This window comes from Biomphalaria glabrata, chromosome 7 (assembly GCF_947242115.1).
Source record: "Biomphalaria glabrata chromosome 7, xgBioGlab47.1, whole genome shotgun sequence".
NCBI classification, from domain to species: Eukaryota; Metazoa; Mollusca; class Gastropoda; family Planorbidae; genus Biomphalaria; species Biomphalaria glabrata.
The window spans coordinates 697252-769340 of record NC_074717.1 but is presented as its reverse complement, the minus strand read 5'-3'; the positions used below and the strand labels follow the sequence as shown (position 1 = coordinate 769340).

At 38.4% G+C, this 72089-nt stretch overlaps 1 protein-coding gene across 1 annotated transcript; it reads right to left on the bottom strand.

Annotated features, from left to right (window-relative positions):
- Positions 1–12073: 12073 nt before the first annotated feature.
- LOC106077340 (uncharacterized) lies at positions 12074–21539 on the bottom strand. The gene is made up of 3 exons (XM_056037004.1): positions 21204–21539; positions 18817–18909; positions 12074–16508 (listed from the first exon to the last, which is right to left on the bottom strand). Exons 2-3 carry the CDS (start codon positions 18845–18847, stop codon positions 14008–14010), a joined length of 2532 nt encoding a protein of 843 aa, XP_055892979.1. The 5' UTR covers positions 18848–18909; positions 21204–21539; the 3' UTR covers positions 12074–14007.
- Between the last annotated feature and the right edge of the window lie 50550 nt (positions 21540–72089).

Sequence of the window (72089 nt, the reverse complement as noted above, 5' to 3'; positions counted from 1 at the left end):
GAAGCTATTACAATGAGCATTCAACTATGACAGTCATTGCAAAATCGAATGGTCTCAAATTTTATCCAGGCTTTGTAGGAGACAAGAAGGTGGAAGTTCTTCGTGACACCGGAAGCACGTCCACATTAGTACATGAACGCTTCGTACACGCAAACCGTTTCACAGGCAACCACGTCCAAGCCACTGCATTCAACGGAACTGTCAGCAAATTACCTGAAGCCATCATTTATGTTACTACACCATTCTTCAGTGGTCAAACAAAAGCATTAGTAACACCCAATCTACCAGTGGACCTATTCATTGGAAACATAGAAGGAGTTAAAGAATGCACTCCTCAAGAACTTACTGAATGGACAAATGCCATACAGCAAGGTCAAAAATGTTTGGCAGTAATGACAAGATCCATGTCCAGACAACAAGAACATTTGGCACCTGAACAAGTTAGCCAGAATAATCACATGGCTACCTCAGTTACTCATGTTATGCAGAATGCAACAGAACCAGTTACTAGTCCAGTAGCCAGCAACAATCAAGAACATTCAACATGGACACCCCCAGTTACATCAAGCCCATCCCTACCGGTCATAAGTCCACCTCCAATTCCCAAATGTCCATTGTTGAACTTTGAAGAAGGTACCACAAGCCCAGAACAAAATGAAAGAGCCATATCATGTCTTGCAGTCATACCAGAAGAAGATGAAAATGACACGTCCGAATTTGACGACATCAATATGCCACAAACAACTACCAAACAAACTGAATTTTGGCAAGACATCAAACTCAATTCAATGACACCGCAAAAGCAGAAAGAACTGACTACCATTCTCAAAGAAAATTCAGACATATTTACAGATGTTCCAGGCAAAACGTCAATTGCGGAACACAATATAATACTTACTGATTCCAAGCCTACAAAAGCAAGACCTTATCCATTACCAGTACACTACAGAGACTTTCTTAAACAAGAAATTAACCAACTATTAGAGCAAGGAATCATTGAACATTCCAACTCTCCATATGCTGCACCAATAGTTCTTGTCAAACGAAAGCAAACGACAACTCCAAGAATGTGTGTCGACTTCAGACAGTTGAATAAAATAACCCAACTCGACTCATATCCTATGCCAAATCCTGAAGATCTTATGACCAAATTTTCAGAGGCAAAGTTCTTCACCAAAATAGACCTGTCCAGAGGTTATTACCAAATACCAGTCAGACAAGAATGCAAACAGTTTACGGCATTCACCACAGCTTATGGGCTATTCCATTTCAACTTCATGCCATTTGGTCTAGTCAACGCCAGCAGCACCTTTAATAGAGCCATTCACAGCATATTAGGAAATCGCTCTGACACAGTGTCATATATAGATGACATTTGCATATTCCATAAAACATGGAACGAACATATCAAAGGACTACAAGAAGTTTTCAGCATACTGAAACAACATGGTTTTACCATAAAGCCTAGTAAGGTAGAACTAGCCATGTCAGAAATATCCTTCCTGGGTTATAAAGTCAGCTACAATTCGCTGAGACCACAAGAGAACATTATTCAACGCATACTAGACATCAAAGTCCCCACCAGTAAAAAGCAAGTGAGAAGTATTTTGGGTCTGTGTAACTTCTACAGACATTTCATACCAGGTTACACAGCACTCATAGCTCCATTGATTGAACTCACTAAGAGGGGACAACCAACGAATATTCCATGGTCTACAGAGTTACATACCACGGTTGAGAACATTAAAACTGAATTTTCAAGAGACACTATTCTCAAACTTCCGAATCCAGAGAAGCAATTTTACCTCGCCACAGATGCTTCATCTTCAGCTATAGGTGCATGCCTAATGCAGAAATACCAAGAGACTTTGCACCCAGTATTTTTCATCAGCAGGAAGTTGTCACCAGCTGAAACCAGATACTCAACCATCGAACGTGAATGTCTAGCCATTGTATGGGCCATAGCCAAGTTCTCCAGATATCTACTAGGTGCTCATTTCACACTCCTAACTGATCATGCACCACTAGCATTTCTGAACTCAAAGAAGTTAGCGAACAGTCGTTTAACTCGTTGGAGTCTACAACTCACAGACTACCAATTTGAGGTCAAGACAATTCCTGACACACTTTCCAGATGTATTTAATTCTTTACATAATTGTGTACATATTTTTCATCCACAGGTGTAGTATATCAGTTTTGTATTGTCATATTTTAATTTCGTCATAAAACACCATGAAGAGAAGTAACCTATTCAATTCAAGATTTAATTTATCCAAGTATTATGCTTTGTATAACTTTTGATATTGTTCATGACAAGCATTGTCTCATTTTCATAACCACTTGTATAGTGAAACAGGTGTTCAAAGTCATCAATAATTTTGTTCACTGCATTTACATTTTTTTCTCCAAGTTGACTTTATTTTTCAGAGCATTGTCATATTTACCTCAACCATTTTTCTATAATTTCATGTATGGTATTTTGTGTATATTTAAATATTTTTAATACATATGAGCATTTCTATTACCATACAAATGCTAAATGAAGGGGGGGGGGTAATATGTCACAGATTACATTATAGAATTGTTTGTACATTTCACATTTAAAAGAAATATAAACCCTCGACATGAGCCTCAGGATTTACCCAAGAGACGTGATTATGATGATGGTTCAAATCTATTGGTTGATTTGAAATTAAACAAAGATATTTTTTAAAAGAGTTAGCGCCAGAGAATTGGCGAGAGTAAGAAAGTAACGGGAGTCGATAAAATATTTTCATAGTAGTCAGTCGGTCTTCTAAGAGCTCTGTTTTAAAAGCCTTTGTGATATTTTGTATTGATAGATCTGTAATTTGTACATAAGCTGTACTTACGTTTCATATTTAAATAAAGTTCCAGAGTTGTGTTTTTACAAAGAATCTCTTATTTGCATTCCTAGATCGTCATTTATTCAACTATTTTAATTCAAGTAAAAATCCCCGGCATCACAACACATTGTGACATCCTGTGCATCTGCATGTTGTGACAATCTCGTTCAGATATTGCGAGTACATAAGAGTAATAAGCTTCTATGTTTGACTAACGAGGATGTCATGTGGCCAGCACAATGACCAACCGCTTTTACTTCCCTAACTAATTTCAGGTACCTATTAGGGTAGTGTGGAATACTAAATCCCAGTCTCCAGATTCAAACCCGGGACCCTTCGGCTCGGAAGCCAAGTGTTTAACCACTAAACCACCACGTTGTCATAGTGATCTTTATGTAATTAGCAAATTGTTGACATGGTGATTATCGATAAGAGAATGTAATTAAAATGTGTTTCATCAAGGTTATATATATAAAGTAATATTTACAGAAAAGCATTCCATACAATGAGTTATTAATACAAAAGATCTCTTATTCTATAAGCTAGAACAAATTCGTACAGATGCCTCCTTAGAACCTCTTTCAATGGCAGGACCGTCCATTCTTTTATGTTGTCCTCCCATCAAGTTCTATGTCTGCCTCTTCTTCTCTTTCCTAGTACTGTTCCCTGAAGGAAGGTCTTTGCGAGCCCCGAAGACCTTGTAATATAAACATAGATTTTTAGCGCGCGTTTTTTTTTTATGATAGTTAACACGTCATCAACGAACGTTGCTACCTACTGGATAAAAATGTATTGGTACTTTCATTATATAGACATTTAGAACTAGAGAAACTTCTGATTTAGAACTTGTAAGATCTAGTCTAGATCTATATCTACCGGTATTTCTAGTACAGTGATGCCTAATCTAATTCGACCCGCGGGCCATTTTAATTTCCAACACTCGTCTCGCGGGCCACATGAGCGAAAAGTTACAAAATCGAAATGAAATTGTTCTGAAACTATTTTGGTAGAAACATGTGGATTTAATACTTAATTAATTGGTTATTTTACAATTAAATTTTTTTACGCGTCAGAAAATAGCTTTATTTCTCTACTTAAAATGTGAGCAACAGTGTAGGTAGCTTTACCAACGACTCATTTTGTGGTCTCTTTTTGGTAAATATTCCCATGGATCGTCCGATCTCTAGGCGTAGTTTGTTATTCGCGGCTCAAACCAAGAATGCCGCCATATTTATTTTATAATACCGTTTTCATGTTGTTGTTTTATTAGACCGCCCACACTTTCTTTATAAAAAAAATATTGGCTTATTATCATGTTCAACAAAAAGATATAATTACTTTTCCTGGTAGATTCTACATTCACAGTCCCATTTCATAAACACACAAATGTTAAGGATTGTGGCACTAATCCATCAGAGAAAAAGTGAAGGCCCAAAAGTAGTTACAGATACATTTTTTTTTTCGTTTAGAAGTGAGATTTCTATACTCTGTGCCGACGTTTTGGCGGGCCGGGTGAAACCAGGTCGCGGGCCGTATTTTGGGCATCACAGTTCTAGTAGATTTACACAATGCTTCTTTTTCCCTAGCGTTATTAAGAGCATGGAATGGGGTTGCCTGAGTCAGCCAGGAAAACCAAAGACTTGGCCGAATTTAAGTCATGGGTTAAACATGCATGACTAGATCGACCCATGAAACGCGTAGGGTGTAGTAATCTTCTTTTTTGAAATAACGTTTGTATTTTATAAGATAAACTGTGAGTTGTCCAGCAGTAAAAAAATTAAAGGAGTCATTTATTTCATGCGAAAGTTGGGGACACAGAGTCTAGTACAGCGGTTCTCAACCTTTTAAGCTTGGCGACCCCTTTTTACTATCCCCACTCTGCCGCGACCCCCCCCCCCCCCCATAGCATACACAGCAATAGAAGAATACACTAAATACAATCCATATATTCGTTGTCTTAGGCGACCCCTGACAAATCGTCCATCGACCCCCTCAAGGGGTCGCGACCCACAGGCTGAGAACCCCTGGTCTAGTAGGATGGCTGGATAGCGAAATTATTAGTGCTGTGTGATATTAAAGTGAATGCCGCAGGCTCGATCCCCATAGTACCTTAGCGAAGTGATCACTCCATATGTCCCTCATAGAACTCTGTGCTCCTGGACTCAAAATATGAAAAATACTCTTTGAAAAAAAAATGGGGGGGGGGGGGAATTATCTATGGGGAAGGCCTCCATATTTACACACACATATATATATATATATATACACATATATACCAGGGCAAGCACAACCATTGTCCGCAGGTGGTCGATTTAGATTTTCTTTTCGCCGTCTGCGTCTGTCCTCGGCAGCGGATTTTCTTTTGGTCTCAAGGGTGTGTCCCGCCGGCGCCTTTCGACATTGACGGAGGTCACGATCCCGAGGACTTCGTGGGTGACCTGCTTTACTAATTACTATAGCACAGGCATGTTCAACTTGAACGATTCCTAGCCCTAACACTCTGATGTTTCTTTGGCTTGTTAATTATTTAATGTTATTTTTTTTTGTAAGATTTTTTAAAATATAAGCTGTATAATATAACAGGAAAGCTTTCTGCGATAGTTCAAATTGGAAATGTCCCTTGCAATAACGTATTATTGAAGATTTATTTGTCGTCAAAGGCATTACCAGTTCTCTCATAAGTGAAGATGCCATTGTTGTGGGCTAATCTAATCTGACTTCATGTTGTGCAATTATTACTTTAACATTAGCCACAGAACATTACAAAATAGATATACTTGATAACAACATTCAGTTCTATAAAATGATGCTTTATTAACCACTGGGAAATCCGTCCAGTCTTTCTAAAACGTCGCTATAACTAACTACTATTCAATTACTATTCAAAACAGCCTACTTCTAACATAACGCCATGTTGGTCTCTTGTTCGCCTAAGTCTACTACGTCATTAGTCTGTCTTACTACGTCATTACTTTTACCGTCGCTAAAACTATACACAATATATTTAACTAACAAAACTAACCTATTCTCTAAACTAGTACATTACATTTTTTTGATGTAAAACATTATTAAATGTCCACCCAAACTATTGGGTTCATGAAATTTTGATACGATCAAAATTTTTCTCTGCCCTGGGAGGACTGTTGTGACACGGTTACTGTGTCTGGTCAACCGTGACACACGGTCAAGTGTTGGGTATTGGAGAGTTAGGGGACTTGCGGGAAGGGACGAGTGTGTAAATAAGAAGAGAGGAAAATGTTTGTTTGTTTGACATGTTTCGGATGTTCCTTCAAAGTTGAAGATAGTTTACTTCCTAGTCCAAACCTCCCACAGGACAACGGGGGATGGGAGCGGGCAGGATTTGAACCCTCGACCATCGATAAATCCGAATGACAGTCCAGCGCGCAAACCGCACGACCAGGAAGCCATCCAGGAAGTCAACTAGTGAAGTTGGGGATCTGTATATAATGTCTGCCGTGTATATATGTTAGGTTGAAATGTTTCACAATTAAAAGGCACTTTAAACGCAAAGGGGCTTGATTCTTCACAACCTTTTTATTCTGATATAATGATTGCATTAACATTTTGTATACACTACAGAAGACAACGAAACAATGCGATGAAGACTTTCGAGGACGCATCGTCTTGATTGAACGTATTACACTATTTCACAATGTAAACTTCTTCGGATTTAATAGTTGTTTTTTTATGTCAGACTAATTTTTCTTTATGTCAGACAAATTTTTTTTTTATATCAGACAAATTTTTTTTTATCAGACAAATTTTTTTTTATATCAGACACATTTTTTTTTATATCAGACAAATTTTTTTTTTATATCAGACAATTTTTTTTATATCAGACTAATTTTTTTTTTATATCAGACAAATTTTTTTCTTTATATCAGACAAATTTTTTTCTTTATATCAGACAATTTTTTTCTTTATATCAGACTAATTTTTTTATGTCAGACTAATTTTTTTCTTTATATCAGACAAATTTTTTTCTTTATATCAGACAAATTTTTTTCTTTATATTAGACTAATTTTTTTCTTTATATCAGACAAATTTTTTTCTTTATATCAGACCAATTTTTTTATGTCAGACAAATTTTTTTCTTTATATCAGACACATTTTTTTCTTTATATCAGACAAATTTTTTTATGTCAGACAAATTTTTTTCTTTATATCAGACAAATTTTTTTCTTTATATCAGACAAATTTTTTTATGTCAGACAAATTTTTTTCTTTATATCAGACAATTTTTTTTCTTTATATTAGACTAATTTTTTTCTTTTTATCAGACAAATTTTTTTCTTTATATCAGACAAATTTTTTTATGTCAGACAAATTTTTTTTCTTTATATCAGACAAATTTTTTTCTTTATATCAGACAAATTTTTTTATGTCAGACAAATTTTTTTCTTTATATCAGACAAATTTTTTTATGTCAGACAAATTTTTTTCTTTATATCAGACAAATTTTTTTATGTCAGACAAATTTTTTTCTTTATATCAGACAAATTTTTTTCTTTATATCAGACAAATTTTTTTATGTCAGACTAATTTTTTTCTTTATATCAGACAAATTTTTTTCTTTATATCAGACAAATTTTTTTATGTCAGACAAATTTTTTTCTTTATATCAGACAAATTTTTTTCTTTATATCAGACAAATTTTTTTCTTTATATCAGACACATTTTTTTATGTCAGACAAATTTTTTTCTTTATATCAGACAAATTTTTTTCTTTATATCAGACAAATTTTTTTCTTTATATCAGACAAATTTTTTTCTTTATATCAGACACATTTTTTTATGTCAGACAAATTTTTTTATGTCAGACAAATTTTTTTCTTTATATCAGACAAATTTTTTTCTTTATATCAGACAAATTTTTTTCTTTATATCAGACACATTTTTTTATGTCAGACAAATTTTTTTCTTTATATCAGACAAATTTTTTTCTTTATATCAGACAAATTTTTTTCTTTATATCAGACAAATTTTTTTCTTTATATCAGACACATTTTTTTATGTCAGACAAATTTTTTTGTCAGACAAGTTTTTTTATGTCAGACAAATTTTTTTATGTCAGACTAATTTTTTTTATGTCAGACTAAATTTTTTATGTCAGACTAAATTTTTTATGTCAGACAATTTGTTTTTTGGTCATATTACCAGATTGTGCGTTCACTTACAATAACACACAAGATAAACAGGTTAACGCATCGACGTTGAGCAGTCAAGGTTATTGACAAGTTGTATATAGTTCCTGATCATTTACACCAGTGATGCCCAACCTAATTCGACCTGCGGGCCATTTTAATTTCTGACACTCGTGTCGCGGGCCATATGAACGAAAATGTACACACAAAGAAATGAAATGAAATTGACCTGAATTTGAAACTATCAGATTAGAAACCCGTGGAGCAAGTACTTACATTAAGGAATTGGATAACTGAAGGGATTTTCTTTTTTTCACGCGTCAGAAAATGGCTTAATTTCTGTGCTTAAAATAAGAGTAACATTGTAGCTAGCTTTGACGCCGACTCATTTTCTTGTCGCTTTTTTAAATATGTCCATCGATCCTCCAATCTGTAGGCGTAGTTTAACGATCTTTTTATTCGCGGCTCAAACCAAGAATGACGTCATATTTGTTTCACAGTGACGTTCAGATGTAGTTCTTTTTTGAAACAGCCACACTTTTCTTTACAAATCAAATATGTTGGCTTATTATCAAGCTCCACACAAAAAATGTAAGACCATTCTCTGTTTTTCTGGTATTTCTCATTTCATAAACACACTAATGTTAAAGATCATGGTACCAATCAATTAAAGAAAAATTGAGGGCCCTAACATAGGTAAAGATACATAAGTCAATCTTTTTTTTTTTTTTTTTTTGATAGGATTGTTTAAACATTTCGGCGGATGGAACCATAGTCGCAGATATACGAGCATATAATACTATCAAGTAGTCAAGGTTATTGAGACGTTGTATATAGTTCATGCTCAAATACACCAGCGGTTCTCAACCCCTTTTTACAATCCCCCATTCTTCCGCGACCCTCCCCCCCCCCTACACACACAGCAATGGAAGAATAGACAATAACAATCCATATTTTCGATGGTCTTAGGCGACACCTGGCAAATCGTCAATCGACCCCCAGGGGGTCGCGACCCACAGATTGAGAACCCCTGAAGTACAGGAAATAAACAATAAAGGAAGTATGACGCGAATGGAATGCGACCGACTTGAATGAAATAACAAATATGAAGAAGAACGCAAATTTAACACTGCAATTTGAAAATTCAACTAGATCGATATACTCCCCTGACAAATAAGCACAGGAGCAATCAAAACTCCTAAGCCAGAAGCAAAGAGCGTCCAAAATCCTGCAAACAATGCATTGGAATTCACTAGATCTAGATTACAGATAAAGCATCCGCCATCTTGGAATCATATATATCATCTGTCCTAAGTCATTGGTTAATATGCATGACTAAATGCATGACGCGTAGGACGTAATCATCTTCTTTTTTGAAGTAACGTCTGTATTATATAAGATAAGTTAATTTGGGAAAACAAACGGTAACTCTATCACTGTCATAGTTAATAATTTTGTTGGTGCTTTAACCAGCTGAAAGATCAGCTTTAACGCTAAGATGAGAAAAACGGACATACATGCTCAAGGGCTAATAAAAAATGATGATATTTACATATCTCAAATATAAACCAAAATGAAAAATTATTGAGCTTCGAGAAAATTGAATAATTTGAAGCTGTATCGAAATTTTAATTCGTGACAATCAGGACTATCCCTGTTTCTGAACCACACTCTCCCCATCCCCCTCCCCCTCCACTCCTGTACTACTACCAAAGGGTTTATGAACAGAAAAGGAAAAAAAAAAAAAAAAAGAATGGGACTATGTGGAAACGAGTGTCACCTCGAACGAACCATTAGGGCTAGCCAGTAGCCACCATTACAATTTACAAAACTTAATAGAATTCAAATCCTCACATTAAAGCTTCAAACACTGGTTTTGAAGTTCATATTCGTTTTGGTACAACTTTCAGGAAATTTTGAAGGAGATTTTTAAATTCTATTTTTTATGGGTTTTTGCAAAAGTGATTTTTTTTTTATTTATTTATTTTCACTTTGGTGTCACCCCGAAGTTCTCAACAAGTCATGGGCCTAAGCGCAGTGGGCCCCTAATGGTCGTGGGCCCGGGTTCATTGAGCCCCTTCGCGCCATGGATGCTGCGCCACTGGATACGTGCCCTGCCCAGCGTAACTATCGGACCATAAGAGGTCTTTCTATACCAGCGGTTCTCAACCTTTTATGTTCGGCGACCCCTTTTTACAACCCCCCCCCACTCTGCCGCGACCCCTTCCCCCCCACACACACATACAGCAACGAATAGACAATAACAGTCCATATTTGCAATGGTCTTGGGCGACCCCTGGCAACTCGTCAATCGATCCCCAAGGGGGTCGCGATCCACAGGTTGAGAGCCCCTGCTCTATATTATCCATACCGGCGTTCGCAAGGACATCGCTGTTTGTAGTGCGGTCTTGGCACCGTATGTCCATGTTGGAGCTATGTCCATGTTGGAGCGCAAGCATCTTTGGTGAAAGCGCCCAAGTAGTCTTGGTTGCCCTCTGTATGGTGTCCAAGTCTCAGATCCATATATATATATATATACCAATACTGATTCATGTTTTATGACAAACAATGAATAATTGTGAAAAGTTTAAAACTTGATCTGAGATTGGGGTGTGGGAGAACTAACGTGTACGAAAATTTTTCCAGACAGACAGACAGACAGACAGGCTTATCTAAAGGGTAAGAGCTCCGCCCTTAAAACTATATCTATCAATAATGTGCAAGTTATTTCCCGTATTCGATATCAAACAAAATAATTAATTACTAATAATTAATCGACTAATTGATTAATGTTTTGTTAGATCATCTTGATCGGAGAATGCGCGAGGAGGAAATACCGTTAACTCTTTCTCTCCTAACTGACGATACCAGCGTTGATTCCACCAGAATGTGGTAAATGATTACGGAGAGAAAGAGTTAACACTTATATAAGGGGACTAAACCCAACAAATTTAGCCATATCTCTGAATACTGAATGATTAGTTTCCCTTGTTGGTATGAAACAAAATAATTAGTTACCAGTAATTAATTGACTGGTTGCTTTTCTTATGTTGATTCATGTCTTCTCTATAACAAGAGGAAAGTAAGGTTTCCCCTTTCAGACCTTGTGGTCAATATGGCAGATGACGTAAGGGTCATCTGTTTCTGTGGTCCAACGGTTAACGAGAGTGTCATCTGGCCAGCAAAACGACCAACCCCCTTTGCTTTTCCCCAAATAATGTTAGGTACCCATTAGAGCTGGGTCGACTCAGGGGAGCCCTAAGATCCGAATTTTTAAATCCCAGTCTTTACCAGGATTCGAGCCCTGAACCCCCGGTTCGGAAATCAAGCTACCGCGCCGCCAATGTCTTGTCTTTGGCAGTCTACGCTAATGAATAACTGTTTAATGTTTTAACTTGATCCGAGATTGGGTGTGCAATTTTGAAACAGACAGAGGAGTTCATTTGTTGGCTTCACAGAATTAACAAATTGCAATTGCAGTTTAATTTATCTAATCATTTTATTCAATAAAACAGGTAAATGGAAGCACAAATAAATATGTATTTTAAAAAATACAACTAAAATTGACTAGACATAAAAACTCGTAGGACAAGGAATAGTTATTAAGAGAGTTGACTTATAATTTGACTAGAGAAAGTTGAGCTGTTTTTGTGTGTGTAGTATGTGTGTGTGTGTGGTACTGCGTGAATGATGTGAGTGCTTTGTGTGTGTGTGTGTCTCTAGGTTTTGGGTGTTTCATTGTTCGGAAGACATGTGTTCAAGTGTGTGCGTGTGTATGTGGATGTTACCTGATGTGTGGTTGCTGTTTTGTATATATTTGTGTGTGTGTGTGTTTACAATTTAAAAAAAAAAGCATTGCAAACATCAACACTATATAGATATCAAGGTCTCCCACCTGTACAACACACACACACTGCATTGAGACTGCAACACAAGAGACCTCAAGTTTAAACACTCATTCAAATAAATAAGTAAATACATGCACACATAAGTACATACATACAAACATACAAACCATACATACAAACATACAAACCATACATACATACATACATACATACATACATACATACATACATACATACATACATACTTACATAAGTACATACATACATACATACATACATACATACATACATACATACATACATACATACATACCACGAGTGGGCCAAGCTACCCTCAAAAAGAGGGTACGACTGCCTGTCCACTAGAGGTGCTACCCCTCCTAGATACCCCATACACCATACACATACATACATACATACACACATACATACATAGATACATACATACATACACACATACATACATACATACATACATACATACATACATACATACATACATACATACATACATACATACATACATACATACATACATACACACATACATACACACATACATACATACATAAGTACACACATACATACATACATACATACATACATACATACATACATACATACATACATACATACATAAGTACATACATACATACATACATACATACATACATACACATACATACATACATACATACATACATACATACATACATACATACATACATACATACATAAGTACATACATACATACATACATACATACATACATACATACATACATACATACATACATACATAAGTACATACATACATACATACATACATACATACATACATACATACATACATACATACATACATACCAAGAGTGGGCCAAGCTACCATCAAAATGAGGGTACGACTGCCTGTCCACTAGAGGTGCTACCCCTCCTAGATACCCCATACACACATACACACACACATACATACATACATACATACATACATACATACATTGGCTAATTCTTGTATGTACCGGTAATTTAAAACAAAAAGCGTACAATAAATTATCAAATAATTGCATTGAAATAACATTGCATGTAAGTGTAACCAGAGGTCTTGAAACCATAGTAAAAAATGTGTACACTTTAACAATAATAATAATAAACCTCAAGGTTTGTCATGGTTACATCAAGGAATGGTAGTTTATAAACATAATACAATAGAGTTTTATCTGAATCAATGGTGATCCTATGCCTATATCAAATATATTACAAAGAAATGGAATATCTTTTGGTTTCATTTTTGGTGTGTAGAAAGTAGAAATATGGAAGAAGCAATAGGTCAAAGGTCATAGGGATCGAAATGCCAATATTCAAATATCATCGTAAGCTAGAACGATGTCTGCAGGGCCGGCGTTAGGCTTGATAAGGCTGTAATCTTAACTCTTTCACTCCTTAATTATTTACCACATTCTGGTGAAATCAACGTTGGTATCGTCAGTTAGGAGAGAAAGAGTTAAGGATACATGGGTCCCCTTGAAAACAAAATAAAACAATATTTCTTTTTCTTAAAAAGGATTGCAAGTATCCCTGATGGTGGGCCCCCTAGCAAGCGGGGGGGGGGACCCAAACTGTAGATTAAGTTACCTAGTTAAATCCAGCCCTGAATATCTGATGTCATAAATAATTGACATTAATGTCAGATAGAGGTCTCAGTATCATTAGATGTGTGCTGCCAATAGTATTGATTTTTATGAGTATAAATCTACACGCATCTCAAGTTTGTTTTACGTAACTGTAATTTCAGTCATTGTACATGTACATTATTATCTAGCAGAAGACACAATGTCAAGGACGTATATTCATATCTAAATATCTAGAATCATAGAGAGATAGGAATCTAAATACAGCAGTAGATAGAGCTCTCCAGACTGATATAGACAGACAATAAAGACAGAGATAGTTTAACAAATACATTACTCATAATGGTACGGTAGATTGTTTTCAAAAACTATTGACTAGACAGTTTTATTCACTAGCCATCTACTGGACGCCTATCTTCGCAGGACGCTGAGTGGACAGCTAGCTTCACAGGACATTGACTGGACAGCCATCTTTACAAGACATTGACTGGACAGGTGTCTTTACAATACACTGACTGGGCAGCTGTCTTCATGTTTTGTCAACAAAGACATTCTAGAAAAAGTTTTGCTGCAGCTCTTGCAGCTGTACCTCTTGACATCAGTGTGCGTCTGAAGATGAGCCCTCAAGTTGGATCTATCAGCAAAAGCTCGTCCGCAGTGGTTACACCGGAAAGGCTTCTCTCCGGTATGAGTCCGAATATGTCCTTGAAGTAGCCACGGCCTGGAAAACGCTTTCCCGCACACGTGACACTTGCACGGGAGGGTGTGGGTTCGAATGTGCATTTTCAGGGCGCCCAGGGAGACGTAGGTCTTGTCGCAGTGCTTACACGTAAACTCTTTCTTCACGTGGGTGGCGCAGTGGAACTGTTTATGTTTGCTGAGGCCGCTCAGAGTACTGTAGCTCTTGTTGCATGATTCACAGTTAAACCTGACCTGCTCAGAGTCTCTGTCTCCTCGCTTGAGAACCGCAGGGGTTGGTGCTTCTCTGGGCGGGAACAGCTTCTCAACGGAGATACCGGCCTCTTCCAGTGACTTGCCTGATGCTTTGGGCGCGGTTGGATTGCTGCTGCGGCAGTTGAAGCCGGAGATGGAGCCACAGTCACTGCTGGATGTACTGGATGGAGAAGTCATGCAGGTCGGTGATGTGGGAGATAATGAAGAGCTTCCCTTGTGAAAGGAAAACGCATGCGTTCTGAGAAAAGTGTTACGTTCCATAGTTGGAGATGGTATGCTCAGGTCTGTTCTACGTAGTGCTGGCTTGTGACTGTGGTCCAGTTTCTCCATTAGTCCTGGCACTTGCTGTGATGCCGGAAAGGAACGCAGCGCTGTAGGAAAGTAAAAAGCGGAAGGGTGAACTGCTATGGGAGACGCCTTGTGCAGAACTGACTTGGTAAATGCTGAGTCGAGTATGGAGTACGGCTGGAATGTAGGGTGACTGAGGACAGCGGCGGTGTATAAGGATGGGTGCAGTGGATGCTGGAGTGCGGGGTGAATGTGGTGGTGAACAGTCGGGTGAAGACTCTGGGCTTGGTGGAGAAGCTTCATGTAATAATGGGTCAATGCAGGGTGGGGATACAGTCCTACCTGAGAAACGGGAGACCATGGTGGTGTCAGCGTGATTTCCGGAACATTCAGAGGCTCCGACTGCTTCGGGAAAGAATTACGCGTGACGTCAGCCCGCAGTGCATTGTGGACGTTAACTGCTGCCTCGTTTTTCACTTTTGGATAAAAATTCTGACCTTTGAACTCTTCAAGCACATTGATATGCAGAGGTTTGACGTCTTGGGAGATCTGTGAGTGGCTTTTACTGTGAGCATCATATCTGATAGTCTCTGCTGATCTTAATGGAGATCTAGAAAATGGTACATATTTATCATCTATTGGTGAAGCCATCTTTTTCTGTTTGATGTCCCTAGAGTCAATGGTTTCTGGACAATAAGCAGGTTTTTCAACTGCTAAGTGATTTCTATCAAAGTGACAATCAGACTGAAACTTAACAATGTCTTCTTGAGATTCGCCCTCTTTGTATCTCTTAGCAATCTCGAGCTGTACGCTGGGATGATACCGAAGTGATTTCAATATATCTTCCTTAGCGTTGTGTTCGCTGGAAGACATACTGGAAGTCGTGTCAAGCTCTGTCCATTTAGAGACATTGGATTTCCTGGGCGATTTATTGGATATGTAACAAGGAGAGTGAGATGGCACGTAGCCACTGTCATTGTGGGAAAGGTAGCCACTGTCGTTTTGGCTACTCTCTACCCTGCTTCTCTTGACATTATTGACAGGAAAAGAGTCACTGCAGGATGAGTCCATTATGCAGCGCTTAGTGCTAGAAGAGGAGCTTCTTTCGGGAATTTTATTTGGCTCTAATAAAGAAGCTACACTTGCGTCTTCTGATGTATCTTTATGTGAGGTCGCATGATGCGGTGACATGCCTTTATGGGTCCGGTATATCAGATAGCTATCATCATAAATGGCGTTTCTGTTGAAATCTACTTTCGAAGCATCTCGGCCAAAGGCAGCTTGCTTCGGGTCATCGCAAGGACAACCTGGATCCGCCTCCTGGACTTCTAAAGGCGCCTTTTCCTCGTCATCAAGCGACACTGGGCGCCAGAGAAAGTCTCTTACTGGCGGGGATTTGGAAGATTTCATAGGCGACGCCCTCTTATTCTCAGATTGGGCCAATACGGTGGGGTCAGTGGAAGAAACCACATTCTCATCGTCCGTGTCGGATCCACAGGGTGGACTGTTTCTAGTCTCCCCCCTTTGGGAGTATATTTTTTCAGCTTTGCGAGAGGTGTCACCTCTGTTCAGGGTATTGTGTCTCATTCCTGGCAATGTATGCGCTGTACCTTGGAGTGCGCATTTAGCAGGTTCCAAAGCAGACGTAGACAAGTCTGATGACGTAATCAGTGGGATCTGTGCCTCCTTCATTTTTCTTTTATTCACATATGCTGAGTTCAAAAACAAGGTCGGGGTCAAGGTTTCATACGTTGTAAAATCTGTCCAAAAAAAAAAAAACAAGTGTTAGCTATTGATTTAAACATTGAGCAATTGTGTTTTGACTGAAGAACAATTTGAAAAGAGTTATAGTGATTATTTTAGCGTTAGAAGTCCCAAAGAGCTCACTGCCAACAAGAGTTATAGTGATTATTTTAGCGTTAGAAGTCCCAAAGAGCTCACTGCCAACAAGAGTTATAGTGATTATTTTAGCGTTAGAAGTCCCAAAGAGCTCACTGCCAACAAGAGTTATAGTGGTTATTTTAGCGTTAGAAGTCCCAAAGAGCTCACTGCCAACAAGAGTTATAGTGGTTATTTTAGCGTTAGAAGTCCCAAAGAGCTCACTGCCAACAAGAGTTATAGTGGTTATTTTAGCGTTAGAAGTCCCAAAGAGCTCACTGTCAACAAGAGTTATAGTGGTTATTTTAGCGTTAGAAGTCCCAAAGAGCTCACTGTCAACAAGAGTTATAGTGGTTATTTTAGCGTTAGAAGTCCCAAAGAGCTCACTGCCAACAAGAGTTATAATGGTTATTTTAGCGTTAGAAGTCCCAAAGAGCTCACTGCCAACAAGAGTTATAGTGATTATTTTAGCGTTAGAAGTCCCAAAGAGCTCACTGCCAACAAGAGTTATAGTGGTTATTTTAGCGTTAGAAGTCCCAAAGAGCTCACTGCCAACAAGAGTTATAGTGGTTATTTTAGCGTTAGAAGTCCCAAAGAGCTCACTGTCAACAAGAGTTATAGTGGTTATTTTAGCGTTAGAAGTCCCAAAGAGCTCACTGTCAACAAGAGTTATAGTGGTTATTTTAGCGTTAGAAGTCCCAAAGAGCTCACTGCCAACAAGAGTTATAGTGGTTATTTTAGCGTTAGAAGTCCCAAAGAGCTCACTGCCAACAAGAGTTATAGTGATTATTTTAGCGTTAGAAGTTCCAAGGAGGTCACTGGACAGTACATATTAAGTGTCGTATTGTACACATCTGCTACACATCTTATCAGTTACGTACCCGACACTCAACAAACACACACACATAGTATTTCTTGACACACACACACTTGAATGTATGCCATATAATGATACATAGATATCATACTCTGATAAAGTAAAACAGATATACCAATTTCAAGCCTTGCGATCGCTAAGTGGCAGATGACGTAAAACTCGTCAGTTTCTATGGTCTACGGTTAACGAGGGTGTCTTGTGTCCAGCACAACAACCAATCGCCAGAGGGGGCGTCACTGGGATTCGAACTTGAGACTCCTCGACCACCTCGCCTCGTTATTCCCGCGACACACACCTATTACTTTCTGATACACAACTAACACCTGACATACAATGTGAAGTTTTTTCAAAAGCTCAAAATGCATTGATTTTGAATTATGATCCACTTAATATTCTACCTGAAAGTGGCGCCACCTGGCGTAGGGCCTTGGTGTAATATGATTTGGCACCTGTCACTTAACATTCTATGATGTTGAACGCCGAGTAGTTTGTTTGTATGTTTGTTTGTTTGTTTGTATTTTTTTTTTCAATTAAAAAACATTTGTCAATTTATCCTCCAACATTACTATTAAATTAATTTTTTTAAATTAGAAACTGAAAATGGCTGTAAGTGTCTAATTGGGGCAAAGTGGTTTCAAGTCGTAGGGGGGTAATTTTCGGAGTTTTACTTCGTAGGATGCAAGTGTGCTTGAATCCCTCCTGTGGCGTCAAATGGTTTCAAAATTGTACGATTTGTAGTCGTGTAGCAAGGGATTTAAGGGGACCCCTGAATATCGACATTCGACCTCATGACAAGAGATTATGTACTTAATAAATATACAACTCTAATATGTGGAATACATGCAACATTGTCACTGATTAAAATACCAACATGAATAGCAAGATGACATGTGTGGCCCGGTGGTATTTTCAGATCTTGACTACTTCCCCCCCCCCCCACACACACTTTTCACAAGCTCTCATCCGAATCACAAGAAAGATGATGCCTATTATAGGCTATCCCGACAAGATCAACGTCTAATCTTTCGACTCAGGACCGGACACAACAGAATGAAACAACATATGTACCGACTCAAAAAGATTTACAGCTGCAGGGGTAAACGACTGTGAAGAAAATACGAAAAACATGCATATATGTAACCCTGCCGGACCAAGTTAAACAAAAGACGTTCGGGCCACGATACCTTCATCAGCTACAAAACAAACAAACAAACAAAAGGGCAAACAATTGACACAAAATAGTCTAAAGTTAACCTATCTGTCCGATGTTGTTCTCTATTGAGGCAGAAAAGAAAATTGTGTGAGATACTTACTGCTGACAAAATTGACTGGACTTGTTGCCATGTTTGTTAGTGATTCCACAGGTTACCATGGAGATATTAACATCTTGGGTCTGTGACAGGAACCTGGGAGAGCAAGTCAATCGAGTTACGTTTTATATTTTATAATAATTAAATTATCTTAACTTATCTTATCTTATATGATACATACGTTACTTCAAAAAAGTCATGCATATTAACCAATGACCTAAACTCCGCCAAGTCAATGGTTTTCCTGGCTAACTCAGGCAAACCATTCCATGCTCTAATAGCATTAGGGAAGAAGGAGCATTTGTACAAATAAATTTTTCCTAGCATATGGAACGAGGAATGTGCCTTTGTCTTTGTGTCTTTCTGAGTATTTTTATTAAATTTTGTTAATGTATTTGAAGATTATGGTTCAGTGTTTTATGTATAATTTATACTTTACTTTTAAGTCTTCTATCCTGAAGGCTTTCTAAATTTAGTGATTTTACTAAAGGTGTTACTCTAGTCAAATGTGAATATTCGTTTGTTATGAATCTCACTGCTCTATTTTGTGTCTGTTCCAGTTTCTTAATGTTTTCATGAGTTGAGGGGTCCCAAACAGAGGATGCATATTCTATTATTGGCCTAACCAAGGGTAAATAACATTTTAATTATTGTTATTTAATAATTAAATATTGCTATCTCGATAGTATAATTATAAAAAGATGTCCTTTCAGAGCTAGCGAGATATGGTGATAATATACTAATCATCTTTGTCTCTAGCTCACTGTTTACGAGAGCGTCATGAGGCCAGTACAAAGGCCTTAACCTTTCCTCAACCGCGGCTGAACAACTCAAATGAAGGCATAAAAAAAAATTCTAGATCCCAATTTATGAGATTCAAACTCGACACGCCTAAACTCTGAATTCAAACACTAAGCACCAACCACTATAACGCTAACACAAGTGAAACAAGTGTTCTGTTAAATTGCAGCCCAGTTGCTAAATTTTAGCGTAGAACACCTTCGGTAATTCTAATATCTTATCTTATCTTATATAATACAGACGTTACTTCAAAAAAGAAGATGATTACGTCCTACGCGTCATGCATTTAGTCATGCATATTAACCAATGACTTAAATTCTGCCAAGTCACAAGTTTTCCTGGCTAGCTCAGGCAACCCATTCCATGCTCTAATAGCACTAGGGAAGAAGGAGTAATACTGTTGTTTATCGCCTCTACTCTATATTCATACTTGTTATATACAAACATACAGAAATATTTGTTTGCGTAATAATCAAAACATACAAAATAGTTGTATTTTAATAAACAATCACACAAACTTTTTTTTTAAATATAAAAAAAACATATATCTTAAGCCAATAGAAGCAGCAACTATTAAGGAGAATATAAATTAAGGTTTTTATAAACTACTTCTGACACCAATTGTGGTGAATTATGAGCATGTCTGTCTCGTCAGTTTCAAAGACAAAATTGTATAAGACATGTGTATGTGTAGAACTATAAGCTACTCATATTCTTACAAGGAGTATGCCAGAACAATGAGGGTTTCGACAGTTAATCGGGAGGAAGATGGCTAAGTAGATGGCTAGAATGTTTTTCAAAGCTGTTTTCCCTTTAGGTGATCTGGAAAAATTTTCCACCAAGAGTTCATGTTCAAGCAGGGCCGGTCTTAAGTAGACGGAGGCCCTAGGCGAAGTGAATAGAGTGCCCCCAAATGAAATAGAAAAAAAAAGACCGAAAAATATGCAAATTATTAAAAACCGTCCTGTATCAATATCTAAATCAACAAATAATCAAATTCACCTGATTACATATAGGCAATTGTCTATCACGAAATTACAAATAACGTTTCGACAATTCACCAAAAGAAAGAAGCAATTTTCTAACTTATGTAAGACTAACTAGTAGATCTAAATATTCATTTATACACTTTTAAACTTACAGATTTAGATCTAGATCAGTAGACATAGAACCATAGAGTTCTGCTATTTTTTTGAGATTTGACTCATGTTTCCTAATTTATTTTTCTAAAAAAAAAATTATTTTAAGTCCCACATGAGGGATGATGAGACCCCCGCTAACTGGAGGAACTAGACGGCCGCCTAGTTTGCCTATGCCTAAAACCGGCCCTGGTTCAAGTCTTAGAGTTGTTTCTTCAAGTAGATTTAATAAAACTTGGAAAAGTACACTTACTAGCTACTTTCTCGGTTTGTAGGTCGGGGTCGCTGAGTGGTAAAGCGCTTGGTCTGTAGCTCTAATTCTCAAATCGTACGCTCTTTTGAACATTATAGTATACATTATAGGCTATCATAAGTTGTCTTTTTTTTTAAAAACACTGACTAGAAACTAAAACAGGAAGGATACAACTATAATTATGATCTTTGACTCACCTGAAAGTTAAAAGACGAAATCCAACTTGTAAGCTATAAGATGCACACATTGATGCGTCTGGAAGACATTTGAATTTTTTTTCCGGTAAATAGTCCAACAAACGGAAACGTGTGCTAGTTGCAACTATTTGAACAAAATTTGCTTTGAGTTGTTGAATAGTAGAGTTACAATTACTTTTATGTTGTCACTAGAACTTGACTAAATCAAAAGACTAAATTAGGTCTAACTGTTTCTCCCTGAGTCTATCGGTTAAACTTTCTGAAGCGTGTCGAAAAAGTTCGAGAACTCTGTTAACTAAAGTGTCGTCTGCTTGGTGTGAACAAGTTGTCTGCTCCTGCCACTCCTGGTTATAAACACCCTTCACCTACTTTCACCGACCCCACACTCCCCCCCCCCCTCGCCGTGATATTTCCCCCTCTAACTTCTTCATCTTTGATTCAGATCAAGGGCGAGGGAGACAAACATTACTCCAATCTCCCCCCCCCCCCTCTTCATTCGACCCTTGCTCGCCACTGAACAAAAGAGGGAAGCAGTCGTCGAGTTTTCCATTGGTCGCCTTCTCTGTCCCTGCAGTATTGACGCTGGCAGAAGTCGGGGGAAAGCCCCGCCCACCGAGAGACGCGATTGGCTTAAAGACTGACAACAGGTGCTCTACTGGTTATCAAAGAGGGGATAAAAGTGTTCTTAAGAGATGCCGGCCATGGAAATACCGTGTAGACATGTTTTCGACCAAGACATCAGAGTGACCGCAAAACTTAAGAAAATAGAAATACGACTTTTCAGTTTCCGACGCTCCCTTACAGTTCTACATCGATGCTCAAACTTTCCCGCCAGGTCGTGTGGTATGGTTCTGTCGTTCTCAATGATCCGCGGTTCGCACCCTGCCAGCAGCCATCCTTGCGACCAGAGAGAGGTTTGGGCTGGGATGTGAATAATCTTTCAATCTTTGATTCTGAATAAACTTTCGCTTTCCAAACATGTAATAGAAAACGTTCTCCAGACATTCCTTCTTGAATAATTGGAAGCTCTAGGCGAAGTGAATTAAGTGGCCCTAAATGAAATTAATTTTTTTTAACAAACAGCAAAAAAAATAAAATTAACGCAATTTATTAAAAACCTTCATGTTTATTTCTAAATCGACAAATCAATGAAATTCATATTTCTCAATGTCCGTAATAGAGACAGGGTTAGACTAGTAAACATTGAGACATAGTAGAGACGGAGTTAGACTAATAAACACAGAGTGATAGTAGAGACAGAAAAAGGGTAATAATCATAGAGTCATAGAGCTCTTTTAGTTTCAATTTTTTTTCTCTATAATGTTTTTGTTTAGTTCATTTTCAACAGCAGTGAAGTAAATATAGGACGCATAGTTCGCATATATCTAAGGCCGGCCCTGATGACACAGACGACAAAGACCAGAGCCAAAAGATTCAGATCGGAGACAATAACCAGCATAGAGATGCCATCTTATTACATGTGTATAAGACCGGTCTAAGCATTGGATCAAAGGCCACTATCCTTGCATACTATCTTTGGCCCAATGGATTCAGAATCTTCTTATAATAATGATGGAGAAGGTTGTTTGAATGAAATCAAAAGCCACATTGAGGTAGGAGGCGCGGATGGCTGAGTGGTAAAGCAGTCAGAGATTTTGGGATCCTTAGGGCACCCCGAAGTCCACCCAGCTATAATTAGTACATTTCTGAGGTAAAAGTAAAGTCGGGTGGTCGTTGTGCTGGCCACATGACACCCTCGTTAACCGTGGTGTACAGAAAAAGATGTTCCTTTTATCATCTGCCCCATAGACCGCATGGTCTGAAAGCAAAACTTTACATGTCGAGGTACGTGCTATGAACTGTTGTCTCGATGGTCCGGGTTTGAACCTTGCTTGACGCCAACCGCCCTGAAGTAAGCTTGGGCTAGGATATAATCCTCTTTAATTCTGAAGAAATCTCCGGAATATGTAAAAAAATACAAACAAACAAACAATACCAGTAACTGAAAACAGTAACTTCAACTTCCCTCAAAGAATAGTCATCGACCCAAAACTTTTTTTTTTACATAATAGACCTACGTTATTGGTGGCTGAGTGGTTAAGCCCTTGGCTTCCGTTCCTAAGGTCCTGGGTTCGAATACCGGAGAAGACTGGGATTTTGAATTTCTGGATTTTTAGGGCACAGCTGAGTCCACCCAACTCTAATTAAGTAATGGGTGCGTGACTTTAGTTGGTAAATCTAAAGGCGGTTGGTGTCGGTGCGTAGATTATGGCATTCTAGCACCAATGTGTATTAAGTGCACAATTTTTGAACGCACTTTCTTTTTGTTGCCTTGCTTGTAAGTTGATGGAGTGTTTTTGTTCTGCTGGTGTAACGTTTGTTGAGATTCTTCTGTGTTCCCCTGTTTAGGGTGAGTATCTAAGGCATAACTGCGTTTCGCAGTTGTTTCGATGCCATAGTGATAGTCTACTAGACCTTGTTAGTTTGTCTTTACTTTGTCTTTACAGGGAGTTAGTTTGGGATTGGAAGTCTACGCTGGTGACTAGAGACAGCAGTGTGTTGTGTTGTGTTGTGGTTTCGAACATTAATGTGTACGTTGTGGGACAGCAAGGTGTAGAATTATTATTTAATTAATAGATCCACAATATTACAATGTTCATCATAACTTAAAGTCCTATCATTAAACATTTACATTGTCAACAGTGAATCACTTATTTATTGCAAGCACGAAGGTGCCTGGTTGAATGTCAGGGGCCCGGGCAAACGAGCTAAGGCCTTAACATAACCCTGACAGTTGGTCATTGTGCTGGCCATTGACACCTAGCTCGTTAGCCATTGGCCAAAGAAACAGATGACCTTAATAAAATCTATCATATAGATTGCAAGGTCTGAAAGGGGGAATTTAAAATGCCAGTCTTCATCGAGATTCGAACCCAGGACCCCAGATTCGGAAGCCAAGCACATAACCCCTCAGCCGCCGCGTCACCTAAAAAGTAAAGTTCCCCTTTCCCTTGTGATCCATGGGGCAGATGATGTTAAGGTCTTCTGTTTCTGTGTTCAACAAGCAGGGTATCATCTGGCCAGCACAACGACTAGCGCCTTTACTTTCTCCAACCAGGGCCGGCCCTAACAATTGCGGAGCCCTATGCGAAACGGATTGCGCGGGGCCCACTCTGAGTAGAGATATGCATAATGTCAAAATTAAGATTTTGTATAAGACAATACATTCGTCTTCGCAATACATTTTTATTAAATAAAAGCTGACAATGCAGTTTTTTGTTATTGGATTAGCACCCCATAATGACAATTTTGTCTATTTTTCAGGAAATTTTAATGAGTTTTCAGGAGATTTCAATAATTTTAGGAGATTTCCAGGACTTTTTCGTATAATTTGCAATTCTTATCTTATCTTATATAATACAGACGTTACTTCAAAAAAGAAGAATTACAGGAGATTTCCAGGAGTCAGGAGTCCCTGGACAATCGGGAGGTTGCGGAAATCCTGTTACTATATATATATATAAGTTATAATGGTTTAATTTTATAATTTACATCTAGAATTAGCGCGGGGGGGGGGGGCTATGAAAGTGTTGGGCCCAATGCGACCTCATAGGCTGCAGTGGCCTAAGGCCGGCCCTGTCTCCAACCTTAAGTACTAGATCTTTAAAAGCCTGTGACAAGAGCCATGACTGATAGTGATATGGTTTATGTAAATTGCGGGGCTCCTGCCAGGCGCGGGGGCCCAATTAGACCAATCGATCAAATCGACCCAAGGCCTGCTCTGTATTTATATAGGTCAAATCAAGTCTATAATTTAAACGAAACTTATTTTTGTTTAAATTAAAACCACAGCTAGCACTAAAATGTACCAATTAGAATAACAACTTAGAAGATTGTGATAAGACCTGGAATTACCTACTTCCCTAGGGTAGCTCGACACTGATATATAGACTCAATGTCAAAGGATATAACCGCACTAGTTCTAACAGATATGACGTCATTTCGCCAGGCTAGCTTCATAGCTCTAGTTCCTCGCGACAAGCGCCCTGCGTTTGGTAAGTGGGTGTTGACCAGTTGGTATCTGGAAGAAGGGACAACCTGTCGGCGTGATGGCCACTTCACAACCGTTAGATAATCCTGGCGGCAGCTTGAGATGGACAGTACTGTGACCACCCAAGGTCAAGTCATTGTTCTGTTAAACAAGATGTAGCCGCTACAGGTGGCGGTGTAAACTTTTGAGTGTCTTGAGTCTTGACTAACCCCTTCCTTTTCTCCATACCAACATTTAAGGACAACTTTTGAAGAGATATTCAAGTGATAAATACCTATTGTAAAACTGAAATTAATACTATAACCTGCGCAGTGGTTTCCAAGTTAGGGGAATGCCGGTACCGTATATTTTTCTATTGGGGTGCTTTGTAAAGAGAGCAGTTTTGGAGGAGATGGTCGGCATTCTCTGGTGACACTCCACATGGGCAGATCTTAATGGTTCCAATTTTGAGCTTCCGGTACATATGTTGTCTCATTCTGTTGTGTCCGGTCCTGAGTCGAAAGATTAGACCTTGATCTTGTCGGGATAGCCAATAATAAACATCATCTTTCTTATGATTTGGATGAGAGTTCGTCAGTAACAGTTAAGGCAAAAACTTTTTCTGTTAATAAATAACGAGTATCAGATTTGAAAACGATGGAACATTTTTACCCGCCCCCCGCCCTCACCGTGACCTCCGCATGTCGAAGGCGCCGCCCGCACCCCTTCTCTCGAGAAAGAATCCTTGGTTAAGCGAATGTATAGATCTATTAGACTTTATGGTATTTCAATAATAGGTCTTTCTTTAAATCTAGACATCTAGACTATAATGACGGTGCGCACAAATTTTCCTGAACATTATTTTGTTCAACTCTTCAAGGAATGCGGAAATACCCGATGACGTAGAGTCCGTTCAAGATGAATATTTTCTCTCTATTTAGACACTTTTTTTTTTTTACTTTGAAAAATGATAATGGTCAAACTCGAGTTTTCCCCAAGTGACCAACGCGCTAGTACTTTTTTTTTTCAACGGTTAACATCAACTGTCAAGCGTTAGAGTCGTTTTCGAGAACCGTGTCCAGGTTAACAAGATAAATATTTTTTTTTCGAAGAATGTTCCGCAAGTAGCAGTGTGATCTCTATCCCTAAAGTCACAAGGTTACTACCGACAGATAGCGTGGCGGTGCCAGTAGTATAAATGTAATAGTTTTTCATTGATCTAGTCATTCTAGTAATAGATTTGTAATAAAATGTGTAGCTCAATTTAAGTTTTTTTTTTTTTTTATTTCGAAAAATTATAACGGTTAAACTAGAGTTTTCCCAGCACGGCCAGTAATTTCCCATTTCTATGGAAATCGTTAGAGCCGTTTTCAAGATCCATCTCCAGGTTCTACCTAACCGGTGTCTGGAAATGTAGGCACTGGATATTTAGGCACCGGATATTTAGGCATCCGGAAATTTAGGCACACAGAAATTTAGGCACCGGATAATTAGGCACATTTTGACAAGGCGGAAAATTAAGCACCGGAAAATTAGGCACACTTTGATAGCGACCTTAATTTTGAAAATAATTTTAAAATTTTAACGTATATCTCATCCTTAGACCATGGGCTATCGGTGACGTTATAAAAAAATAGCCACTATAACGATTCTTACTGAATTTTCTTGATATAAAGGAAAAGCTGGAAAAAAAAGGGGGGGGATGACAATCATGAGAATGTATGGGGAAAATGACTCCAGATTGAAAGTTATTATATAATATAGACATCACATGATTCAGGGAAGGGGAGGTAGAGATGATTCTTCTCTCATTGCTTCACCTCCATCACCAACCCCTAAAAGTACTTTTGAAACGGGAGGGGGGAGGTAAAAATGGTGATGTTGATGAGATAGTCGCCTGTGTAAGGAAGCCTGATTCATTGGTTATTTTTTTTTAAGAACTCAAGATAATACTCATAGTAAGAACTCTACTGCAGAATAAGTATTTATAAGAGACCAATTTTGTCAAAAAATTGATATAGAAACTTAAGCACACTTACACTCACAAAATTAGATCCTCCAAGTAGAATTGTTCATTTTTAATTAATATAAAAAGAGAGAACTATAGATATTTGGATATAATTACTATTAAATTGATTATAAAATAAATACTATTATTAGTTTATTAACATATAAAAACCGAGACCTATTGTTATAGCGATAACAACGATTGGTCTTGTTTAAACCTCTATGTAACGCACGTAATGCCCTTATCTTATCTTATCTTATATAATACAGACGTTACTTCAAAAAAGAAGATGATTACGTCCTACGCGTCATGCATTTAGTCCTTAGCTCACCACCCCACCCCTCCACGCACTCCCACTAAAAGGAGAGGATTAGTCGTGGTTAGATGTTGGACCTGGTAGTGAAAAAAAGTATGGAACAGCATTGTTCAAAGGTGCTGAAATGGAAGTTTGGGGATTTTAATTGTATAGGCTTTTGCAGCGCCTTCAAAAACTTTAGTAGACACATTTCCGTTTAAACCATCATATTATGATAACAGTAATACAAATAATAATATAAGGGTAATGCAGATAGTTACATTTCATTGGGCAGCGTTGAAAGGTAAACGAATGTTTTGTTGTTGTTGTTGTTTTAATTATATGTGTGTGTGTGTGTGTGTTTGTGTGTGTGTGTGTGTAAGTGTGTTTAATAATGCCTGTATCAAACCTTTTTTTTTCATTCTGAAGAGCAAAACAAAATTGTATGTGGTACTGAACACATAAGGAATGGGGGAATATCATACCTTCTCGAAAATTGTAGTAAATATATTTGGTTTATGATAGAGAAAGCGGGGTTAAATTGGAACATCAACAATCTGCTATACGCAGAATAATTATCTATAAGAGACCACTATTTCATAAAAATGATGTAGAAATGTTTAACTCGTCTATCTTTTCCATAAATCTTTTTTTTTTTTTAATTTTCAAAACATTATATTTTATCGTGATTTCTAGCCGTTTTGCAATGCACCCATATATATCTTATATAAATATTATATTACATGAATTAACATATATATTCAATATATGTAGGCCTAGGTAAAAATTAATTACCACTAAAAATATTTGAAGGAGGTAAACACACCTATACACTCACACAATAGATCTTCCTAAAGGGGTAACCCATTAACAATATAAAGAACAAGTGTTGATAATAGAGATTAATAATCTTATAGAATATGAATACTATGTTCGTTTATCAACATATTTAATTCCTATAAGTAACACGCGCAAAGCAATCCTCCTCATTACCACTATAAGCAGACAATTTTCTCCAGACTTCCATGTCAGCACCTTTGTACAATGCTGTTCCATACCCTTTACCCCCGTGTGTAGCCTTAAGACTCATTGCGTCATTTTCACGACCTGGTTCAACTTCTACCCGCGACAAATCCTTGTAGTGGGAGTGCGTGGAGTGGGGAGGGCTAAGGAGATGAAGCAATGAGAAGATAATCATCTCTACCTCCCCTCCCCTGAAAAAATGTAAAATGTTTTACATGTTTCGGATGTTCCTTCAGAGTTGAAGATAATTACTTCCTAGTCCAAGCCTCCCGCAGGACGACGGGGGATGGGAGCGGGCAGGGTTTGAACCCTGGACCATCGATAAATCTGAACGACAGTCCAGCGCGCAAACCGCACGACCAGGCAGCCATCCAATCATGTGATGTCTATATTATATAATGACTCTTAATCTGGAGTCATTTTTTCCACACATTCTCATGATTGTCATTTTTTCCCCGTTTTATCACTTTTGCTTTTGTATCATGAAAATGCAGTTAGAAATCGTTATAGTTGCTATTTTTTTATAACGTCACCGATAACCCATAGCCTAAGGATGAAATATACGTTACAATTGTAAAATTATGCTTCAAATTAAGGTCGCTATTAAAGAGTGCCTAATTTTCCGGTGCCTAATTTTCCACCTTGTCAAAAAGGGCTTAATTATTCGGTGCCTAAATTTCTGAGTGCCTAAATATCCGGGTGCCTAAATATCCGGGTGCCTAAATATCCAGTGCCTAAATTTCCTAGATTCCACCTAACCAACCAGACTTTTCAAGGACGCTACGAGTTGAATAGAAGTATTGTAAAAAAAATATTTAAAAAGTATTATACTTCTAATTTTGGAAGATTTAGAAGTTTAAAAATAGCCAAGACCATTCTGATCGATTAACCGTATCATTAACCGAATCATGAGAATTGTGTGGCTTTGATAATAATGATAATAATGATTATTATTATTATTTTATTTATAAAGCGCTGTTAACAAACAAAATGTAGGCTGAAGGCGCTGTAATAACATCACAAACACAAACACGAGAGCTAAAATGACAAACGAATCTAAAAAAGTTTTAAACAGGTAGGTCTTAATGTTCTTCTTGAAAGTAGTGTAGCATGTTGTCTGTCTGAGATCAATGGGGAATGAGTTCCAAACCTTTGGTCCGTGCCCTGAAAAAGCCCGCAGACCGTAGCTTTTGAGGGAGAAACGTGGCACCACTAATAGCGAGGAGTCCATTGAGCACAAGGCTCTCTGGGGGACATATGGAGTGATCAGTTCGCTTGAAGCCACGTGATCTCCGTGAAAAGATACCAACAAAAATACTAACAATTCGAGTTTATATACAACTTATGTGTACAACGAATGACCTTATCCTTTGTATAGTAGCCGAAAGGCAGGTGTACTTTTTGAGAGACGGTTTAGTTTGCCTACGTCGACCTTTCAAACAGATTACCAATAACTGAGTTGTTTATTAAATTTGAAGTTGTTTTAAGTGTAAAAAATGTTTGCTGTAAAATGTGTTACATGTTTCGGATGTTCCTTCAGAGTTGACGATAGTTTACTTCCTAGTCCAAACCTCCCGCATGGGATGGGAGCGGGCAGGGTTTGACAGTCCAGCGCGCAGCCATCCGTAGCGAGCTGTGAAAACGTGTTCTCCCCCCCCCCCCTCCCTATTGTTTTTTTTCCGTGGGGTGACTATCCGCAGAAATAAGAGAGTGATCTTCCCCTTTACTTCTCGTCTGACCTGATTAGGGAAGAAGAGAATTATATATAAAGATAGAAGTTAAGATAATCGTGATGTGTTTCAAACCGAAGTCTACCAAAATTAACACTCTGAAACATTTTCTCGACCACTCCTCTATCAATAAACATGCTGATAGTAACAGTGGCTACTTCGTTGGTCAGTTGACCTTAGTGACCTGAAAAAAATTGACCCACGTTAGTGACAAGCTGACCAGACTTTGTGAAATGTCTTAAGCATGATTACCTGGAATGCTCAAATATTTGACAGGAATGTCGGAGAGTTGTTTGTTTACATATATCTTGAGTTCTATAAAGATAAACCTGGTTTACATCGTGACCTAGTTTCCAGCAGTCCAGACAGTACCAAGTGTTAGCGATGTTAGGGTGTCTTAGTTTCTGTCTAAACAATGCGTGGCGTTTTGTGAATAGAGTATTGTGCGTCGTGTTGAGTACAGACCTGTGACGTGTCAACGAGCACTGCCCATAGGTTGCGACGTTGCAAGACAGGGATGCTAAATTGAATACCAATGTTGTCAACTAAAATACTGTTGTAACTCTAAGGTAGACAACTCAACGAAAAGCAGGAGGTAACAATAAACTAGGTATTTATTTATTTATTAATAAATGAAAAACTGTCATGGAATCCCCATATTGATGAAACTATACAAAAAAAAATCAAACAAAGCATTAGGGTTTATTAAAAGAAATTTCTATAAATCAAATAAGAACATAACACTAAAATGTTATTTAACCTTGCTTAGGCCAATAATAGAATATGCATCCTCCGTTTGGGACGCCCCAACTCAATAAACATTAAGAAACTGTAACAGACACAAAATAGAGCAGTGAGATTCATAATAAACGAATATTCACATTTGACTAGAGTAGCACCCTTAGTAAAATCACTAAATTTAGAAAGCCTTCAGGACAGAAGACTCAAAAGTAAAGTAGCTATTATACATAAAACACTGAACCATAATCTTCAAATACAAAAACAAAATTTAATTGATTGATTTGATTTGATTTTCATTTTAGGCACATCGGCACAGTTTAGGCCATGTCGTGCCTGCAGTCCCTTAAGGACTACTCTCTTTCTCTAAACAAAATTTAATAAAATACTCTGAAAGACACAAAGATAAAGGCACATTCCTTGTTCCATATGCTAGGGACAAATTTGTACAAATACTCCTTCTTCCCTAGTGCTATTAGAGCATGTAATGGGTTGCCTGAGCTAGCCAGGAAAATCAGTGACTTGGCAGAATTTAAGTCATTGGTTAATTTGCATGAATAAATGCATGACGCGTAGGACGTAATCATCTTCTTTTTGAAGTAACGTCTGTATTATATAAGATAAGATGTTTACAGTACAAACAGGCATGGACTTCAACCATCAAGTCCCAGAGTGTCCTATCTTTGCTACCTAACTATCACTACAGACCACCAACACACTTCCCAGTGCCGCCCCAGGTCCTCAACACAGTTCATAGATAGCACACAGGGCGTTCTCTCGAGTCAAGACAGCCCAGACTTCAATAACTTGCAGATCACTGCAGCCGGATCCACAACAGTCCTTTTTCCTGTCTAAACATGTCTTTCACTACTTATGTTGAATGGTGCTGTGGTGCGCACCATCAGTGTGGCTCTCGGGAGCGGAGTTACAACAATATAAAGAAAAAGGAAGTACAAAGTGAAGAGCTTCGAAAATTTTATTGTTTAGTAATAGAAAGGGTAGGGAAACCTATTATATAACATGGATTATCTGCACTTCTTTTATTGTTACACCGGATACACCCAAAAGGAGCTATTAATAGTTATTTCACCAATAGATGTTAATTTCCTAATTTTTTACAAAATTAACTGTAGCCTTAAATAGTATTCTTCATGGTATTAGTAGGCAATATAAGGGAAGTCCTCACACCAGAGTTCGGCGCTAGGCATGCACAATTTGAATACCAGCAAAATTTAGATCTATCTATCTATCTATCTATCTATCTATCTATCAGTCTGTCTGTCTGTCTGTCTGTCTGTCTGTCTATCTATCTATCTATCTTTCTGTCTGTCTGTCTGTCTGTCTGTCTGTCTGTCTGTCTGTCTGTCTGTCTATCTATCTGTCTGTCTATCTATCTATCTATCTATCTATCTATCTATCTATCTATCTATCTATCTATCTATCTATCTATCTATCTATTTATCTGTTTGTCTGTCTGTCTGTCTGTCATTTTGTGACATGGCCCGTCCCCGATTTCTGTTTCGTGACAGCCTCCCTTTCTCATTTGTTTTGTTTTCCGAGTCATTGCGTTGGTTAGCAAGTCATGTGTCCACTCAGCTAATTGTCCAGTCAACGTAAGGGCGGTGGGAAAGGGGGGGGGGTCCCCGCGACTAATCTGTGTAAACAGGGCGCCCACAACAACGGTCGCACTTGTGACCTCACTTCACCTTGCCTCCTCCAAGAGACCCCCCCTCCCCCTTTCCATCGACACCAAAGCATTTTTTTCTCCCCCCCCCCCCGAGTCCACCTTCGTCTCGGGAATACTGTCCTCTGTGGATGTTCCGAATTCCATATCTTCAGGGGGGAGAACATCCCACATCTCTAACACCACACACACACACACCTTTCTGCACAAGTCGCTAATAAGGGAGACTACTTCCTATCAATGTCGCCACCGGAAGCCCCTTGAAGTCATAAAGTTGGGCGCCCTCCCACCACCCACCGGGGAAGTAAGAAGGGGGAAAAAAAGGAGGGGGGGTGTGGAGAATTCGCAAATAGTCTTAGAAACATATTTCCGCATTCCGGCCAATTGGAATGTATTTCCTGTAAGTCAAAGAATGCTGGGAAATGATCTATATTGTGTGCAGACGATAACAGAAAGGAGGGATGGGGGGCTGAAGCAGAGGCGTCGCGTGGGGGATTAAAGCGGAGGGGGGCGGGAAGAACTGTGCGCGTGGTATAGCTGCATGGTCGTGTGGTTTGCGTCCCGGACTGTCCACGCGATGGCCTTGAGTTCGAATCCTGCTCGCTGCCATCTTCTGAGGGACTGCTGGAAGTTTGGATATAAGAATGTTTATTTGTGAAAGAACGATTCTTCTCTCTCTCTCTCTCTCTCTCTAGCTTTCTCTGTCGAGACCTCATTAGTTAATATTTTATATTGAAAGCAGAGTTTCTAATTAAAGACCTTAATGGAAAAAAAAATCTAATAAACTTGAATCATTATACAAACAATAAACTCTGGACCATTAAATTATCTACGACAAGGGCAACAACCTAACGCTCTTAATGAAATAAAAAAAAAAGATTGTCTTCCCTTCAAGCCAACATAATCTCATATTTAAACCACAACATCCGCTTTTAAAACTATGTCCATTTTTTACGCCCCCCTTTCACTCTCTTGGAAACCAAGCATACCCCCTCCCAATCTATTTATTTCACCCTAAACGGAAAGTTATTCCCCCCCCCCACACACACACACCCTCACTGTCCTAGAATTCCTCAACAACATTTTCTACCGCCTTCAAAAACATGCGTCTTCGATGACGTTACCGGTGGGGCGGGCCTCGCCCAGGTGAAACGAACCCCGGCGATGGGCGCCTTTGAAGTGCGGACTACACCAGGCGGGAGGCGAATTAGCCCCGGATTATCGAGACCTAATGCCTTGATCTCTCGGCTAGTCCTTCAATTTGTTTCTCTCACGCCCCAGCACAAATGAACGGTCTGTGCCACTCGACGGAGGGTCGCCCTCAGTGAGCCCCCCCCCCTTTTCCTCCCCCCCACCCCCGGTCTGTGTCACTCGACGGACGACCTCACTCCTAGAGCCCCCCCCCCCCCCCCCCCGGAGTGTTAATCTGCCACTGTAGAAATTTTTTTTTTTTTGTTTTTAAATTATTTTCTTTGTACAAAGCTTAAATCAACTCATTCTGTCTAGATAACACTTTATACGTGATTTACTAGGGGAGATGACTACCTACCATATTTTTAACACATTTATGCAAACGGTTTTAGATCTTTTACATTTTATTTTTAAAAGGAAAAAATCTATTTAGAATGCCTATAAATGGAACTTAATTTAAAACAATAATTAATAATTAGTGTTTCATATTATTGCGTGAACTGTTGTTGGCCACGGTACACCTTTGATAACTGTTATCCACAGAAACAGATGACCAACCGCCTTTACCTTTCACCAACTAATGCCAGAGTTGGAGTTGGATGGACCCCAAAGATCCCGAAATTTAAAAATCCAGGTCTTCAACATGGATTCGAACCCGGTACCGTCGGTTCAGAAACCAATCACTTTACCACACAACCACCGCGATCACAGTAAAAATCCACCCAAATATTCGCTTCTTTCTTAACACCCCCCCCCTCCTCATCCATTTCCCCATCTGTTCCAAAAAAGTGGTAGGATCATATAGTATTGAGAAAGCTAAAGGAATTAAATAGCGCTACAGAAAAACAATTGGTAACAAATATTTCTAATCGCACTGTTACAAATTTAATTACATGACTTATCCAAAGTAATTGATACAATTACACTTTGTATAAAGTTTTTTATTTTTTTTTTTAAGAATGTATTTCTTTTAAGAACTTAAATCTTTAAATCACAATGCAAACAAAGGGCAGATTACTCCTCCAAACTTATGAATCAAAATCACCTTCTGTCCGCGGTTCAGAAAACATATTGACACTGACAGAACCTGATAATCACCCCCCCCACACACACACACACACACCATTCCACAACCTTGATCCTAACGTCGCTGAGGTTGTCAATTGTAGTCAAACTGAATGTCCATTTGATAGGATCAATAAAATTATCTTACCTTATCTTATCTTATCTCTCAATATGCTAATTATTTGCAGCTACTTTGTCTAAAGTACTTCTGATATTACAACTATCCAGTGGCGTAGATAGGGTGGGGGGAGGAGGGGGGGGGAGAAATTGAAAATCCTTCCGGGCCCACACTTGAGGGGGGTCCCCAAATGAGTGGGGTTTTTTTTATACATTAAATATTAAATATTACGCAAAATGCAGCCCCCAAAGAGGTTAAGGCCCCCCCCCCAACCAGGGCTCTCAAATGATGGCAAATCCCCAGCTACGCCCCTGCAAATATCATCATCTCTTAGACTTGTAAAGTAGGAAGCGTTTTGTCGGTGAGCGCAGCCCATATTCTCCACTTCTGCCACTCAGAAGCAGTCCACAGTTAACTCTCTATCACCGCAGTCCACAGTTAACTCTTTATCTCCGCAGTCCACAGTTAACTCTTTATCTCCGCATTATTTTCCACGTCATAACAGAATTGTTCTTTTTTTTCTTCATATTTCTACATTCTACTATATTGCGATAAAACTCCAATAACATTTTTGGTTCTAATCAGAAAATGTTACTTTCGGTGTAGAATTATAGGAGAATGCGTGCTCTTTTTATGTAATATAAATTCAAGTTTATTATATGAAAAATTAATTGAATTTAATGGGGTCAAATCAACGCTGGCATCGTTAACTAGGAGAGGAAGAGTTAAAGTATTAACCAGTTTTTTTCTGCTTGCTAAGTCCCTAAAGAAAATCATTGGCCTAGAAAATCCAGTTTAATAGAAAAGGTAGATAACCGCTGTTCTAGAATGTACCAAGGCAGCAGACGACAATAGAAATTTTCATCAATGGCGGACAAACAATTAAAAATAGCAAGCTATTTGGTATATCGGGTGTGCAAACTAAATGAAGCGTTGAAAAGAAATCTTTAAAAAGTTGGATCATATTTTGTGTGCACAGTTTATCGATAACGAATCAAATTTTCAATGCTCTTCCGTTGGTAGCTCAATTAAAAACAAACAAACTAGTCGTCTCGCTATTTAGAAGAACCGGCTTTAGGCCACTGCAACCTATGCGACCGCAGTAAGCCCCGCACTTTTCATAGGCCCCACGTCAATCCTAGATGTAAATTATTAAATTAAAACATTTTATAACTTATAACAGATTTTCCGCGACCTCCTGATTTACCAGGAGCTCCTGGAAATCTCCTGAAACTGCAAAATATACAAAAAGTCCTCAATATCTCTATTAAAATCTTTTGAAAACTCAATAAAAAGTCTCCTGAAATATAGACAGAATTATCGTTTTCGGGTGTCATTCAATATGAAAAAGCATCAATCGTAAGCGCGATACAAAATAATAAAAAAAAAAAAACGGGATTATACAATACCCGTAATTGTGGAATCTGGTGAAAAAAACTTCTCGCGCCTCAGATAGATTGAAACATTTGGTAATTCTTGCTACTAAGCGTGATCTATGTAGGAAACAGAATTTTTATGATATACTGTATGACTTTGCTACACGCAGGGCTCGTAAAGTAATTCTGTTCGTAGTAAAAAAAAATGAATAAAATGCAAAGATGAATTTATTTTCTAACAGAAACTCTTAATTTTCACTTATTATCCGTATTCCTAAAGCTGGGCCCCGCGCAATCCGTTTCGAATGGGGCCCCGCAATGCTATTTAGTGCCGGGTGAATACAGAGAAAATTACTCGTCCCCTCCTCCTCTTTATTTTTTTTGCCGCGAACGTTAACTCTAGTCAGACTTGCAGAAATAAAAAAGAGTTATTTTCGGTCGTCCAGTAGTATGCCTTGTCGGGAGACGAAAAGAATTATATATAGAGAGATTATGTAACAAAGTAGAGGTGTACGTCCTTGACATTGAGTTTATCATGAACACTCCACTAGACATAATTTCTTTCTTTCTTCAAACTAGCAGATTTCTTAGTAGATTTTTTTATTTATTTAAAAAAAAAATTAAAACTAATCAATACAATTTTTTTTTTAAAGTTCTAGTAAGCTGTGACGTCACGGGGTCACGGACCAATCATCAGCGACACCTGTCGTCACGGGGGTGGAAAAAAAAATAATTCCTTAGACGTGCGACCAATGGGCAACAGCTGCTAAACAGCTTTCCGAACAGCCACAAAAGGCGACAAGGGTGACAGCAACATCCTACCACTCTGACATCTTTTGTTGTTGATGTTGTTGGCGCGAAATCAAGAAACATTCTGGGCTTTAGATTTGAATATTTCATTTCTGCAGACCAAAGACTGTCACCTCCAGATTTTGCGCTGGTTATTGAAACAAATACGTTGCCTTTTTTTTTGTTATCCCGATATATTCAAATAGTCGGTGCGTGTGTGCGTGTTTTTTTTTTTGTGTGTGTTCCCAATGGATTTGCTTTGACGTTCTTTCGTCTTTCTACGCCTATGTAAAAATTAGTTACGGAGGTGGTGGCTGAGTGATTTAGCGCTTGGCCTCTAAACTGGCGGTTCAAATCCTGGTGTAGACCGGGATCTTCAATTTCGGGATCTTTTAGGACACCCATCTTTACCTTCACCTTTTACCTTTACCTATCCCTTAGTCTGTTGGACCGTTGGGGGCACCACGCAAGATTTGTCGACCGTCTTTCTCCATTTCCCCACCCATCTCCCCCCACCCACCACTAATAGGTAAATGACATTTGATGGAGATCATTGTAGTCGTTGTACTGGCCACATGAAACCATGTTAACTGTTGGTCACAGAAACAGTCAAGATTGGACTTAGACTTGATAAGGCCCTAAGCTATTTGAGATATCGGCCCTAAGACTTGATAAGGCCCTAAGCTATTAGAGATATCGGGCCTAAGACTTGATAAGGCCCTAAGCTATTAGAGATGTCGGGCCTAAGACTTGATAAGACCCTACGCTATTAAATATATCGGGCCTAAGACTTGATAAGGCCCTAAGCTATTAGAGATATCGGGCCTGAGACTTGATAAGGCCCTAAGCTATTAGAGATATTGGGCCTGAAACTTGATAAGACCCTAAGCTATTAGAGATATCGGGCCTAAGACTTGATAAGGCCCTAAGCTATTAGAGATATCGGGCCTAAGACTTGATAAGGCCCTAAGCTATTAGAGATATCGGGCCTGAGACTTGATAAGGCCCTAAGCTATTAGAGATATCGGGCCTGAGACTTGATAAGGCCCTAATCTATTAAAGATATCGGGCCTGAGACTTGATAAGGCCCTAAGCTATTAGAGATATCGGGTCTAAGACTTGATAAGGCCCTAAGCTATTAGAGATATCGGGCCCCTTGTTAGGCAATTTTTTCCCTTTATTCTTCAAAATGATTAAAATTATCCGTTACCTTTTTTTTTGAGGAGGGGGGGGGATAGCCCAAGCAGGTTGGGGACCCTAAGCTATTGCTTATGTTGCCTATTATGTTGCCTATTATGTTGCCTATTATGTTGCCTATAGGTAAATCCAGGACTGGAAACAAATTGTCGTTACATTATCTCCCACATCGATCATAAGTTCTTCATTGTAAAGCTAAAGATTGGGAACAATTTATAAACCTAGGAAAAAAACTAGCGATGGGGAACAATGATAAAGCTACCTTTGGGGAACCGATAGTAACACAAGATAACGTTTGCAACGGGGAACAGTGATAAATTTACCTTTGGGGAACCGATAGTAACACAAGATAACGTTTGCAACGGGGAACAGTGATAAAGCTACTTTTGGGGAACCAATACCAGCATTAGATAACGTTAGCAATGGAGGACAATCATAAAGCTACCCGTGATAAACCAATAAGAACATAAGATAAAGCAAGCAACGAGGAACAATGATAAAGCTACCCGTGAGAAACTAATGGGAACATAAAATAGTTATTGGGAACAAATGGTAAATGTAGAAGTGGTAAGCAACGATAAAGTTAGCCATGAGGAACAATAGATAAAGCTAACACTGGGGAACAGAAGATAAATCAAGAGTCATGGAACTGAAGTAAGTGTGGAGCGGAATTTTCTCCCTTTCTCTTTCTCTCTCTCTCTCTTTCTCTCTCTCTCTGTATTTCTCTCTGTCTCTCTCTTTCTCTCTCTGTCTCTCTCTTCGTCTCTCTCTCTGTCTCTCTCTCTTTCTCTCTCTCTGTTTTTCTCTCTGTCTCTCTCTCTCTTTCTCTCTCTGTCTCTCTCTTCGTCTCTCTATCTGTCTCTCTTTCTCTCTCTCTTTCTCTGTCTCTCTTTTTCTCTCCCTGTCTCTCTTTTTCTCTCTCAGTCTCTCTCTCTTTCTCTCTCTCTGTCTCTCTCTGTCTCTCGCTCTGTCTGTCTCTCTCTCTGTCTCTCGCTCTCTCTGTCTCTCTCTCTTTCTCTCTCTCTGTTTTTCTCTCTGTCTCTCTCTCTTCTGTGTCTTTCTCTCTGTCTCTCTTTCTCTCTCTGTCGCTCTCTCTCTCTCTTTGTCTCTCTCTCTTTCTCTCTCTCTCTCTCTGTCTCTCTCTTTCTCTCTCTGTCTCTGTCTCTTTCTCTCAGTCTCTCTCTCTTTCTCTCTGTGTCTTTCTCTCTGTCTCTCTCTCTCTTTCTCTCACTCTGTCTCTCTCTCTCTCTCTCTCTCTCTCTCTTGTGCTTCATCCGTCCCAACTCTTGCTTTGATCATCAATCCTTGTCAACTCGCTACTAGATATCTCAACCCCCCGATCTTGGTAATGTTCGGTATTCATCGGATGTTAGTCTTGTCATGCCTTGCCTATAATGTGGCAACCCGTTCGCCTCCGCGATGGATAACCATTTAATCAAAGCCCGGTCTGCAGGGGCCAGTAATCCCAGCTCGTAAATCTGGTTGGAGATGAGCAGAGTGGCCGAACTTTGTGCTCTCTCGTTATCTGCGCTTTGTGGAGCATTTAGCAGGGGACATTACAGCTCATGGGAGGGGGCGGGAGGGAGGGATTTATTTCTCTGTTTATTCCCCCCCTCCCCCAAAACGATCGCAATTTCAGTCTTTCAGTGTTGAAGTCAAATCAGAACGAAATTGAGTCTCAAATCTCAATAGACTTTGTATGAGTAACAATGTACGTGAATGACAAGGCTACTTGACCAATAGACATATTGAGGAAACAGGCTTCATATTGAAATTACGTGTGCTCAAACCTTGCAACCTCCTCCGAATAACGCTAACTCAGGCCACTTCCATTACGTCATGTGAGAGATCATTCTTAAAGCTCAAGTTCATCAAAAACTATCTCAGGAGCACAATGACGCAAGAAAGGCTTATCATGGCTTTAATGTCAGTGAAGTCACAAATACTAGAAAGTATCGATGTAGATGATGTTATAGATGTCTTTGCTGCACATAATGCACGTCGCGAAGCGATATAAATTGAGATTTGTCACGTGTGCATTATTTAACTAATAAACAACGGTATTATTCATTAAAAGAGTCTTAATGATTATTTTTTGTTAAGTTTACTGATATACTGAACCAATTTGATTTGGGGCTTATATATTTTTGCGTACATTATCTCATGTCATATGTCGAATGTCAAAATGCAAGGTGCCCCCAAAGAGGTCCATCCCTCCGGGACCCCAAATCCCTAGTTACGCTCCTGATGCTATGCTATGATATTATGCTATAAGGCTAAAACCAATGCAGTAGTTTAACAGGTAAATTGACAGGTAAATTGACAGGTAACTTGTGTGCCTTTTGTAAATACCATTCAGTGCAACAAGGTGGTCATGTCCATGAAGTTTGATGTATAAAGTGGCTATGGACGGATATATCTGTACAAGTTTTCAATGGCAGTATGTGCACATATCTACACTTCAACACACGGGAATTCTTGTCAGAAGGTGTACAGAGTATCCTGATGACAAAGTTTGTCACATTCAATTTTCATAAAAATGTGACTTAAACACCTTCTTGCACTAGTGCATTCAAATAGAGGCACTAGGCGGCTTCCTAGTTTCCCTATGCCTATTGCCGGCTCTAATTGTTTATATGGTATAAATTTGATGTCTGCCTAAAGTAAAAGAATAAATTACCCCTTTCAGACCTTGTGGTCTATAGCCAGACTTTTAAATCATCTGCCAATAGATCGCCCGGACTAAAAGGGGAAAGTTACTTTTTTAATGGTATACAATATGTAATTGCATAAAATGCCATATTTATTTTAATACTAGTTTATTTTATATTTATTTTATTTTATATTAACAATTATTTTTAAATTATGATTATAATCTCCCCTGACATAACGGTATACCAAAGTCACATGTATGAATAGATATATCTACTAGACAAGTTATATCACTTTAAAGGTCAGTCACATCTCATGTGATTAGGTAGTCCGTATTAGTCTTTAAAAAAAAACCAAAGTTTTTATCTTTTTATTGTTACAGTCACAATTCTAGTTCTAAGTATCACGTCTAGTTACTTCTTATTACTAATAATTACTTATAATTACTAATAATTACTTCTTTTAATTTGCTGGTACACCCGTACAAGAAAGTGTTACATTAGCTGTGGATAATCACTTGAATTTACCACAGTTGATTTTTAAAGTCCAAGAAAAGGTAACTGGGTTAAACTTTCATTATTCTCTATTACTTCCCTTAGATTAACTTGCCGCTAACGCACATTTTCATCTCATTTATGATCAAGAGATTACACGAAGCTTCAAGACAGCGTTATGTCACCTTGGCAAAGGGGGAGCCACTCACTTAACAATGCTAATTCATTATCTCCCCTCGTTAGTACGTCACTTTCAAAGATGTCCGACATCAGACTATGTCCAAAGTAGCTACACAGTGTGACTCGGTGATTAATAAACCGTGACGCAATTCAGTGTCGGCGTCTGTATAGGAACTGGGAGGCGGGGGGAAAGGGGGAGCTCATTTTCTTTGGATGGGGGTGAGAAATGAATTCTAATGAAGATCCTAATTGAATTAAGGACCTGGGAAGAGGAAACTAATAGATACAACACAGGGTTGTCAGGCACGCAACGAGGATACAAAGGAAGATATAAAGAAGGATACAATGGAGGATACAAAGGAGGATACAGAGAAGGATTCAAAGGAAGATACAAAGGAAGATACAAAGGAGGATATAAAGGAGGATACAACGGAAGATATAAAGAAAGATACAAAGGAGGATACAAAGAAGGATACAAAGGAAGATACAAAGGAAGATACAAAGGAGGATATAAAGGAGGATATAAAGAAAGATATAAAGAAGGATACAAAGGAGGATACAAAGGAGGATACAAAGGAGGATACAAAGGACGATACAAAGGAGCATACACAGGACGATACAAAGGAGGATACAAAGAAGGATACAAAGGAGGATACAAAGGACGATACAAAGGACGATACAAAGGAGGATACAAAGGAAGATACAAAGGAAGATACAAAGGAAGACACAGAGGAGGATACAAAGGAGGATAAAGCCTTATGAAGGAGGATTTTACAAAAAACAACAACTAGGCATTTGATTGGTGAAGCGTGTCAGCGAATCGGAGGCAGAAAAAGTTACGTTTAGTTGACATCGGCACGCGATCGCTTTGGTCCTAATAAATAGAACAAACATAAAGAGTTCATTCAGCAGCTACACACCGGCATCTTGGTCCTTTTCATGTTTCTTGATCAACGAGTGGCGTTGATATTGTCTGACCGAGTGAGGTACGAACGAGTTTTTGTACCGCTCGGTTCTAGTGTTGATAGATAGAAGTCGCCCACCTCGCGACGACTTGACGTAGTTCTGATGGAGCGGGTGGCTGTTGTCTTCCAAGATCTTTACGATTTTTTCTTAGACATTTCTGTTCAAAAAGTTCATCTAAATATGGCAATGTTTTGCTAGGTAATTAAGTAATGTAATTAAGTTTGTAATTAAGTTTGTAATTAAGTTTGTAATCAAGTTTGTAATTAAGTTTGTAATTAAGTTTGTAATACATTTACACTAGCAAAAATAAATCCTCACGACTGGAAATATTTTGACCAATTGTTTTTGTTTAGCTATTTCAATCCGCTATGGTGCTATCACTTGTCTGGACCATCCATCCATCTATCCCAGTGGCGCTACAGCCCATGGAGGGCTCTGGCCTGCTTCAACACATCTTTCCATTCAGATCTCTCCTGGGCCTTTCGTCTCCACGCCCTAACCCCAAGCTGCTTCAGATCTGCTTCCACATCATCAATCCATCGCATTCGGGGTCTGCCTTTGGGTCGCCTGCCTTTTGGTTTTTGTCTGTACACGATTTTCGCTCCTCTGTTATCTGACATTATTTCAAGGTGACCTGCCCAGCGTAGTCTGTTCTTTTTTATTTCGGTCACTATTGGTGGGTCTTCATACAATTGATATATCTCATGGTTAGTGCCCCCACCCTGTTTCATCCTGTATGGCACCATAGATTTTCCTAAGAATTTCCGTTCCCAAGTATTAAGTAGATTCTCAGATGTCTCAGTCAGTGTCCAGGTCTTACTTCCATACATTGCTGCTGGTCTTATGGTTTTGTATATTGTTTTCTTGGTTTTCCTTGATATTGTTTTGCTCTTAAGTAAATGATGGGTGCTATAAAAAATGCTCTGTTGCCTCCTGTTATATTTCTGTTAGTAGGTCATTTTTTAAATCCATTGTACTTCCTAGATATTTGAAAGATATTTAAAAATTTGTCTGGACAAGTTGGAAAAATGGTGTGTGTGTGGGGGGGGGGCGGTATTTGAAGATTAGTCTTAAAAATAAATGTAAATGTAGTTTATATATATATAAAAAATTAATATATAGTGTATAGTGTCATGCAAGATCAGTCCAACTAAGTGCTGGGCTGGGCTGAGAAAAGGGGGGGGGGGGGCTAAATGAATGGATCGATCATGTAGATCAGAATACTGACTGCGCAACAAAATATAGTTACGTTAATTTCTCGGCATAAAGTTATTAAAACCTTGACAAATACATGGATGGGGACTCTGGGGGGGGGGGGGATAAAGAATGCGAACGTTTTTTTTTCCCTCTATCTCAATCTGTGCCCTGTTTAAACATTGCCCCGTGCAGCGAAGATTAAGACACCGAGGCAGTTGCATGCCCCCGTGAGTTGGAAACCACACAAGAAACCCAATCACAAGATGGCGACACATGGTGCAGGCTGAGCCCAGGGCGGAATCCTTTGTCATTCAAGTACCCGTCTTCGTTTTCACCCTAAGTTTGTATTTACACCACACGCCCTCTTTTTTTTTTTTGTTCTCCCCCTGTCACTTCTGCCCCACCCGGTTTCACCGTCCCGGTCTTACGCCTTAAGTCGGTTAGCAAACGATCTGTTACCTGATTGAGTAAAGTTTGGCTTAGAGATTGTCCCGGTAGATGGCGCTCGCATAAAGTAGGCCACCGTCTTTGTAATCATCAGTAGACTTAACGGGAAACTCCGATGGTTTGGATATAATGAGTGTTTTCATGGACAGATAATGAATACATTATTCTTCTAATTTCATTCTTCTCTTATCTTATATAATACAGACGTTACTTCAATAATAACTTAGTAAATGATGTTTTTCTGACGTAATTTTTATGAGCATGCAAAACTGTCAGATTGTAATATCGTGGCAACAAAAACCTCCTGGGTGGAACCTCGACATGGATCTCGAAAAAAGCTCTAACGATTTTGCTGGAAATTTGAAAGTTGCTGTATGTCTTATCTTATATATTAAAAAAATGTTTGTTTGTAAAATGTTTTACATGTTTCGGATGTTCCTTCAGAGTTGAAGATAGTTTACTTCCTAGTCCAAACCTCCCGCAGGACGACGGGGGATGGAGCGGGCAGGATTTGAACCCTCGACCATCGATAAATCCGAACGACAGTCCAGCGAGCAAACCGCACGACCAGGCAGCCATATTACAGACGTTACTTCAATAAATTTTCTGGAAGGAAAGACATGCTCCAATTTGATTCCCATTTCTGTAATTCATCTAATTCTCTTTGTAAAATTTCAGTATCTTGGGTTGTTTTTATTGTTCTATATATTATGGAATCGTCTGCAAATAATCTGACTTTTGTTCCTGAACTAATGCAATTTGGTAAATCCTTTATATAAATAGAAACAGTAGTAGGCCTAAGACTGTTCCTTGAGGTACACCTAAGTTTACTATTATTGGTGTTGACTTGGTGCCATGTATTATTACCGTTTGTTCTCTTTCTATTAGAAAATCCTGAATACATCGATGTATTTCACCATTTATGCCAAAGTATTTTAGTTTTTTAAGCAGGCGATGGAGGTGAACTTTGTCGAATGCCTTAGAAAGGTCTAATGAAATGGCATCTATATGCAAACAATATATCATTGGGAACAGAAATACTAGCTCGTTGGCCACACTGGGAAATCTCTAATTTGACTGTTGTAATTTTTGAAAGAAAGAAAAAATTAAATTAAATTTACCTAGAGAGCGAGGAAGTATTATTATTATTATTATGTTAGAAATGAACGAGTAGTCATGCTCTGGCGCTGCCAGGGTCGAGTTTCGCTAAAGAGAAACAAAATTCGTCGTAGTCCCTTTAACAGTTTCCACTGAATGTGGCAGGTCTACAGCAGTACCGCCCTCTGACAGGCAACGAAGATGTTCCTAGGAATGTTAAGGGCCTTGAAGGTGTCTGTGAGGTCAGTTGTTATTATCCCTTCGGTTGATATTATTATTATTATTATTATTATAGCTTTTATGTAGCGCTACTTTCATGCCTATAGCATGCTCAGAGCGCTTTGGTCCAATCTCATTTGTGGACCAGTTGGGGGGGGAGAGGGGGTATCTAGGAGTTGGTTTTCCGTGCTGCTTTTTAGGCGCTCAGTAAACGCAACTCTGCCCGAGTCGGGTGTCGAACCTCGAGCCCCCTTCTAGGTAGCCAAGCCAAGCCAAGTTCAAGCGTATCTGGCCTCTCGACCATTAATCTTACGTCATAGAGGGCGCTATTCATTCAAGAGTTTAAAAATGTTCATGAACATTTTGTGTATCGTCTGCTAAGTCTAGACCTAAAGGTCTATCAATGGATTATATAGTAGACCCATTCATTCGCTTAACCAGGAATCCCGGTTGAGTGGAGGGAGAAATGGGGTCAGGTTAAAAATGTTCAATTTTTGTTTTTTAAATCTATCATTCGTTAGTTATAAAAAAAAAAAAAAAATAACGGCCTTATAAGTTCTAGAAAGGAGGTGTTGTCTTTTAAAAAGAAATAATTTGTTCTTGCTTTACAAGTTTCGGATGTCCCTTCAGAGTCTGCAAAATGTTTGACATGTTCTGGATGTTCCTCCAGAGTCTGCAAAATGTTTGACATGTTCCGGATGTTCCTTCAGAGTCTGTAAAATGTTTTACATGTTCCGGATGTTCCTTCAGAGTCTGCAAAATGTTTTACGTGTTCCGGATGTTCCTTCAGAGTCTGCAAAATGTTTTACGTGTTCCGGATGTTCCTCCAGAGTCTGCAAAATGTTTGACATGTTCCGGATGTTCCTCCAGAGTCTGCAAAATGTTTGACATGTTCCGGATGTTCCTTCAGAGTCTGTAAAATGTTTTACATGTTCCGGATGTTCCTTCAGAGTCTGCAAAATGTTTTACGTGTTCCGGATGTTCCTTCAGAGTCTGCAAAATGTTTTACGTGTTCCGGATGTTCCTCCAGAGTCTGCAAAATGTTTGACATGTTCCGGATGTTCCTTCAGAGTCTGTAAAATGTTTTACATGTTCCGGATGTTCCTTCAGAGTCTGCAAAATGTTTTACGTGTTCCGGATGTTCCTTCAGAGTCTGCAAAATGTTTTACGTGTTCCGGATGTTCCTCCAGAGTCTGCAAAATGTTTGACATGTTCCGGATGTTCCTTCAGAGTCTGTAAAATGTTTTACATGTTCCGGATGTTCCTTCAGAGTCTGCAAAATGTTTTACATGTTCCGGATGTTCCTTCAGAGTTGAAGATAGTTTACTTCCTAGTCCAAACCTCCCGCAGGACGACGGGGGATGAGAGCGGGCAGGGTTTGAGCCCTCGACCGTCGATAAATCCGGACGACAGTCCAGCGCGCAAACCGCACGACCAGGCAGCCTGAAACCTCCCGCAGGACGACGGAAGATAGCAGAGGGGGCAGATTTGAACCCGAGACTATCGAGACGACCCAGCGAGCACACCGTACGACCAAGCGGGTTTTTATGTCACGACATGAACACCAAATGTGTACGTATCTCTGTTAAGTGCGCAGCCTAGGGTGAATGTGAAATGGTGCGAATACGCTTGAAAGAGAAACTAAAAATAAATAAATAAATAACTTTAAAAAAAAGCTTATAAGAAATTAGTTTGGATAAGTCATGTATTTAAATGGACCTCATTCACCAATGGACCTCATTCACCAATCGTAAACAAACAACATTTGGCCACGAGGTGCTCTATCTCTTCTATATAATTTACGATCTCATGTTTAATTCATGGTGGTTGTCACGTGACAGTTTTTTTTTCGTTGTTTTATCAATAAGATCACGTGACTAAATGTTGTTTGTTTACGATTGGTGAATGAGGTCCATTGTAAACAAACAACATTTGGCCACCTGATAATTTTGATAAAAACAACGAAAAAAAAAACTGTCACGTGACAGCCTGTGTGTATTACGTAAAATGTATAGAAGAGATAAAAAACCACGTGGCTAAATGTTGTTTTTTTACGATTGGTGAATGAGGTCCATTTGTAATACAATGTTGTAACTCCAGTGGTGGACTGATAGGGTCAATGTGTGTGGGACCTACTGACTAACGTAACTCAGGAAAATTACACATGTCAACGATAGATAAGGGACAGTACTGCCCGTACACGCAAATATGACCAATGTTATGGTCATGTGATCGAACGCCTTCACGGACGAGAGACAGTGTGTAAGCAAGGATAGCTGAGTCCAGGACAGCAGGGCAGTAAGGACTGTGCGGTAGACCGTGAGTCCTCGAGAATGTAGCTGTACGAGTAGAAAAAGAGATTAGTAGTGTTTAGTCGGCAGTTGTGTAGCAAATCATTAGAAGTTAGTTTTTTTTTACCGTAAAAAAATATTCTTAAAATCGCACAGATTTATTGTTGTTGGTCTAGTTTACTCTAGATATCATTACGGTCTTCTGTACCAGGTCTTCTCTACCAGGTCTTCTGTACCAGGTCTTCTCTACCAGGTCTTCTGTACCAGGTCTTCTCTACCATGTCTTCTCTACCAGGTCTTCTCTACCAGGTCTTCTGTACCAGGTCTTCTGTACCAGGTCTTCTCTAAACACTGCTCAACAACATGGCACATCTAATACAAGAGTTTCAATAAACAATGTGGCGCTTTAATCACAATAACACCGACACAATTGGCTACAGTCTAGAGCAGTGATGCCCAAAATACCGCCCGCGGGCCACACCCGGCCCACGACGTCATTCCATCCGGCCCGACACTTCGGCATATAATTTACAAATTCCCCTCTCCACAATAAAAAAGTTTTTAAAAAAATGTATCTACCCCTAAGTTAGGGCAAATGGCTTGGTACCAATAATAATCCAACATATTTGTTTTATAAAGAAAGAGTGTCTCTTTTTAAAGAACATACCATTGTACAGCTTTTTAAAACCAAACTCCGACTTAATACCTCATTATTACTGTAGCTTTTATATAGCGCTACTTTCATGCTTATCGCATGCTCAGAGCGCTTTTGGTCCAATCTCATTTGTGGAGGGGGTATCTAGGAGTTGGTTTTAGGCGCTCAGTAAACACAACTCTGCCCGGGTGTCGGGTGTCGAACCTCGAGCCCCCTTCTAGGTATCCAAGCCAGGCCAAGTTCAAGCGCACTAGGCCTCTCGACCCCGCTTCTCTCATCCAAGTAGTAGCTAGATATTTTAAAAGTTGGTTTTAGATCACCTTTTCATGAATTAATGTAAGTTAAGGTTAAAACAATGATTTATTATCTAATTTTCTTTTCTTTTTTAAAACATTTTTCTTGATGTGGCCCGCTACACGAGTGTCGGAAATTAAAATGGCCCGCCGCGGGAATAAGGTTGAGTAGCACTGCTCTACGCAAGTGTCACTCGACAAACAAGATCAATGCAAATCGAGTCTATTGATACGTAGGTCCCAGGAGCGGACTGGTATTATGTGCATTCGGGCAAATGCCCGGTCTGCCGGTATCCTTGTTGATGTCCAAGAGCTGAGCCGAAGGCTCTTCGAGCTCTAAGTTTGAAAAAAAACCTGTTTGGACGCCAAACAGTAAAAAAAAAAAACCTGTGAGAACACAGTTCTGTTTGAGAGAGACCCGAGTCAATGCCTATGTAAAACATTGCTGTTTCCAATGCCTTTGGCCCCGACGCATGCTTGGCTGCACATGGCCGAAGGCCGAGGGCACCGGGAGCCTCCGCCATTTTCCTTCGTTGTACCAAGCTAGCTGTGCGGGAACCGCCATTGATGTAACGGTCCCTTTGAGGAACAGCGCATGGATGTGGGACGTGTTCGTGGGGACTTTTTTACAACCCCGCCCGTACAATGGGTGGACTCTCGTCTACCCGTGGGCATCCCCACGGGAGTCTTGTGTTGCTACCCATTTAGCCTAGCCACTTCCTCTAATGGCCGTTTCCACGCGGGCGCCACGATGAGGCAGGGCAACGTGCCCGCGCTGCCGGTATCCAAATGGGCCGGTAGGACCACAGTAAGCATCTTCTTTTTTAAAATCAAGTCTTTATTTTATAAGATAAGGGCAAGGGCCCTATGGATGCCACTATTAAATTGTTAAATGTTTGATAGTATTCCTTTTTCAGGGAAGGAGCCTCTGAGCGAAGTATTTTTTTAAAAAATCTTTTACAGACTCTACTAAGGCCTACTAATTTAATATTTTCCGAAATAATGAAAAGCCTAAATCCGTAGAGCTTCATCCTTTAGGGCAGCGGTTCTCAACCTTTTAAACTCCGCTACCCTTTTTACAATCCCTCACTTTCCCGCGACCCCCCCCACACACACACATAGCAATAGAAGAATAGACAAAAACAATCCATATTTTCGATGGTCTTAGGCGACCCCTGACAAATCGTCAATCGACCCCCAAAGGGGTCGCGACCCACAGGCTGAGAACTCCTGCTTTAGGGTCTGTACACTTTGCGATTAAAAAGCAACATAAAGCCTTTATTCCTTATAAGGACACTGCCACAACTAATTATTTAGTTGTGTAGTAAAAAATGTTCTCTAATTAATAGCGCCGCTTTCATCAATAGGCGATGACGTCATTAGCATTAATTTTTCTTGTGGACTAGCTGCTCTCCCCTTGTCGCTTCGTCATAAATGTTTTATATGACGTCAAACTTTTCTTCTTGGTCGTTTAATAGACTCCCTCCATCTTTGCTCTGTAGAGCCAAGCTGTATCTTCTGAGTTCCTGAATTATACTTGTGTCTTCGATACTGGATAGCCTTAGCGTTGGTCTTGTTATATATTCTTAAAGGATTATTTGACCCCTGTTTAGGGTGAGTTTTATTTTCACTTTGTAAAGTTATTTTTAATATGTATTCGGTCGCATTCGTATTTTATAATTAGATGAGAGGATTAGAAGAATCTTTTATTTGTCTTTCTATGGTAAAAAGAAAAAAGTAAAGTTCCTCTTTCAGACCTTGTGGTCTATAGGGCAGATGATGTAAAGGTTTCTGTGGCCTACGGTTAACTAGGGTGTCATGTGGCCAGCACAATGACCAACCGCTTTTACTTTTCCCTAACTAATGTCGTGTACCCATTAGAACTGGTTGGACTCAGATGCGCCCGAAGATAACGAATTTAAAAATCCCAGTCTTCACCAGGATTCGAACCCCGGACCTCGGTACAGAAGCCAAGCGCTTTACCGCTCAGCCACCGCGCCTCATTGGGGTATCAGTTTTTAGGTCCTCTGTCTGAGGTTTCAAGTTTTGATTTTCGAGTCTGAGGTTCCGGATTCCTATAACCAGATGAGACGTTGTGATTTGTGGTGCTGCCCTCAACTGTGGTTATGTTCATTGTTACCATGAACAGTTACAGATGAATCTTTGTACTATGAACAGTTACAGATGAATCTTTGTACCATGAACAGTTACAGATGATTCTTTGTACCATGAACAGTTACAGATTAATCTTTGTATCATGAACAGTTACAGATGAATCTTTGTACCATGAACAGTTACAGATGAACCTTTGTACCACGAACAGTTACAGATGAACCTTTGTACCACGAACAGTTACAGATGAATCTTTGTACCACGAACAGTTACAGATGAATTTTTGTACCGTGAACAGTTATAGATGAATCTTTGTACCATGAACAGTTACAGATGAATCTTTGTACCATGAACAGTTACAGATTAATCTTTGTACCATGAACAGTTACAGATGAACCTTTGTACCACGAACAGTTACAGATGGACCTTTGTACCATGAACAGTTACAGATGAACCTTTGTACCATGAACAGTTACAGATGAACCTTTGTACCACGAACAGTTACAGATGAACCTTTGTACCACGAACAGTTACAGATGAATCTTTGTACCACGAACAGTTACAGATGAATTTTTGTACCGTGAACAGTTATAGATGAATCTTTGTACCATGAACAGTTACAGATGAATCTTTGTACCATGAACAGTTACAGATTAATCTTTGTACCATGAACAGTTACAGATGAACCTTTGTACCACGAACAGTTACAGATGGACCTTTGTACCATGAACAGTTACAGATGAACCTTTGTACCATGAACAGTTACAGATGAACCTTTGTACCATGAACAGTTACAGATTAACCTTTGTACCACGAACAGTTACAGATGAACCTTTGTACCGTGAACAGTTACAGATGAACCTTTGTACCACGAACAGTTACAGATGACCCTTTGTACCACGAACAGTTACAGATGAACCTTTGTACCACGAACAGTTACAGATGAAGCTTTGTACCACGAACAGTTACAGATGAATCTTTGTCTCATGAACAGTTACAGATGAATCTTTGTACCATGAACAGTTACAGATGAATCTTTGTACCACGAACAGTTACAGATTAATCTTTGTATCATGAACAGTTACAGATTAATCTTTGTATCATGAACAGTTACAGATGAATCTTTGTACCATGAACAGTTACAGATGAATCTTTGTATCATGAACAGTTACAGATGAATCTTTGTATCGTGAACAGTTACAGATGAATCTTTGTACCGTGAACAGTTACAGATGAACCTTTGTACCACGAACAGTTACAGATGAATCTTTGTACCACGAACAGTTACAGATGAACCTTTGTACCACGAACAGTTACAGATGAACCTTTGTACCATGAACAGTTACAGATGAACCTTTGTACCATGAACAGTTACAGATGAATCTTTGTACCACGAACAGTTACAGATGAACCTTTGTACCATGAACAGTTACAGATTAATCTTTGTATCATGAACAGTTACAGATGAACCTTTGTATCATGAACAGTTACAGATTAATCTTTGTATCATGAACAGTTACAGATTAATCTTTGTATCATGAACAATTACAGATGAACCTTTGTACCACGAACAGTTACAGATGAATCTTTGTACCATGAACAGTTCTGAATAATAAATATACACTTTTTTTAATACAGTATTTTGTGAACACTGCTTTAAAATGTTAAAAGTTATGTGAATAAAAACATTTTATATGTTTTAAAATATTCTTTAGTAAAAAGGAAATACGTATGTTTTATGCTTGTACTATATTCCACCTAAAAATTCCAAAGTTAGTAATATTTCCGTAAATTAAAAATATATGACAAACTTTCCAGTACTTGCCTACCTTTGAAGGAATGACCTTAAGGTCTTATAATTTTGTAGTACAACGACATAGAGAACTCTGTAGGTGTTTTAATAAGAAAAGTTTGCATATTATTTGATAATAATTCTTTTACTGTGAATATTATAAATGGCATAATATTATTAAAATGTTTTTCAAATTTATCATTATAAAAAATTATAAGCAACAATTTCTTTTTTTTTTTTTTGTGTATTTATAGTAATAAAATTTAAATTGTAGAAATTTAGCACATTTTCTATTGAAAACCAATAATACTATAAATATTTTATTAATATAAATAGGAAAGCTCAATTTGTTGCAAAATACATCACACATATATCCAGCTAGGAATATCACATAACCTATTTTGAAATGCATTCATTATTTGATTCTTACAATTTTTTTAAAAGACTTCAACATTGGAAAACGCATGCTCCTCTCCACAGTTCGAAAGGCAATTTGTACATCTTAATTAGAATTTCGGGATCCTTATGATGACAAAGAGTCCACTCATCTCCAACGAGTACCATCTGAAATTGTCTTGTAGAGCTATGCATTGCACTTGTATCTCTAGGCCAGCAGAAGTGAAGAAGAGCTCCCTCCGGCCATGAATAATTTTACTACATTTTTTTGCACAGGATTTTAGAAATGGTTTCTTTTATATGACGTATTTTCTGCTTATTTGCTTCGGTTCTTTTGCATTTTGATTTCAATTAGCCTAAAACGCTTCTACACTATTTTATGTCTTGAGCCTGTTTTATTGTAATAAAATTTAAATTGTAGAAATTAAACCTATTTCTTTTGTAAACCAATTTTACTTTTAATATTTTATTTATTTAAAAAGAAATACTGGTTTTGTTTAGGTGCAAAGTGATAATCTCGTATTTACTTTGAAAGGACTATCACATAACCTATTTTAAAATTGAGTTTATTTAATTCATGGAAAATTGAAGAAAAAAAAGCACAATTTGATTGACATGCTCCTCACGGCAGTCCGGAAGGCTATGGACCTCATTCACCAATCGTAAACAAACAACATTTAGCCATGTGACAATATTGATAAACACGTATCACGTGACAGCCTTTATGGATTGCATAAATTGGATAGAAGAGATAGAGAATCACGTGACTAAATGTACTTTATGTTTGAATTTCGGGATTTTTATGGCGCACCTGAGTCCAACCAACTCTATAGCTCGTCCATCGTGGTTCGATGATGACCACTTTTGTCATCCAGTGAGCTGAGGACTTTGCACTGGGGTTCTGTGCCTCCTCATGTGGCTGGTGAGACCTATGTGAGCTTGGAATGTTCGGCCGCACACTGGGCAGGTTATTCCAGCTTGAGCTAGTGTCGTTTGCCTTGCTTTTCTTCTATGGCGTTTTTCTTCTGCCAGCGTGGTTCTCTTTTCCTCAGCAACCTCTGCGCCAGTTTTCACAGCGCGACGCCATGATGCTCTGTCATGTGCCTCTGTCTCACAAGTGGCTGGGTCTATGCTGGACGCCTTTAGAGAAGCTTTGAGGGTGTCCATGAAGCGTTTTCTTTGACCGCCTTGCGAGCGCCTTCTTTCCCTTACTTGGCCGTACAGGAGTCGTTTAGGGATGCGGCGGTCTTCCATTCTGCAGACGTGTCCTGCCCATTGCAGCTGGGACTGCATCAGGATTGTGATTCTTGCCATTTGAAATTCAGTATTTTTCTTAGACATGTCAACCGTCAACTCTAACGGGTACCTGACTAACACATTTCTATACTGTTCAAGATAATAATTATGAATAGTGAAAGACCTCGTAGCGGGGGCCAACTTGAGATTATGTGACAACTCCACCAAACCAATAAGAATACGCATTTGATAGGACATGTCATCTATAGGACTTTCAGTCATGGACAATTGTATGTTGCTCTCTCCAGAGTTCCTTCTTTTCATACACTCACAGTCGTTTGCCCAAACCCACCCAATTTCGACAACTGTGTCTTTCAGGAAGTGTTCACCCGTCACTAAATAGCGGGGTATGCTACGCTATGCACAGTCCACTGCAGCCCTTTCAAAACTTAAACTAATATGGAAGGACAAAGGCATAGCCCTCGACACCAAAATCAGACCAATGGTTCCCTGGTCATGGCCACATTTTTATATGCTTGTGAGTCTTGGACGCTGACTGCAGAGCTAGAGAGGAGGATCCTAGCAATGGAACTGAGATGCTACAGAAGGATCCTAGGCATCACATTCAAAGACTGCATCACAAACCAAGAGATTAGAAACAGATTTGCTGCAGCGATCGGACCCCACGATGACCTGCTAACTATTGTAAAAAAAATGCAAGCTAAAAATCTATTGTCGTAGTACAAGATCTTAGGGGCTCGCAAAGATCTGCCTTCAGGGAACAGTGCCAGGTAAAAAGAAGAAGAGGCAGACAAAGAGAGCGATGGGAGGAATACCTAAAAGAATGGGCGGGCATGCCATTGAAAGAGGTTCTAACTAATGCAAAGGGCAGAGAGAAATGGAGGAAGACGGTCGACAAATCTTGCATGGTGCCCCAACGGTCCAACAGATTAAGGGATAGGTAAAGTTAAAGGGTAAAAATGCTACGCCGCGGGACGACCAGTTTATGATAAGGCTTTAGATTGGTATTAGACTTAAAAAGTGTAAACAATTATTTTTTTTTTAAGTAACTGTGATAGTAAGTGTATGTGTTTTGCGTGGCTGGTAGTGCAGTGTGTGTGCCTGTGTATGAAATGACCAGTGGACCTTGAGTGTTCATGCTTGAGTGAACAGCAGTGTGTCAGGGACTGTGTGTAAAAGCAAGTCAGAGTATAGAGAACAAGTGGCTGGAGTAAAGAGCATAAATAAGGACGAATAAAATCAATGTGTTTATTGAAGCTCGTGTTGTTTTAGTCTATTACAGTAACGACTCTTAAAGTGTTACTTTTAAAGAGAATATTATAAAATATATTAAAGTAAAGTTAGTAAGCTCCCCTCTCAGACCTTGTGGTCTATAGGGCAGATGATGTAAAGGTCATTTGTTTCTGTGGCCTACGGTTAACGAAGGTGTCATGTGGCCAGCAAAACGACCTACCGCCTTTACTAACGTCAGGTACCCATTAGTGCTGGGTGGACTCAGAGGCGCCCGAAAAAAAAAATCTGAGACTTCACAAGGATTCGAACTCCGGACCCCCCGGTTCAGAAGCCAAGCGCTTTACCGCTCAGCCAACTCGTCTCCTTAAGTTATAAAAAATATTATGAAATTTAAAAATTCTTAAACCCTTCTTCCATTTACGTCTTGTTTTTATTTCGCATTTTTCTTTCTGCATAAAACTCGATGCAGTGTCTTTCTGTATTTAGGGTTGGTGCTCATATAAATTATAAAGTTAAACGACGAATGTATATGAAGGAGAAGGCTCTGCATGTGAAATAGAAGAGCCACTTGTCGGAACGTCAGTACGTCGTATAGATCCAACGCATGAATGGCTTGAAAGATAGTGAACGCGAAACTAGGAATCAGAGAGAAAAACAGACTCAACAGACAGACACACAACACAACTTTCACGGATTTAATCTCTCTCTTTCTTTTTAATCTAGCTCCTTCGGAAGAGAGTTCCTGTTTGAGCTGAAAAGAAAGAACAATTTTAAAGATGGTGGCGGAGATACAAAGGGAGATCACTGCGAAGGGCAGAAACACATGTAACAATTGGATAATGATGCTGTCGTATATGTAAATTAAACTATAATTATCGTCTATGAAGTCTACTGAAAAGGGGAGATAAATGGTGCGATTGTTCCTGACGACATACCCAAGGTAGGAAGTATAGAATAAAGGAGCTCTCGTCGCCCAGTTACCGATAACAATAAACAAAACGCACCAACGGATACGGCTTGGGGTGAGTACTTTGTTCACGTGAAATGGGAAACACACTGCAATCATTCTCTCTACTGAGACGAACATGACAAGATGGATGCTAGTGTTCACGGCTATAACATCCACCGATTCAATGTACACGGTATAGCAACTCATAAGATATGTTCCCAAGTAGTAGTCGAAACTAAGAACTATCCAGCTGACTGACACAAATGTTTTCACGGAGGTGTAAACGAGGTCCACTACGGATAGTGAGAGCAGGACAATGCTTGTGTTATCCTGCATCGTAAGCTGGGACAGGGTCAGAATGTTGAAAATGTTTCCCAAAGTGCCGAGCGTTAGAATGCAGGCTGGCAGTATGCATGCCAATGCCAGGACTAGATTGCTGTAAGTCACGTCATCGATGACTTCGCCAAACACGCTTGAGTCATAGGCGTCTATGACGTCAGAGTTATTCTCCAGAATGATGACGTCATCCCCCGGAGTGCAGGTGACAGTAATAGAATCCAGCAGAGTGTCAGTGATCATGTTCTTTCCACATGAGTGACTCCTGTGACATCATCTGCTCGAATAAAGAAGAAACAAAGAAAAACATACAATATACTTTGAAAAAAAAAGTTTATACCAATTGTAATTGTATCAATTAGTTTAGATCAGTCATGTTATTAAATTTGTAATAGATCTAGTCTAAAAAAACATTAAATGTATGCGTTTAATAATATTTTTATCTATTGTTTTCGTTTAGCGCTATTTCATGCTTTTAGCTTTCTCAAAACGCTATGATCCTATCACTTGTCGGAAAGGGAAAGTGGTATTTGTGTGACCGCTTTTTTAATTGTATATTGTTTTTAGTTTTCTCAATACGCTCAGTTAATATAAATTAGCTGGTCCAGCTAGGCAAATGGTAGGAGGGTAGAAAGAATGGCTCATGCCTCCTTTGGACGATGTGCTAAACACTCTGCAAGTGAGGTACTTAAGACTAGAGAATATTGTATAGTTATATATTGCTTGATTCAATTTAGAGGACACTAATCCAGCTTATACCACCATTTCAGTCAAGTACATTTTCTTTCCCTAGTTCAAGATACAAAGCAAAATAATTAATTTCTAATAGTTAATTTCTCTAATTGGTTAATTTTTTTTTAATTATTGATTTTTATGTAAAAGAAATAATTGTGCAAAATTTCAGTTTGATCCGAGATTGGGTGTCGGAGAAATAACGTGTACAAAGTTTTACGAGACAGACAGACAGACAGATTATTTGCAGACGATTGCATCATTTATAGAACAATAAAAACAACACAAGATACTGAAATTTTACAAAGAGAATTAGATGAATTACAGAAATTGGAATCAAATTGAAGCATGCTTTTCCACCCAGAAAAAATTTTCAGTTATTAAGAGTACCGAAAAAAACTAAAACAAATAAATTTCACTTATTGATTGTAAACCAGTAGGCCTAACACAGACTAAAAACGCAAAATACCTAGATGTTAAAATAAATGAAAAGTTGTCATGGAATCCCCATATTGATAATACTATTAAAAAACAAGCATTATGGTTTATTAAAAGAAATTCTATAAATAAAAAAAATAGAACATAAAACTAAAATGTTATTTAACCTTGGTTAGGTCAATAATAGAATATGCATCCTCTGTTTGGGACCCCTCAACTCAAGAAAACATTAAGAAACTGGAACAGGCTCAAAATAAAGCAGTGCGATTCATATCAAACGAATATTCACATTTAACTATAGTAACACCTTTAGTAGAATCATTAAATTTGAATGGTACATAAGGCTTAGACATTTATAACAGACTACTATGTAACAAACATTTATGACCAGATACTTCGGGACCCTGAATATGCATTAGAAGAATTCTTAGCAACAGGGGACAGAACTACTGTTGACTTTCAAAATCATAACTTTATTGCAGAAAGCCTGAAAAGATTTATTTCCCTTTAATAAAGCTCAATCCTTGGAGCCTGAGCATTGCAATTAAGTCATAGTTGATAAATCATTAGAAACTTATGTAAAACAAAACTAAAGTACACCTTTCAGACCTTACGATCTAATAGGACAGATGATGCAAAGGTCATCTGTTTTCGTGGTCAACGGTTAACGAGGGTGTCATGTGGCCAGCACAACGACCAACCGCCTTTACTTTCCCCAACTAAAGTCAGGTACCTATCAGAGTTTGTGGTACTCAGAGGCACTCTAAAAAATCCCAAAATAAAAAAGCCCTGTCCTCACAGACATTCAAACACGAGACCTCTCGTTTCGGTGACCAAGCGCTTTACCATTTAACCACCACACTTTTTATAGGAGGCGCTGTGTATATGAGCGGTAAAGCGCTTGGCTTCTGAACCGGGGGTTCCGGGTTCGAATCCTCGTGAAGACTGGGATTTTTAATTTTTGGGCGCTCTGAGTCCACCCAGCTCAAATGGGTACCTGACATGAGTTGGGGAAAAGTAAAGGCGGTTGGTCGTTGTGCTGGCCACATGACACCCTCGTTAACCGTAGGCCACAGAAACAGAGGACCTTTACATCATCTGTCCTATAGGCCACTAGGTCTGAAAGGGAAACTTTACTAGGTTACAACAGTATCATACAACTGTCTTAGGGAAATCATTCAAAGAAACTTTGAACTAGATCTGTACAGTGCGAGTCTCTTTGATGATTCTATTCAGTTCAGCACAATGTTTTCTTTTGTATAAATTGAACTGTTTTCAACTGAAGTATGTAAAAGTTGTCAACACTTGTCCCCAAACTAACTACCTCAGTACCTTAGAAACAAAAAATCTCTAGTTGTTCCTCACAGATCCCCTGTCTTTGAACTACCCCAATACTTTAGAAACAAGATTTCTCCAGATGTTCTTAAAGATCCACACGATTAATAGATTATAATAGATCTGTATGGTACGAGTCTCTTTCTCCTTGTTGATTCTATTCAATTTAACCAACACTGAGATAGTCTGAAAGCATAATTTCTCTTTTACTTGTTTTCTTGAAATTGAGAAATTGATAGCCTGAGGGGCATTTTCATAGATGGTCCCAGCAAGTATTGAACTGGCTCCCTACTGAGCTCAATCAAAGCACAAACGAGTCAATAAAAACACAGAGACTCATTAGTTAAAAATTTACTTCGACTACTTTGGAAACATTATTATTATTAATTTATCCTTTTACAGTTGAGTGTTTTGATATAGTTCAGTGATGGCTTTAATAATAGTCTGTTGTATTTATGTGTATTTTTCTGTTGTGTTGTCTTTATATGAGAAAAGAGTCCTTGTAATCACAACAAATTTCCGTAAGGATCAATAAAGCAGTCTTAGTCTTAGTCTTAGTAGTCCTCGCAATTATTTATTATTTGTTTCATTTTATATTTACGTATTTTTTTTCGAGTGATTTCAACTTACAAGATGATAGTAAATAGCAGTGATAAAATTACACTACAATTAAGTAGTAATCAAACTATTTTTATAAGCATTGACAGAAATTATGTAACTAGGTCAAGACTATGAATCACTCTCAAAGTTTTATGTTCAAGTCTTATCTCTTTTATTGGACAGTAAACCGCGAATCTCGCTACATCTACCTAGAAAATGGAATTATAACTTCAGGCAGTGGAATAAACGATGTCAAAATTCTGGCATAACATGACACCAATTACTCTGTCTGTTTAGCCTACAACTTGTCCCAGACCTATGTATCTGTGATCAATAATCATTAGATTAGCTTTGTCTGTGTGTTTGAGTGGGGAGATACCGATGGGGTGGAACAATACCGTTTTTTTTTTTTTTTTTTTTTTACTTTCAATTGAGGAATTACAACAACAGTTAGCAATTTCTTGAACTAATTTTACGAATATTTTTTTTTATTTAGCTTTTGGCTTTTTACACCACAAATGTACAATAAACCTTAATATGAAGCATTTAACTATTTACATTCGTGCATAATGTTCTGTAACTGTAGAACTAGCTTACTAATTGTTTTGTTCTTGCGACTGCTATCAAATTACAGTCAGTGAGCATCGACCTGTTCTAACACTTCATAATTTTCAAACAAACGAAATAAAGCGTGTTCACAGATGAATTAGGTTCCGAATAATGTGACAGCTTCCCAGCAAAGTTTTCTTAAGTATGGGAATACAGCTTCTGGCAGTCATGAAACTTCTGTGGAAGAACTCACTGGAATTACTCTTTCATGTCATATTTTGCTTGGAGGTATGTCATCTGGAGCTAAATCAGCTTCTGCATTAAATGGTGAGCTTAAAATTTGCTTTCAAATTCCACGATCAAGGAATCCAAATAAGTCTTGTAATTTCATCCATTCCACTAGAAATATTTTCACCATTAAGCTAGGAAAATGATAAGACCCGATTTCACTCGCTGCTTCAAGAAGTGGAATAACTTTGTTTGAAAAGATTTAAGATGCAGATATATTTTATTTGCAAACAAAACATTGCAATGTATCCAATGATAAACATGAAGTCTGTCTTCAACTTTTCATTAGAAATATTAGTAACAAAGTCACAGTCTATGTCCTTCAATGAACCTAACTATTTCTTCCTTGAGATTCCATATTCTTTTAGGCCAGCGGATACTACTGTGTAACCGAACATCGGAATGTTTTGTTTCCAAATCTTCAAGTACTTCTCGGAACTGCCAGTCATGGCCGGCAGATAATTGGAGGCCCTTGGCAAAGTGAATTTGGTGGCCTCAAATAAAATAAAATAAAAAAACCGCCAACAGTAAAATTATTCAATTTATTAAAAACCTATTGTACTTCAACAATAACATTGAGGACAAGTTTCGCTATTTCTTCTCTAAAATAACAATAAGGAAGTAAGTGCAAGGCCCTCACCAATTGGTGACCCTAAGCACTTTGTCTATGCCTAAGGCTGGCCCTGTGCCAATAATAAGATCATTGAGAAAAAAAATTCCAACAATATATTTGATATTCAATGCTTTATTTTATTAAAAAGTCTGTTTTTGTTAGTCAAAGCACGAGCTCCATTAGTTGTTACACTTGCCATCTTGTACAAGCCGACCCAACACTTTCAACACAGTTTCTGATAGAATTGAATAAATACTGGCTTGCAGGGCCGGTCTTAGGCCACTGCAACCTATGCGGTCGCTGTGGGCCCCGCGCTTTCATAGGCCCCGCGATAATTCTATGTGCAAATATTAATTGCAAAATATATACGGAAATTTTTTGGAATGTCCTGCACTAATTAAAATCTCATGAAAACTCGAAAAATCTCATGAAAACTCGAAAAATCTCATGAAAACTCGAAAAATCTCATGAAAACTCGAAAAATCTCATGAAAACTCGAAAAATCTCATGAAAACTCGAAAAATCTCATGAAAAATAGACAAAATTATCATTTGCGTGTGTCATTCATTATGGAAAACGCCATTCCTACGCGCTATAAAAAAAAAGGCAATGTCAGCTTTCATGTAATAAAATGTAATGATCGGACACATTTTCCCCACATCTTTTTTCTCACCTAGACTGGGCCCCGCGCAATCAGTTTCGCATAGGGCCCCGCAATTGCTAGGACCGGCCCTGCTGGCTTGTGTTGTCTTTGACTGAATGTTTCGAAATATTGCCATTAAGAATAATCTTCGTTTACTTTAAACATTTCAGAATGACGTTTAAAGACAATGTTTCTTTAGCCTCTTCATAATAAGTGATAAGAATCAGAAGTTTCAACTATTTCTAGATCTATAGATATTTACAATTATTTATATAAATATATTTGCATTTTTATTTGTGTAATGTATGGGAACACCTGATTTCTTCAAGCGTCGGCGGGCCACATAAAACTCATCGGCGGGCCGCATGTGGCCCGCGGGCCGTAATTTGCCAACCCCTGATTTAGACCTATACATAATTGCTATATCTACTAGCATATGCAAGATTTTATTCTTAAAATAGTTTAGTTTTCAAAAAAATTAAAAAATTAAAAATCCCATAGGGAGCAGTGCAAATTTATGCATCAACATTATAATCGATAACAATTTAAGTGAGCATGTATCGTGATAAAACTTGGCAGAAATATGGCCAGATATATATTCTATTAGCACAAAAAAAATCAAGTTCTAAAACGTAAACTGAAATGAGTATCAGTAAAAATAAAAATATGTATACTTTCAAGTTAAAAAAAGTAAGAAAATACACTATTTTGTAAGTCCACATGAAAAAAGTGTTCCTCAATATTAAATGTATCCATATTCACCCACTTTAGCAACGATTTCAATGGATTTAAAATCATAATCGATTTCAATCAAGGGTCTATGAACAGAAAGTAAGAAAAACGGAACTCAAATTTTGACATTTTTTAAATTCCGGTCGTACGGAGTTTCACATATCTAGTATATCTATTCTACTGCTCTAAAGAAAGCGTCTTCCCTTTAGCGTCACTTAGTGCGTTCTTGTTTTTTAACCCACTTTACGTCATCGTCGCTAAGTAAAACTTTACCCTATTCCCGAAACAAATAACTAATTCCTAATCATGTCATAACAATCAATAGCTTGGCTACCTAGTTTTGACTGTCTGCATCTGAGATGCTGGCTACACGCAACCTGAGATGAGCTCCTATTGAAAAATCAGAGCAGGAAGGACTAGTCCTCCCGTAGTGCTCTGGCAAGAAACTTAGCCGTTCGGCGTAGTGCCTCGTAGCTACCATACAAGTCGAGTGACAGCTCAAACAGGCTTTAGCTCGCGGAGCTGGGGACACTCGTACAAGACATGCTACACACACGACAGAATTTTTAAGTCCACTTGTTTGAAGGTAATTTAATATGTTTGCTTGTTTGTTTTATATGTTTCGGATGTTCCTTCAGAGTTGAAGATAGTTTACTTCCTAGTTCAAGCCTCCCGCAGGACGACGGGGGAATGGGAGCGGGCAGGGTTTGAACCCGGGACCATCGATGAATCTGAACGACAGTCCAGCGTGCAAACCGCACGACCAGGCAGCCATCCTTACGTTCAGTAGGACTATTGCTGTCAAAATTAGTTCATATTTTACCAAATCCTTTTTGTGTTTTGACAGTTAGTCTACATCTTTGTTTTGTTTTGTGTTTTTTATTGCGTAGAGACTGTTCATTCATAAATACTGTCACCATAACGTTGGTGAATCTCTAGGGCTTGCGAGTAAACATTCATAATTTTTCTGCATTATTTGCACAGGAAGTTAGAAATGGTTTCTTTTACCGTACTTATTTTCCTACCCCCCCCCCCCCGCCTTTTTTTTTTAAAAAGCATTTTGATTTCAAATAGCCTAACTTATTTCTACACTGTTCAAGATAATCATTATGATTTGTGAAGAACTTCCTTATTATTAAATATAAATAAAATTTGAAAAACTTTTAGCCTTTCGAACTGCCGTGAGGAGCAAGCGTTTCCAATTTTGCAGTCTTTTTAAAATGGATTAAATAAAGTCTGCATTTCAAAATTTTTTAATTTTTTTTTTCAAATGCACAAATGGACAATTCATGATTTGTATCATGGACATCGAGTAGACTTTTTTTTTTCCAAAGAAAACACATAACATATTAATTTATATTAATAATTGTCACAACGCATTCAGATGTTACGATGTGTTGTGATGCCGGGGATTTTACTTGAATTAATAGTTAACAAAATGACGATCTAGGATGCACAATAAGAGATTCTTTGTTAAAACAAAACTCTGGAACTTTATTTAAATATAAAACGTAAGTACAGCTTATGTACAAGTTACAGATCAAACAACACAAAATATCACAAAGGCTTTTAAATTAGAGCTCTTAGAAGACCGACTGACTACAACCAAATTATTCTATCGACTGCCGCTCTTTCTATTCTCGCCAATTCTCTGGCGCTAACTCTTTTAAATCAACCAATAGATTTGAAACATCATAATCACGTCTTGGGTAAATCCTGACGTGCTGTCAAGGGTCTAAATTTGAGGGGTAAATCCCGAGACTCATGTCGAGGGTTTATATTTCTTCTAAATGTGAAATGTACAAATGATTCTATAATGTTATCTGTGACAATAATAATACAAAGACTATTTCATAACAACAACATTTTTATGAAGGAAATAGTTTCAAAAACACATTCCAGGATTTCCAGCATGATCGTGGAGTAGGCTGCAGCAAAGGTCCATAAAATGATGACAGCAAAGGTCCATAAAGTGATGACATCAACGGTTTATAAAATGATGACAGCAAAGGTCCATACAATGATGACAGCAAAGGTCTATAAAATGAGGACAGCAAAGGTCCATTGCATTTCAAAATAAGTTATATGATAGTCTTTGCAGATGGCACAAACCGACACAGGGTCCACATCTTTTCCAACTTTTCTATTTATAAAATATTAAAAGTAATATTGGTTTACAATCGAAATGACATCATTTCTAATGGTTGTCTACCTTTGAATTAATGACATTTCCTTTTTTTTTTTCGTAGTGCAACAAATGAGGGAACTCTATGTGTGTTTTTAATAAGAAAATTTTGCATATTATTTGATAAAAAAAAAATTTCACAGTGAATATTCCAAATGGCATAATATTACTAAAATGTTTTTTATAGTATCATTATAAAAAAAAAATCTTACAAGAAATTACTAATTTTTTTGTATTTATTTTAATAAAACTCTAATGGTGAGAACGCAGTACATTTCTATCTTAAACCAATATTGTTTTGGTTAGGTGCTATGATATACTTGTTCAATGTATATCGAGGTCAACTCTAGATAATTGAATTTCAATTAATTACTCTGCAAGCGTTTGAGTTTTATTGTTCGGGTGTGTTCAATGTAGTTGATCAACAATGCAGAATAAACAAGACGATGGATTTAACGAGTAAAGAGATGTGGTCAACACTGATGAACAGTTCATACTCTATTTATTATAATAAAAGGCCACAGTAAAAGTCTCTGTCAACTAAACACGTCTTTACCCTGGAGTATTCTATCGCTAACTGATTTTCCGGTCTCTAACCCAACATATCCCAAACGTCACTAGTCCCGTTCAATATACGTCTTCTATGGTGCGTCACTAAATAACTAATCTATAAATAAGTTGTCTAACAGTGCTCATACTAAAATGTACATCGAAGCGATATAGTCTGCAAGGACTATCCCATTTTTTTAATATTGAAAACATAAAGTATGACAGAAAGAACAACATACGATACAACAAGAGCCAATCAGTATTAAATGTACAAAGCAATTTTGAATATTACATACGGCTGTAGCATAAACTTATGTATCCCTAGCAGACATTTTTTTTTCATTTTTCTATTACTAGAAATCTAGATTTAGACTTAAAATTAGATAATAAACAAGAAAAAGAAACATCATACTTTGTTTGTTACTTAGGGAAATGTTAAAGATGTTGAACTTTTCATGTTACTTATCTTGACTGAATTGGGGAGGAGGTTTATACCAAAAAAATTTTAAGATAGAGAGTTGCCCGGGCATGCTACCCTGCCTCATAGTGGCGCCCGTAACGATCGTAAGAGGAAACGATAAGGCTAAAGGGTAGCAAACAAGACTCCGGTGGGGGTGCCTAAGGGGGTGCGAGAGCATCCTCATTGCACTGTGCGGAGTTGTTAAAAAAAGCTCCCACAACCTTGTCACAATCCAGGCGCTGTTCCTCAAGAGGCCGTTACATAAATGGCGTGTCCCGCACGGTTAGCCTGGTATAGAAAAGGAAAATGGCGGGGGTCTTAGTGTACGCGGCCTCTTGCCGCGAGTCTGACCCACCCGTCAGACAGAACAGTGTACATTGTTCTCATTCAGGCCGGTGAGAGGGAGCTCTCGTTCACTTTTGCTGGCTTAGAGTTCCAAGAGCTGAAGGCTCAACTCTACCTGACAGTTTCAAGAAGAAGAAGAAGAAGAAGAACATAGAGGGTTAGTGGAACAGTGTCTTTCACTTGAATGGCTGCCTTGTCGTCTAGTATGTGCACTGGACAGTCGTTCGGATGGTCTCGATGGTCTCGGTTTTATATCCTGACACAGTATCAATGTTGTTTGTTTTTCAACCGTATCGACAAAAAAAAAAAAGGATAGGCCTAATAATGACTTAACTTCAGCAACAAGCTTGCCAAACATACAGACAACATGAAAGACTGAGAACGGTGGATGATGTTAACTAGGAGCACATTGAAGAGGTTGACAATTACTGACTGAAAGTAATTCATCGCATTGTGAATGTTAGTTTTACTTTTAACTGAAGCATGCAACAACCTTTCAGTTAGTGGCCATCGCAAGATTATCGTTTAGGTGACAAAAATTACAACGAAAATGTCTTAGCAAAAGAAAAAAAAAACACAAGCCTTTACCTCGACCCACAGATTCAAAATAATAGACCTGTTGGGCGAAGCAATTTTAGCAAAAATACTAAAGGAGATCCAATCTGAGCCATTTTTCTCTATCATGATTGAAATCACTCAAAGACAATTTAAAATTTCACATTTCATTTTTAGCGGCCCCTGAAAAGGAAAAAAACGCTATTAGTTTTGTGTGGCCTGTCTGTCCGTCTGTCCGCCCCGTTTAGATCTCAGAAACAAGAAGAGAAAATGAAAATCGGACATCATATTTTAGATCATTCAAAGTTCTGATGCAGCGGCAAGGCTACTGTTTTCTTTTCTGAAAGCGAAAAATCTAATTTTTTAAATCAATTACGCCAGCAGTGTTTTCATAAAAATACACCATTTTTTACAACTATTCACTATTAATAGTAACAAACACTGGAGGCTTTTTAGAAAGGGAGACCAATATGTACAATCTTTTAACACATTTATGCAAATGGTTTTAGCCTAAGTTATGTAAGTTCTGTCATACTAAATACTACATTTATAAAAAAAAATGTTATTTTTTTTAAAGAGAAAATATCTATTTACTATACAAATAAGTCGGACATAATTTGAAACAAGAATTAATAAGTAGTTTTTCATATTATCGCATGAAATGCAGCTAGTGTACTCCATCATGGGACAAATAAATAAAGGAATTTTTTTTTGTTTATGAAATGTTTTGTTATTATTCTCTTGAAGCTTTGAATAAGAGATTGATCCTTTACAAGACAATTAAATCAATTAGATATTCATTATAAGACATCAGTTAGGCTAGGTTCACATCTAACTTCACATTCACTTTCACATATCCCTTGATCTGTTGGACCTTAGGGGCATCACACAGGATCTGTCAACCTTTTTTCTCCATTCTTCTCTGTCATTTGCCTTTGATAGAATTTCATTATGATAGTCTTTCTGAAAATATTGAAACCTGCCTGGGTGGACCACTTCTGATAGAGGTTAATACCGATATTCTTCTGAAAATATTGAAACCTGCCTTTTTTCCTGCCTGGGTGGACCACTTCTGATAGAATTTAATACCGATATTCTTCTGAAAATATTGAAACCTGCCTTTTTTCCTTCCTGGGTGGACCACTTCTGATAGAATTTAATACCGATATTCTTCTGAAAATATTGAAACCTGCCTTTTTTCCTTCCTGGGTGGACCACTTCTGATAGAATTTAATACCGATATTCGTCTGAAAATATTGAAACCTGCCTTTTTTTCCTGCCTGGGTGGACCACATCGGACCCGGTTTTGAGTTTGTGTTTCCAAGATAAAATAAAAAAAAAAGCTAGCTGCTCATCCGCACAATACAATCTTCAGTGTCGGTAGTTTTAAATTCCTTGGAGCTATAGTCTCAGAGGAAGGATGGGAATGATGCAACATAGGTGGCATTGTCGTCATTTATTTATTCAAATTAGAAAAACCAACTTAGTGTATTTAAAAGTTTTCCATTAAGGTCTATCTTAGGCACATTTCTTATTCAATATACGGAAATAAATTCGTACACGTGCATGGAATTGGTTGCCTGAAACGGCCAGGACAATTAATGACTTAGAGTTTAAGTCTCTAATTAACACGCACAACAGTCACGACTAGATTAACACAAAGATAAGCGTAGGACGTAATTATCTTCTCTTTGAAAAAAAAACGTCCTTAATTTATAAGATAAGATGAGATAAATTAATTATCAAAGTTATTTTCAGCTAAACAGGAAATAGGATCACGCTTTTGGCACTTGTGAATGAAGTGCTCAATAGAGAAAGAACAAAAACGAAACTTGACGACAAAAGGCTTAAACGAATCAAAACATTCAGAGTAAACAGAGTAACAAATTTTTAAAAATTGTACACTAATGTAGCTATGAAATAAAAAAATGTTTTTTTAAAAGCCAAATCACATCAATCTTAATAGAAAGACGTATCAAGTAGCAATGATTCAAATCTCTGTTTCTTCGAGAGACGATATTTAATGGGGCGTGAGAAACAGGATCTCTTCATTCACATTGCCCTCTGGTGTTGTGTTTCTCAAACGGTGGTCCGCGATCGAAGGACGGTAGCAGAAATGGGAAAATTGTAGCCAATTAAATTAACTTCTTCAGTAAAAGCCAGTTTATCCAATCGGATAATTTGAATTAATAAATTAACTCGCCCCTGACTATATCAATTACGTACTATTCTATGACGACCTACACCAAAGATTTGAAAACATTCTTCAATCGGATAATTCTGACTGGGTCTTGAACCTTATGCGAGTGATTTCAATCACAGATAAATCAATATTAATGCAGGAGCAGCTAAATAAAAGGATGGCTGCCAGGTCGTGCGGTTTGCGCACTGGACTGTCTTTCCGATTTATCTACGGTCGAGGGTTCCAACCCTGCTGGAGGTTTGGACTAGGAAGTAAACTATCTTCAACTCTGAAGGAACATCCGAAACATGTAAAACATTTTATAAAACAAGCAAAACAAAAAGATACACAAAGGAGATCAAAGAACTAATGTTTAAACAAAGGATACCAGATATTCTGCTTAGGAAAAAACATATTCCAAATTTTAATATCCTAAATTAAGACTAAGACTAAGACTGCTTTATTGATCCTTACGGAAATTTGTTGTGATTACTGTCACAGCTGTGTGATTTATTTTGTTTGTTTTTTTGTTGTTGATACAAATAATATAGTACGATCTCTCATGTGCTGGACCTGGAGCAGACTATGACAGTGATGTATAGACACCCAGACAGAGACATCAGTTGACACCAACACTGGACCTGGAGCAGACTATGACAGTGATGTATACACACCCAGACAGAGACATCAGTTGACACCAACGCTGGACCTGGAGCAGACTATGACAGTGATGTATACACACCCAGACAGAGACATCAGTTAACACCAACACTGGATCTGGAGCAGACTATGACAGTGATGTATACACACCCAGACAGAGACATCAGTTAACACCAACACTGGATCTGGAGCAGACTATGACAGTCATGTATACACACCCAGACAGAGACATCAGTTGACACCAACACTGGACCTGGAGCAGACTATGACAGTGATGTATACACACCCAGACAGAGACATTAGTTGACACCAACACTGGACCTGGAGCAGACAATGACAGTGATGTATAGACACCCAGACAGAGACATCAGTTGACACCAACACTGGACCTGGAGCAGACTATGACAGTGATGTATACACACCCAGACAGAGACATTTTGACACCAACACTGGACCTGGAGCAGACTATGACAGTGATGTATAGACACCCAGACAGAGACATCAGTTGACACCAACACTGGACCTGGAGCAGACTATGACAGTGATGTATACACACCCAGACAGAGACATTTTGACACCAACACTGGACCTGGAGCAGACTATGACAGTGATGTATAGACACCCACACAGAGACATCAGTTGACACCAACAGTACGAAGACTCAAGAGGAACAATAAACTCGCGAACAATAGGGCTCGAAATACCACGGTCAGTGATACCGGCAGGACACATCGCGGATCTTTAGATTTATGTAGGGAAAATGTGGTACTAGCGGAGTCCGGGTGACAAGACAATAATTAGAAAATAAATTAGACAAAGCTTAAGGACTATAAAGTCAGAAACAGTTTGAGATTAGGGGGAGACGACTCAAACACGGCTAGGTGCTGGACCAGACCGATGTTGTAGGAGTCGATGTCGTATTGGTATATACGACTTGTGTTGTAGTTGTTAGATAGAGGAACAGTATCAGTGCTTTTCTCAAGGACACGCGGTAAGACGAAACTATTAATCTTTTCTTTAATGCACGTAAGAAGTTACGAGTTGATTCGTTGATTAAGTACTCGGCTATTGGTAAGTGTCTGTCAACTTATGTCCAGGTGATGGTCAGAGACGGTAGATTTATACAAGTACATATAACATTAAGACTATACCGACTGCGACGTGGGCTCCAGGATCCGTGCTAAGACAAGAGAGAGAGAGAAACTGTCCAGTGTGGCTTGCTATTAGTACCCAGCATCAATTTATATGTAACTATGTTGTTTTAGCCTTTCATGATTAGATAACTCCGAACCTTTCGTATCATTATTCATTTCTATTATCCATTTCTTATGTGTTTGTATTCATTACATTGTTTTATCTTAATTAACCAACCAAATTAACCACATTATTATCTCAATTATCTCCAACTTTGGTGGTTAATATATCAATAATTAAACACCTGCTTTAATGACACTTGTGTTTGGAGGTCCTAATTGGTCTCATTAGACATTGTTGTGCTATTTGTTTCATCGTCACCCTTTTGTATTAGTTTCAGTCATTATAACTGGTTGGCTAGACACTGCGAGAATCATCCTAGACATCTTGCCATCAGCTGATAAGTCGATATTCAGTTTCTTGACAATTACAAGGACTCTTTTCTCATATAAAGACAACACAACAGAAAAATACACATAAATACAAATTATGGATAATGGTAAAGAAATGATTGGCTGCTTTCCCGTCTTCTTGTTCGGTACAACGTAAATTCATTGCCGTCATGAACCTCATTGAAAAAACAAGAAACCGACTCGAAATTTGCGTTCGCTGAGCCGGGCGTGAATAGACTCATAAAATCTCATCAGACTCATTTCTAAAGTTATAATCTCAATAATTAATCCTTCTAGTTTTGAAGATTTACACAGTGACTTCATTTTTTTTGGTTTCTTATATAATATACAGTTATGTAGCTTTTTCACTTAGCGGTCGGTGGGTAAGGTTTGACTATATAAAGGGGTCCCGGGGTCAAAAAAGTTTGAGAACCTCTGGTCAAGTGGAGCCAAGACTCTTCGACGTCTCTCAGCGTGTGGTGAGCACGCTTTTAAGGGTATGCGGCTAAACAACTACGTTTACCGATTTACCGAAATGGTGAATATGACGAAACGGTGAATGTAAAGAAATGGTGAATGGGGCGAAATGTTGAATGTGAAGAAATGGTGAATGTGACGGAATG

What these genes read in the sequence shown, in the direction of transcription:
- LOC106077340 (XM_056037004.1), bottom strand. Translation starts at nt 18,847, where the DNA reads ATGGCAACAAGTCCAGTCAATTTTGTCAGCA. An exon ending in TCCAGTCAATTTTGTCAGCA is followed by an intron (nt 16,509 to 18,816) that starts GTAAGTATCTCA and finishes TTTTTTGGACAG; the next exon opens with ATTTTACAACGTATGAAACC.